This window comes from Balaenoptera musculus, chromosome 1 (genome assembly GCF_009873245.2).
Source record: "Balaenoptera musculus isolate JJ_BM4_2016_0621 chromosome 1, mBalMus1.pri.v3, whole genome shotgun sequence".
Classification (NCBI taxonomy): Eukaryota; Metazoa; Chordata; class Mammalia; order Artiodactyla; family Balaenopteridae; genus Balaenoptera; species Balaenoptera musculus.
In genome coordinates, this window is record NC_045785.1 from 78,352,989 (window position 1) to 78,425,077 (window position 72,089).

At 38.0% G+C, this 72,089-nt stretch overlaps 2 protein-coding genes across 2 annotated transcripts; one reads left to right on the plus strand and one right to left on the minus strand.

Moving 5' to 3' along the window:
* The first annotated feature begins 2,926 nt into the window (after window positions 1-2,926).
* Window positions 2,927-3,553, plus strand: LOC118901848 (10 kDa heat shock protein, mitochondrial-like). Its single transcript, XM_036865537.1, has one exon. The coding sequence runs from the start codon at window positions 3,017-3,019 to the stop codon at window positions 3,323-3,325; it is 309 nt and encodes a 102-aa protein (XP_036721432.1). The 5' UTR covers window positions 2,927-3,016; the 3' UTR covers window positions 3,326-3,553.
* Window positions 3,554-32,464: 28,911 nt separating this feature from the next.
* GBP5 (guanylate binding protein 5) lies at window positions 32,465-49,756 on the minus strand. The gene is made up of 12 exons (XM_036865552.1): window positions 49,691-49,756; window positions 45,933-46,134; window positions 42,797-43,006; window positions 42,169-42,296; window positions 39,939-40,048; window positions 38,358-38,554; window positions 37,749-37,991; window positions 36,425-36,705; window positions 35,439-35,651; window positions 34,577-34,679; window positions 34,098-34,279; window positions 32,465-32,692 (listed from the first exon to the last, which is right to left on the minus strand). The coding sequence occupies exons 3-12, from the start codon at window positions 42,984-42,986 to the stop codon at window positions 32,579-32,581; spliced, it is 1,761 nt and encodes a 586-aa protein (XP_036721447.1). The 5' UTR covers window positions 42,987-43,006; window positions 45,933-46,134; window positions 49,691-49,756; the 3' UTR covers window positions 32,465-32,578.
* Between the last annotated feature and the right edge of the window lie 22,333 nt (window positions 49,757-72,089).

The following is a 72,089-nucleotide window of genomic DNA, read 5'->3' on the forward strand; positions in this document are numbered from 1 at the left end:
CTTATCTAGCTTCAAAAGCAGCTAGAAAAGTATAATAATCCTTAGCCAGATTGCCCTAAGCTTATTCTGTAAGATAGAATGATACCATATTTGAAGGTGCAAAGCATGTTATAATTCTAAAAGTATATGCAAAATATTGACAGATTTTTCTAGACTCCTGAGTTGAAACTTGGCAGATTCAAGACTTGAACCCAAGCTGGAAAAATTACCGTGACCCCATAATTCCTGAGCCACCGAGATTGATTTAAGGGGAGATTGAGCATATGACCTAAGGCCAGATAAAGTTAATCCTTTCTCAGTTACCTGGATCCAAGACATTTCTCTCTTTTTCTGTATCACTCTTGGTCTTCTTCTGACTCTCTTGATCTCCTGTCTTCTGTTTTCATTAACTTTTTGTTGTTGTCAATGAGGGTATAAAGATGTGTGTTTCAAGATGAAGACTGTAAGGCCACTTAGGTATGTTTGGCTCTGAAACATGATATATATCATTACTTACAAAGGGGTAGAATACATTTGGAGTCTCACTTCCAGCTTCCATGGTTGTAATTGCTTCAGGAAAAATCCAATAATATTGGAAAAGGAAGAATGATTAAAATGGGTTCCTAAACTGAAGGCAGTCAATGAGACTTGATTTAACTGAAATGAAGTTTTTTTCAGTTTCTATTAATTTAACTCCAGAAAAAGTGGTCTAGCATCTTGTTTTAGAAATTGTGCTTATTTGTCACCTAGTGTACTCAGCTTTGTGTCTAGTGAAAATTCTGAGAGGAAGAGTCTCATTTTCACATACTGCTACTCAGAGTTTAGTGAAAGACCACAGCTGTGGATGGACCAGAGTTCTAAACAGCTCAAACTTGAAGCGCTTTCAGTTCAGAAATATGAGTGCAGTTCATCAGGTGAGGAAAACGTGGGTACAAAGGAAAAATAGTCCTTTGGGGATAAGATTCTTAGGCTTGGGGAGTCTAGAATTGGAGAGAGTAGCCACTGTGACAAAATGTTTGTAAAAACGAGGCAAAACTAAAAGCGCCTTGGATATTTAATGTTTGTAAAAACGAGGCAAAACTAAAAGCACCTTGGATATTGCAGAGAACAGAAATAAACAAGATAAAAGAATAGGCATTCAAGACTATACAAAATGTAAGGCAGTAGACCTTGATGCTTATTTGGCTATAATAAATATGTCAATTTACTCACAAGTTGGAGTGGAAGTGTATCACCTGAGGAAATTCAGCCTTAGTGTATCTGGAACATGAGGTAAAGGGAATACTGAAATTCCAGTTTTCTGCATCTGGTTTGGTGTGGTGAAGACATATGTATGTGTATACCTCCTTTATACATCTCCAGCACTTGTCAGGGATGGTCCATTTAATGTTGAGGAATGTTTAATTTGTCACTAGGGTGTCAGGTTTCACTGCTGAACTGATAGTGTTCAAGCTAAACTCTCTTTAGATCCCATTTATAAAAGGAAAAAAGTTATTTCTGGTTTAATGTTTCCTTTTATTATTTTTGGAGTGTCAGAGAGTTCACATGATCAAAGTTCACAGACTTTAATACTGTTGGGTAGGGGTTGGGGGGAAGGTGTCCATTAGAGCTACCTGAAAAGAGAAAGCAGGATCTAATACAAACTGAAAGCCCCAAGTGTCTGTGCGTTCATTCACCGTAATGGAGGTCTCATTCAGTGTTGTCCGTTCCTCTAATTTTTTTGGATTTACACATACTTCACCAGGAGTATTTACCTTCTCACTCACCTCCACTACTTTTTAAGAATATTGGAGCCTAATAGTCATATCACAATTGTAGGAGTAAAGTGCAAATCTTAAACTATATAATACTGGCCCACCTAATTCCTGCATGAGAAGTGGTTTAGATGTCTATCAATTAAACTGCTACCTTCTTTTGTCTTGGTTCTTACTTGGATGTGAGGGGAATAGAAACTGCAGCTGTTACTTGACAAGGAACTACTCTGGTTAGGCACAAACTTTCTCTCTTTCAAAGTATTCCCAACTCTTCAATATACTCAGCTGAATTCTACTCCCCATTTTGTGCCCTTTGCATATACCCAGTACGTTATAATGATAAGAAAACAAAGGAAAGTCTGCTTGCTAATGAAGCCACATTTGGAAGAAAACGTGTAAATCTCTTTTTAAAGCTGTAGCTTTTCAGCTGGCTCCTTTTCTGTGCTGGCTAAGACCATAGCAGGACGTCAACACATCCCTCCCAAGATGAGCTTTTTTTCAATTCCTGGGGATGAGTTTGGCCACTTACACAATACAGAATGAGCTTAAAATCATGTGACATGAGTTCCACTTGTTGTACCACAAATCGCACAATTAATTCAGAATTTGTTTGCCTAGTAGAGCTGTGGAACGCTCTTATAGAGGCAGTTAAGAGGCCAGTTTGACCATGACTCTGAGAGGATGGGCACCATTGTCTGATGTGGTAAATAACTTAAGCCCAAAGTCATTACAGGGTGCTGTGTACCCAATAGGCATAATACATGGGTTTGGAGGCCAATGGCCCTCAGTATCATTCATTGTGACTTCTTTGGGAGAGTTTGTGCTCCTTGACCTTGAAAATCTAGGCTTGTGGTTCTAGAGGTCCTGGTTCCTAGAGAGGGGATGTTTCCTCCAGGGGGCACACTAAGGGCGCCACTAACCCTAAAGCTATAGCTGCTGCCTGTTTTCTCTGGGCATCTTGTGCCAATAGAGCAGCAGGCACAGGAAATAGTAAACATACTAGTAGTTTATCATGATAATTGGCTTTGATCATCATGAAGAGGTAGGATTACTGCCACATTATGGGAGCAGGGAGGAATATTTTGGCTAAAGTAATAACATACAAGTCCTAAGGGCATACATGCAGCTTTTCAGACCTTGTTTTCTTTGGAAGCAGAATAAAGGCATTGATGATTTTAAATCATGATGTGGCTCGAGTTCACGTGGCCGGGGGGTCGGACTGAGGATCTCTCCTTTGCGGCGGCGGCCAGAGAGCGAGAGTACGAAGTGCGGCAACCCGAGTCATGGCAGGACAGGCATTTAGAAAGTTTCTTCCCCTCTTTGACCGAGTATTAGTTGAAAGAAGTGCACCCGAAGTTGTAACCAAAGGAGGCATTATGCTTCCAGAAAAATCGCAAGGAAAAGTATTGCAAGCAATGGTAGTAGCTGTTGGATCAGGCTCTAAAGGAAAGGGTGGAGAGATTCAACCAGTTAGTGTGAAAGTTGGAGATAAAGTTCTTCTCCCAGAATATGGAGGCACCAAAGTAGTTCTAGATGACAAGGATTATTTCTTATTTAGAGATGGTGACATTCTTGGAAAATATGTCGACTAAATAAGTCACTATTGAAATGGCATCACGTGAAGCTGCCCGTTCCCCCAATGGCATCACGTGAAGCTGCCACTGAAGTTCTGAAATCTTTCATCCTGTAAATAATTTCCGTGTTTCTTTTATAATAAAGTAATGATATCCAAACTAATGATATTCAGTGTCTCTGAAATTTAGTTTTCTCTGTATTGATTTAAACATTCCCAAATAAAAGTATATAAATGAAAAAAAAAATCATGATGTGTTAGGAATGCATGTTTTAATTTCTGAGTTAAACAACAGACTCAATTCAATTAACAACTTCTAAACAAATAGAAGACAAATGGAGGAATAAAATATATTCAGTCTATCTGAAAGAAGATAGAGGTGAGAGAAAAAGAAATACATAATAGGGGGAACACAAGGAAAGTGTAAAACAATATAACATACAAAACCGAATGAAGCAGTAATGTTGTAAATAGAAATGAAATTAATGCAACAGGTATAATGCATACTAGGTACATAATATCAATTAAAGCATATGTTATTTATGAGACACATCTAAAATATAAGCCTATGGAAAGGTTAAACATAAAGAAAGGGGATTTGATACACTATACAAATAATAAAAAAAAATTATAGAAAACAAAAAATTTAGTATAATATAAAAACAAAAGTATTTACAAGTGTTACATGAAAACAAATTATAGTGTGTGCATGTAATATATAGCAGCATATAAAAATAGACTTTAAGGGCAAAAGAGCCTGTCTGTAGTCATACAGAAAATTGATGAAAGTTTCAGTTTTACAGAAAGACATAATATTGTTATATTTTTATGTACCTTATAATATAGCTTCCAATAAATTAAGAGGAAATGGGCAGAACTAAAAGAATAGGCAAGATCACAATTTTAAGGACACACTTATCCCACTTCTGTGATTAATTGATAGAACAAGCACACAAAATCAGTAATCATATTGAAGATTTGAAGGGGATAATTAATAAATTGAACAAATGGATATTTTGTATGTTAATAACTATGATCAAACACTGTATAAAACATATTTTTTCAACTTAAAGAATTAAAGTCAAGCAGAGTATACCAATTTACAATAATGCAATGTTAAAAAACAATGACAAAAAGATAACTGGAGAGTCTTATATATATAAATTAAAAATTATAATTCTAAATAACCTATAGGTCAAAGAAAATTTTATTTTGAAAAACATAAAATATTTTAAAATGAGCAATACTGATAATACTATATATCAAACCTTCAGGATGCAGTTAAATCACTAATGTCAGTGAAATTCATAGCCTTAAAGCCATAAGCTAGTAAAGAATTAAAGTAGAAAACAAGCTAAATATCAATCTCTACAAGTGATACAAATGCAGAGAAAGTAGAAAAACCAAAATAAAAATGAAAGCACACTTAATGAAATAGAAAACCAATATACAATAAGAGAATCAAAGCATCCAAAATGTTGGTTCTTTATAAAACTGGTAAAGCTAGAGTGACTAATCAAGAGAAATGAGATCCATGTTCCAAATTGCTAAGAATGCAAAATGCCTCAAGAGAATATTGCTCCAATCTGAAAAACAAGAAAGGACCAAATAATCTATAAAATCATGGTTTTTAAAATCTATCACAGGTGAGGTCACAAGGCAAGAAGATAAACTGAATTCCAAAGGGTCACAATCTCCTTTGGGAAGAGAAGCCACATAAACTTTTTAAACCTTTATCTGATTATAGAGATTAGAATAAATTAATAAAATTTTAATGGATTTCTTGAAGAGTTAATGAGGGCTAGAATCCCTGAGAAACCTTGGCATAAGAGGAATCCACACATACTTGTAAAAAATTTCCACTGACCTCCATCAGGTGTTCATAAGAAATAGTAGATGTAGGGCAGGAGATATGGATACCCTTGGTTGGGCAGGCTGACTGGGTTTTCGAGGTTTGAGGTGCAGCAGGAATACCTGGAGAACCTAGGAGTATGCAGGCATTCAACAAAACCTTGCATTGAGTAAACAAACAAACAAAAAAACAAAAACAAAAACAGTAGTCTACCATTGGAATATGTCAAGAGCATAGAGAGAGACTGCCTACAAGACAAGTATGCAGGGTCTGCTAAAAGTTGAGGGTGGGACAGGAATACTAAGAAAATCTTTTGGTGCTTCAGGCCTTCCCCTTCAAACAGTGTAATGGTAGAATTCCACTGGAGGAGTGTGAAGCTTGTAGTGTACTTGATGTAGGTATAGCAACAACAATACCCAGCACAGATGAATTACTACATTGAATCAATGCCCCCCCACAATCATCCTAACTGAAAAAGAGGTGTGCCATTTTTCAAACATAAATATTATTATCTTGATATCCAATTTTTTTTACAATGCCAAGCATACAATAAATATGGAGTCAAGCAAAAAACAAAACAAACAAACAAAAATACCAGTTAAAACTATGCATTATAATGAGATAAGACAAGGAGCAGAACCAAAATCAGGGATAAACCTAATGTTGAAACAATCAGACAGGGCCTTTGAAATCGCTATTATTATTATGTTGAAGGATCCAGTGGAAAGGTGAATAACACACATGAAAATATGTAAACTTATTTAAAGAATAGACACTATTAATAGAGTTAAATGGAAATCCTATAAGAGTAAAGCACAGTATCAGTGATTAAGACTTATTTTAATGGAATTAACAGAAAAGATGTGGACAAATTGGTGGAAAGAATCAAAGAAACTGAGATAGATTGATAACAATTAACCACATGGAAACACAGAAATAAAGAGAAAAAAAATTATAATGGAGTGTTCAATAGCTGAAGACGTCTCACGGGACAATGCCTAGAGGTTTATTGTGCACATAATTGAAAAAAATAAAAGTAGAAGAAGTAAAGAAAGAGGCAGAAAAAATGTTTGAAGAGAAAATGTCCCAGAATTTTCAAAAATTAATAAAAGACAAAAAATGGCAGATCAAAAGCTCATAGAACCCTAAGGAAAACAAATATAAGATAAATATGGCCATGCACCTCACAGACTAGCAATAAAAACCAAGCATAAAGAGAAAATCTTGAAACAACTGGTGAAAAAAAAGAAATATTACATACAGAGGAACAAAAACTAGGATTGGAAACAAACATTGCTAGAAATTATATGAGCTAGGAGAAAGTGGAATAACATCTCTAAACTATTGAATGAAAAATGTCCACCAGAATTATTTACACAGTCATAATGTTTTTAAAGTGAATGCAAGATAAAAACTTTTAAAGTATAGCTTTTGAACCCTTGTACCCTGTTGGTGGGAATGGAAATTGATACAGCCACTATGGAAAACAGTATGAAAGTTCCTCAGAAGACTAAAAATATAACTACCATAGCAAGGGAGTTCTCCTGGGCCTCATTATAAGGGCATTAAACTCATTCATGATTGTTCCGCATTCATGAACTAATCACTTCCCAAAGGCCTCACCTCCAAAAACCAGCACATTGAGCATTAGGTTGTCAACGTATGAATTTTGGGGAGACATACACATTTAGATGGTAGTAGAAAAGTTCTCTAGGGAAACCAAAAGACAACAGGGAGACAAAAACAAAAACAGTAAGGAAATTTTAGTTCCTGACACCACACCCACAACAAGTGGTAAACACAACCTAACCTCTAGACAGATAACATAAAACCTCACACTAAAGGCATATTTACCTCAGTTCCTTTAAACCTATTAAATCACGCCAGCTTTCAAGAAAAAATTACGAGGCAAAAAACATAGTCTAAAGAGATGAATCAAGTATCAGAACCAGACTCAGACATGGCAGAAATTTTGGAATTGTCAGACAGGAAATTTAGAATAACTATGATTAATATGTTAAGAGCTCTAATGGAAAAAGAGGATAACATGAAAGAACAAATGAGTAATATAAGGAGAGAAGTGGAAACTCTCAGAATCATAAGGAAATACTAGAAACCAAAAACATGATGACATAATGAACAATGACTTTGATGGGTTCATCAATAGACTGGACATGGTTGGGAAGGACTCAGTGAGTTTGGAGGTGTGTCAGTAGAAACTTCTCAAGTTGAAAAGCACATCGTATTCAAATTGCAGAAAATGAAAGACAAAGAGAAAATCTTGAAAGGAGCCAGAGGAGCCAGAGGGATAGAATGCCTTGCTCATAGAGGCACTAGGTAAGAATTACATCAGACTTTTCAGACTTTTCTTCTTGCTTGAAAGCATACAAGCAAGAGGAGAATGGAGTGAAATATTTAAAATCTTGAAAGAAAAAGTAACACCAAGTTAGAGTTCTGTATCTACTGAAATTATTCTTCAAAATGAAGGAGAAATAAATACTGCATAGTAACAAGTTGGCCTTCCTCTCTTCACTGGCATGGTATCAGAAGAGGCAACGCCACCACCACCTGGTAGTAAATAGATCATCTCCCACTGGAGTCAGGGGCGGGCACGTGGGTCAAAGTAACTAGGCACTCCCACACTTTATAGACAAGTTGTTATCAGTGGAGGACTAATGGGACCCACCCCCACCCAGCAGTAACAAGGAACCCCTCCATCCAAGGCATCCAGAGAGGCTGAAGTGGGAATTTACACTCACCTCACAGTAATGGTATGGCCATTACTCATCTTTCTTTGCCAGCAAATAGAATTTGATTTCTTATAAGGGGTCACTGGACAATTTAAAGTCTGCTCTAAAATTAGAGTATTATCCAAGCTATCAGGAATAAAGGCTTAGATCCTAAAATGACCAGTCAGTGTGTAAATAGAATGTGGGACCATATTCAACTCTGAATTGAGACAAGTTGGGCAAGGACTCAAGAATTCTCTCCTCCTGCCTTCTCTAACTATCTCAGTCTCTCTGATTAATTTTTGTAAATGATAAGATTTAAATTTTATCTTCACCTTGTTTGTGAATGTAAAATTCTGGTGTCCATTTTGGAAAAATACTGGAAACTTTATTTCCTATTAATATAAGTGAAATTAAAAGTAAAAGTAGAGCAAGGCTACTTTGAAATAGGACTAAAGTTCAGAGTCAGCTGCTTTTTCTCTGACCAAGAAAATCCAGTTATTATCAGGGAACCAAAATTAGTTCCAGGGACAATTGAACCTCACAATTTTTATGTATGAAGTAACCAAATTTCCTGCTTATCTTTTTTTATAAATTAATTTTTATTGGAGTATAGCTGCTTTACAACGTTGTGTTAGTTTCTATTGTACAGCAAAATGAATCAGCCATACATATACCTATATCCCCTCCCTTTTGGACTTCCTTCCCATTGAGTTCACCACAGTGCCTTAAGTAGAGTTCCCTGTGCTATACGGTATGCAGTCACTTGTTATCTATTTTATATATAGTATCAATAGTGTATATGTGTCAATCTCAATCTCCCAATTCCTCCCACCCTCTCTTTCTCCCTTGGTATCCATACATTTGTTCTCTATGTCTGTGTCATTATTTCTGCTTTGCAAATAGGATGATCTATACCATTTTTCTAGATTCCACATATATGCGTCAATACACGATATTTGTTTTTCTTTCTGACTTACTTCACTCTGTCTGACAGTCCCTAGGTCCATCCACGTCTCTACAAATGACCCAGTTTCGTTCCTTTTTATATATGTACCACATCTTCTTTATCCATTCTTCTGTTAATGGACATTTAAGTTGCTTCCATGTCCTGGCTATTGTAAATAGTGCTGCAATGAACATTGGGGTGCAAGCATCTTTTTGAATTATGGTTTTCTCTGAGTATATGCCCAGTAGTGGGACTGCTGGGTCACATGGTAGCTCTATTTTTAGTTTTTTAAGGAACCTCCATACTGTTTTCCATAGTGGCTGTATCAATTTACACTCCCCACCAACAATGCATGAGGGTTCCCTTTTCTCCACACCCTCTCCAGCATTTATTGTTTGTATCTTATGTATTAGTCTGCTTGAGTTACCATAGCAAAGTTTCACATACTGGTTGGCTTAACCAACAAAGACATCTATTTCTCACAATTCTGGAGGCTAGAAGCCCAAGATCAAGGTGCTGTCAGAGTTGGTTTCTGATGGGGTCTCTCTTCCTGGCTTGAAGATGGTTGTTTTCTTGCTGTGTCTTCATATAACCTTTCCTCTGGGTCTGCTGAGAGATTGAGAGGGAGAGAGAGAGAGAGAGAAAGAGAGGGCTTCAGGCTCTCTTTTTCTCTTATAAGGACACTACCCCTGTCAGACTGCAGCCCTAGGCTATGACCTTATTTAACCTTATCTCCCTAAAGGCCTTATTTCCAACGGGAGTGACATTGGGGGTTAGGGCTTCAGCATATGAATTTTCAGGGGAGGGACACAGTTCAGTCCATAACACCTATTCTACATTTCATTTTTTTAAATTTTATTTTATGTGGTAAGAGCACTTAACATGAGATCTACCCTCTTATCATTTTTTATGTGTACAATACATTATTGTTTACTATAGGAACGATGCTGTACAGCAGATTTCTAGAATGTATTCCTCTTGCTCACCTGAAACTCTACACCCATTGATTGGTAACTTCCAATTTCCCCCTCCCTACAGTGCATGGCATCACCATGCTACTCTTTGATTCTATGAATTTGAGTATTTTTATACCTCATGTAAGTGAATCATACAATATTTGCCTCACTGTGACTGGATTGTTTCATTTGACTGGACATTTCATAATGTCCTCAAGATTCATTCATGTTGTTCCATATTGCAAAATTTCCTCCTTTTTTAAAAGACTAAATAGCATTCCATTGTATGCATATACCATCTTTTCTTTATCCACTAATCTGTTTATGGCCATTTAGATGTTTCCACAGTTGGTTATTGTGAACAGTGCTGCAATGAACATGGGACTGCTGGTACCACTTTGATGTCCTTATTTCAACTCTTTCAGGTAAATAGTGAGAAGTGGGATTGCTGGATCATATGGTAGCTCTACTTTGAATTTTTTGAAGATACACCACACTGTTTTCCATAGTGCTGAGACATTTTGTATTCCTGCCAATGGTGTGCAAGAGTTTTCTTTTCTTCACAGTCTCACCAACATTTGTTGTCTTTTGTTTTTTGATAACAGCCATTCTAACAGGTATAAGGTAATATTTCATTGTGCTTTTGATTTATATTTCCCTAATAATTTGTGATGTATATTTTTCATATACTTGTTGGCCATTTGTACATCTTTGGAGAACTGTCTACTTAAGTTCTTAGGCCATTTTTCTATTGGGTTAGTAGTTTTTTTGCTATTTAGTTGTAAGAGTTCTTACATATTTTGGAGGTTAACCCCTTATCAGTATATTGTTTGGAAATACTTTCTACTATTCAATAGGCTGCCTTTTCACTCTGTTGATTATTTTCTTCACTGTACAGAAGCTTTATAGTTTGATGTAGTCCCAATTACTTATTTTTGTTTTTGTTGCCTATGATTTTGGTGTCATAGCTATGAAACCTTGCCAAAACCAACATTGTGAAACTTTTTCTTTATGTTTTGTTTTAGGAGTTCAACAATTACAGGTCTCCCATTTAAATCTTTATTTCACGTTGAATTGATTTTTGTTTATGGTGTAAGAAAAGGGTCCAAATTCATTCTTTTAAATGTGGTTATCTATTATCTCCAACATCATTTGTGGAAGAGAGTATCATTTTCCCATTGTGTATTATTGGCAACCTTGTCAAAGATCACTGGAGTGTATATGTGTGGATTTATTTCTGGGCTTTCTATCCTGTTCCATTGATCTATATTTCTGCTTTTGTGCCAATACCATATGGTCTTGATTACTGTAGCTTTGTAGTATAGTCTGAAGTCAGGGAATCTGATTCATCCAGCTCCGTTTTTTTCCCTCAAGACTGCTTTGGCTGTTCGGGGTCTTTTGTGTCTCCATACAAATTTTAAGATTTTTTGTTCTAGTTCTGTAAAAAATGCCATTGGTAATTTGATAGAGATTGCATTGAATCTGTAGACTGCTTTGGGTAGTATAGTGGTTTTCACAATATTGATTCTTCCAATCCAAGAACATGGTATATCTCTCCATCTGTTTGTATCATTTTTAATTTCTTTCATCAGTGTCTTATAGTTTTCTGCATACAGGTCTTTTGTCTCCCTAGGTGGGTTTATGCCTAGGTATTTTATTCTTTTCGTTGCAATGGTAAATGGGAGTCTTTCCTTAATTTTTCTTTCAGATTTTTCATCATTAGTGTATAGGAATGCAAGAGATTTCTGTGTATTAATTTTGTATCCTGCAACTTTACCAAATTCATTGATTAGCTCTAGTAGTTTTCTGGTGGCATCGTTAGGATTCTCTGTGTATAGTATCATGTCATTTGCAAACAGTGACATTTTTACTTCTTCTTTTCCAATTTGTATTACTTTTATTTCTTTTTCTTCTCTGATTGCCATGGGTAGGACTTCCAAAACCGTGTTGAATAATAGTGGTGAGAATGGGCATCCTTGTCTCATTGCTGATCTTAGAGGAAATGCTTTCAGTTTTTCACCATTGAGAATGATATTTGCTGTGGGTTTGTCGTATATGGCTTTTATTATGTTGAGGTAGGTTCCCTCTATGCCCACTTTCTGGAGAGTTTTTATCATAAATGGGTGTTGAATTTTGTCAAAAGCTTTTTCTGCATCTGTTGAGATGATCATATGGTTTTTATTCTTCAATTTGTTAATATGGTGTATCACATTGATTGATTTGCATATATTGAAGACTCCTTCCATCCCTGGAATAAATCCCACTTGATCATGGTGTATGATCCTTTTAATGTGTTGTTTGATTCTGTTTGCTAGTATTTTGTTGAGGATTTTTGCATCTATACTCATCAGTGATATTGGTCTGTAATTTTCTTTTTTTGTAGTATCTTTGTCTGCTTTTGGTATCAGGGTGATGTGGCCTCATAGAATGAGTTTGGGAGTGTTCCTTCCTCTGCAATTCTTTGGAAGAGTTTGAAAAGGATGGGTGTTAGCTCTTCTCAAAATGTTTGTTAGAATTCACCTGTGAAGCCATCTGGTCCTGGGCTTTTGTTTGTTGGAAGATTTTTAATCACAGTTTCAATTTCATTTTTGTGATTGGTCTGTTCATATTTTCTATTTCTTCCTGGTTCAGTCTTAGAAGGTTATACCTTTCTAAGAATTTGTCCGTTTCTTCTAGGTTGTCCACTTTATTGGCATAGAGTTGCTTGTAGTTGTCTCTTAGGATGCTTTGTATTTCTGCGGTATCTGTTGTAACTTCTCCTTTTTCATTTCTAATTTTGTTGATTTGAGTCCTCTCTCTCTTTTTCTTGATGAGTCTGGCTAATGGTTTATCAATTTTGTTTATCTTCTCAAAGAAACAGCTTTTAGTTTTATTGATCTTTGCTATTATATTCTTTGTTTCTATTTCATTTATTTCTGCTCTGATCTTTATTTCTTTCCTTCTGGTAACTTTGGGTTTTGTTTGTTATTTTTTCTCTTGTTCCTTTAGGTGTAAGGTTAGATAGTTTATTTGAGATTTTTCTTGTTTTTTGAGGTAGGCTTGTATTGTTATAAACTTCCCTCTTAGAAAAACTGCTTTTGCTGCATCCCATAGGTTTTGGATCATCGTGTTTTCATTGTCATTTGCCTCTAGGTATTTTTAGATTTCCTCTTTGATTTCTTCAGTGATCTCTTGGTTATTTAGTAATGTAGTGTTTAGACTCCATGTGTTTGTATTTTTTACATTTTTTCCCCTGTAACTGATTTCTAATCTCATAGCATTGTGGTCAGAAAAGATTTTTGATATGATTTCAATTTTCTTAAATTTACTGAGGGTTGATTTGTGACCCAAGGTGTGATCTATCTTGGAGAATGTTCCATGCACACTTGAGAAGAAACTGTAATCTGCTGTTTTTGAATGGAATGTCCTATAAATATCATTTAAATCTATCTGTTCTATTGTGTCATCTAAAGCTTGTGTTTCCTTATTAGTTTTCTGTTTGGATGATCTGTCCACTGGCATAAGTGAGGTGTTAAAGCCCCCCACTATTATTGTGTTACTGTCGATTTCCTTTTTTATAGCTGTTAGCAGTTGCCTTATGTATTGAGGTGCCCCTATGTTGGGTGCATATATATTTATAATTGTTATATCTTCTTCTTGGTTTGACCCCTTGATCATTATGTAGTACCCTTCCTTGTCTCTTGCAATATTCTTTATTTTAAAGTCTATTTTATCTGGTATGAGTATTGCTACTCCAGCTTTCTTTTGATTTCCATTTGCATGGAATGTCTTTTTCCATCCCCTCACTTTCAGTCTGTATGTGTCCCTAGGTCTGAAGTCGGTCTCTTGTAGACAGCATATATATGGGTCTTGTTTTTGTATCCATTCAGTGAGCCTGTGTCTTTTGGTTGGAGCATTTAATCCATTCATGTTTAAGGTAATTGTCGATATGTATGATCCTATGACCATTTTCTTAATTGTTTTGGGTTTGTTTTTGTAGGTCCTTTTCTTCTCTTGTGTTTCCCACTTAGAGATGTTCCTTTAGCATTTGTTGTAGAGCTGGTTTGGTGGTGCTGAATTCTCTTAGCTTTTGCTTGTCTGTAAAGCTTTTGATCTCTCCATCAAATCTGAATGAGATCCTTGCTGGGTAAAGTAATCTTGGTTGTAGGTTCTTACCTTTCATCACTTTAAATATGTCATGCTACTCCCTTCTGGTTTGCAGAGTTTCTGCTGAGTAATCAGCTGTTAACCTTATGGGAGTTCCCTTGTATGTTATATGTCATTTTTCCCTTGCTGCTTTCAATAATTTTTCTTTGTCTTTAATTTTTACCAATTTGACTACTATGTGTCTTGGTGTGTTTCTCCTTGGGTTTATGCTGCCTGGGACTCTCTGAACTTCCTGGACTTGGGTGGCTATTTCCTTTCCCATGTTAGGGAAGTTTTCCACTATGATCTCTTCAAATATTTTCTCAGGTCCTTTCTCTCTCTCTTCTCCTTCTGGGACCCCTATAATGCGAATGTTGTTGCATTTAATGTTGTCCCAGTGGTCTCTTAGGCTATCTTCATTTCTTTTTTTTTTTTAAACATCTTTATTGAAGTATAATTGCTTCACAATGGTGTGTTAGTTTCTGCTTTATAACAAAGTGAATCAGTTATACACATACAATATGTTCCCATATCTCTTCCCTCTTGCATCTCCCTCCCTCCCACCCTCCCCATCCCACCCCCCCAGGTGGTCACAAAGCACCGAGCTGATCTCCCTGTGCTATGTGGCTGCTTCCCACTAGCTATCTATTTTACATTTGGTAGTGTATATATGTCCATGACACTCTCTCACCCTGTCACATCTCAACTCACCCCCTCCCCATATCCTCAAGTCCATTCTTTAGTAGGTCTGTGTCTTTATTCCCATCTTGCCACTAGGTTCTTCATGACCTTTTTTTTTTCCCTTAGATTCCATATATATGTGTTAGCATAGTGTATTTGTTTTTCTCTTTCTGACTTACTTCACTCTGTATGACAGACTCTAACTCCATCCACCTCATTACAAATACCTCCATTTCATTTCTTTTTATGGCTGAGTAATATTCCATTGTATATATGTGCCACATCTTCTTTATCCATTCATCCGATGATGGACACTTAGGTTGCTTCCATGTCCTGGCTATTGTAAATAGAGCTGCAATGAACATTTTGGTACATGACTCTTTTTGAATTATGGTTTTCTCAGGGTATATGCCCAGTAGTGGGATTGCTGGGTCGTATGGTAGTTCTATTTTTAGTTTTTTAAGGAACCTCCATACTGTTCTCCATAGTGGCTGTATCAATTTACATTCCCACCAACAGTGCAAGAGTGTTCCCTTTTCTCCACACCCTCTCCAGCATTTATTGTTTGTAGATTTTTTGATGATGGCCATTCTGACCGGTGTGAGATGATACCTCATTGTAGTTTTGATTTGCATTTCTCTAATGATTAATGATGTTGGCATTCTTTCATGTGTCTGTTGGCCATCTGTATATCTTCTTTGGAGAAATGTCTATTTAGGTCTTCTGCCCATTTTTGGATTGGGTTGTTTGTTTTTTTGTTATTGAGCTGCATGAGCTGCTTGTAAATCTTGGAGATTAATCCTTTGTCTGTTGCTTCATTTGCAAATATTTTCTCCCATTCTGAGGGTTGTCTTTTCGTCTTGTTTATGGTTTCCTTTACTGTGCAAAAGCTTTTAAGTTTCATTAGGTCCCATTTGTTTATTTGTGTTTTTATTTCCATTTCTCTAGGAGGTGGGTCAAAAAGGATCTTGCTGTGATTTATGTCATAGAGTGTTCTGCCTATGTTTTCCTCTAAGAGTTTGATAGTGTCTGGCTTTACACTTAGGTCTTTAATCCATTTTGAGTTTATTTTTGTGTATGGTGGCAGGGAGTGTTCTAATTTCATACTTTTACATGTACCTGTCCAATTTTCCCAGCACCACTTATTGAAGAGGCTGTCTTTTCTCCACTGTATATGCTTGCCTCCTTTATCAAAGATAAGGTGACCATATGTGTGTGGGTTTATCTCTGGGCTTTCTATCCTGTTCCATTGATCTATATTTCTGTTTTTGTGCCAGTACCAAACTGTCTTGATTACTGTAGCTTTGTAATATAGTCTGAAGTCAGGGAGCCTGATTCCTCCAGCTCCATTTTTCGTTCTCAAGATTGCTTTGGCTATTCGGGGTCTTTTGTGTCTCCATACAAGTTGTGAAATTTTTTGTTCTAGTTCTGTGAAAAATGCCAGTGGTAGTTTGATAGGGATTGCATTGAATCTGTAGATTGCTTTGGGTAGTATAGTCATTTTCACAATGTTGATTCTTCCAATCCAAGAACATGGTATATCTCTCCATCTATTTGTATTATCTTTAATTTCTTTCATCAGTGTCCTATAATTTTCTGCATACAGGTCTTTTGTCTCCTTAGGTAGGTTTATTCCTAGATATTTTATTCTTTTTGTTGCAATGGTAAATGGGAGTGTTTTCTTAATTTCACTTTCAGATTTTTCATCATTCGTATATAGGAATGCAAGAGATTTCTGTGCATTAATTTTGTATCCTGCTACTTTACCAAATTCATTGATTAGCTCTAGTAGTTTTCTGGTAGCAGTTTTAGGATTCTCTATGTATAGTATTATGTCATCTGCAAACAGTGACAGCTTTACTTCTTCTTTTCCGATTTGGATTCCTTTTATTTCTTTTTCTTCTCTGATTGCTGTGGCTAATACTTCCAAAACTATGTTGAATAATAGTGGTGAGAGTGGGCAACCTTGTCTTGTTCCTGATCTTAGTGGAAATGGTTTCAGTTTTTCACCATTGAGGATGATGTTTGCTGTGGGTTTGTCATATATGGCCTTTATTATGTTGAGGAAAGTTCCCTCTATGCCTACTTTCTGCAGGGCTTTTATCATAAATGGGTGTTGAATTTTGTCAAAAGCTTTCTCTGCATCTATTGAGATGATCATATGGTATTTCTCCTTCAGTTTGTTAATATGATGTATCACGTTGATTGATTTGCGTATATTGAAGAATCCTTGCATTCCTGGGATAAACCCCACTTGATCATGGTGTATGATCCTTTTAATGTGCTGTTGGATTCTGATTGCTAGTATTTTGTTGAGGATTTTTGCATCTATGTTCATCAGTGATATTGGCCTGTAGTTTTCTTTCTTTGTGACATCTTTGTCTGGTTTTGGCATCAGGGTGATGGTGACCTCGTAGAATGAGTTGGGGAGTGTTCCTCCCTCTGCAATATTTTGGAAGAGTTTGAGAAGGATAGGTGTTAGCTCTTCTCTAAATGTTTGATAGAATTCACCTGTGAAGCCATCTGCTCCTGGGCTTTTGTTTGTTGGAAGGTTTTTAATCACAGTATCATTTTCAGTGCTTGTGATTGGTCTGTTCATATTTTCTATTTCTTCCTGGTTCAGTCTCGGCAGGTTGTGCATTTCTAAGAATCTGTCCATTTCTTCCAGGTTGTCCATTTTATTGGCATAGAGTTGCTTGTAGTAATCTCTCATGATCTTTTGTATTTCTGCAGTGTCAGTGGTTACTTCTCCTTTTTCATTTCTAATTCTATTGATGTGAGTCTTTTCCCTTTTTCTCTTGATGAGTCTGGCTAATGGTTTATCAATTTTGTGTATCTTCTCAAAGAACGAGCTTTTAGTTTTATTGATTTTTGCTATTGTTTCCTTCATTTCTTTTTCATTTATTTCTGACCTGATCTTTATGATGTCTTTCCTTCTGCTAGCTTTGGGGTTTTTTTGTTCTTCTTTCTCTAATTGCTTTAGGTGCAAGGTTAGGTTGTTTATTCGAGATGTTTCCTGTTTCTTGAGGTAGGCTTGTATTGCTATAAACTTCCCTCTTAGCACTGCTTTTGCTGCATCCCATAGGTTTTGGGTCGTCGTATCTCCATTGTCATTTGTTTCTAGGCATTTTTTGATTTCCCCTTTGATTTCTTCAGTGATCACTTCGTTATTAAGTAGTGTATTGTGTAGCCTCCATGTGTTTGTATTTTTTACAGATCTTTTCCTGTAATTGATATCTAGTCTCATAGCGTTGTGGTCGGAAAAGATACTTGATACGATTTCAATTTTCTTAAATTTACCAAGGCTTGATTTGTGACCCAAGATATGATCTATCCTGGAGAATGTTCCATGAGCACTTGAGAAAAATGTGTATTCTGTTGTTTTTGGGTAGAATGTCCTATAAATATCAATTAAGTCCACCTTGTTTAATGTATCATTTAAAGCTTGTGTTTCTTTATTTATTTTCATTTTGGATGATCTGTCCATTGGTGAAAGTGGGGTGTTAAAGTTCCCTACTATGATTGTGTTACTGTCGATTTCCCCTTTTATGGCTGTTAGTATTTGCCTTATGTATTGAGGTGCTCCTATGTTGGGTGCATAAATATTTAAAATTGTTATATCTTCCTCTTGGATCGATCCCTTGATCATTATATAGTGTCCTTCTTTGTCTCTTTTAATAGTCTTTATTTTAAAGTCTATTTTGTCTGATATGAGAATCACTACTCCAGCTTTCTTTTGATTTCCATTTGCATGGAATATCTTTTTCCATCCCCTCACTTTCAGTCTGTAAGTGTCTCTAGGTCTGATGTGGGTCTCTTGTAGACAGCATATATATATGGGCCTTGTTTTTGTATCCATTCAGCCAGCCTGTGTCTTTTGGTGGGAGCATTTAATCCATTTACATTTAAGGTAATTATCGATATGTATGTTCCTATTCCCATCTTCTTAAATATTTTGGGTTTGTTATTGTAGGTGTTTTCCTTCTCTTGTGTTTCTTGCCTAGAGAAGTTCCTTTAGCATTTGTTGTAAAGCTGGTTTGGTGGTGCTGAACTCTCTCAGCTTTTGCTTGTCTGTAAAGGTTTTAATTTCTCCATCAAATCTGAATGAGATCCTTGCTGGGTAGAGTAACCTTGGTTGTAGGTTTTTCTCCTTCATGACTTTAAGTATATCCTGCCACTCCCTTCTGGCTTGCAGAGTTTCTGCTGAAAGATCAGCTGTTAACCTTATGGGGATTCCCTTGTGTGTTATTTGTTGTTTTTCCCTTGCTGCTTTTAATATGTTTTCTTTATATTTAATTTTTGATAGTTTGATTAATATGTGTCTTGGCGTGTTTCTCCTTGGATTTATCCTGTATGGGACTCTCTGTGCTTCCAGGACTTGATTAACTATTTCCTTTCCCATATTAGGGAAGTTTTCAACTATAATCTCTTCAAATATTTTCTCAGTCCCTTTCTTTTTCTCTTCTTCTTCTGGGACCCCTATAATTCGAATGTTGGTGCGTTTAATGTTGTCCCAGATGTCTCTGAGACTGTCCTCAATTCTTTTCATTCTTTTTTCTTTATTCTGTTCCGCAGCAGTGAATTCCACCATTTTATCTTCCAGGTCACTTATCCGTTCTTCTGCCTCAGTTATTCTGCTATTGATCCCGTCTAGAGTATTTTTAATTTCATTTATTGTGTTTTTCATCATTGCTTGGTTCCTCTTTAGTTCTTCTACATCCTTGTTAAATGTTTCTTGCATTTTGTCTATTCTATTTCCAAGATTTTGGATCATCTTTACTATCATTATTCTGAATTCTTTTTCAGGTAGACTGCCTATTTCCTCTTCATTTGTTAGGTCTGGTGTGTTTTGACCCTGCTCCTTCACCTGCTGTGTGGTTTTTTGTCTTCTCATTTTGCTTATCTTACTGTGTTTGGGGTCTCCTTTTCACAGGCTGCAGGTTCGTTATTCCCGTTGCTTTTGGTATCTGTCCCCAGTGGCTATGGTTGGTTCAGTGGGTTGTGTAGGCTTCCTGGTGGAGGGGACTAGTGCCTGTGTTCTGGTGGATGAGGTTGGATCTTGTCTTTCTGGTGGGCACGTCCACGTCTGGTGGTGTGTTTTGGGGTGTCTGTGGCCTTATTATGTTTTTAGGCAGCCTCTCTGCTAATGGATGGGGCTGTGTTCCTGTCTTGCTAGTTGTTTGGCATAGGGTGTCCAGCACTGTAGCTTGCTGGTCGTTGAGTGAAGCTGGGTCTTGATGTTGAGATGGAGATCTCTGAGAGATTTTCGCCGTTTGGTATTACGTGGAGCTGGGAGGTCTCTTGTGGACCAGTGTCCTGAAGTTGGCTCTCCCACCTCAGAGGCACAGCCCTGATGCCTGGCTGGAGCACCAAGAGCCTTTCATCCACACGGCTCAGAATAAAAGGGAGAAAATAATAGAAAGAAAGAAAGAAAGAGGATAAAATAAAATAAAATAAAGAGTAAAAAATAAGAAGAAAAATTATGAAGAAAAAATTTATTAAGAAAAAAAATTTTTAATTTTTTAAAATAAAAAATATGAGAAAACTTATTAAAAAATTTTTTTAATTTCTAAAAATAGAAAATAAGGAAAAAATTATTAAGAAAACATTTATTAGGAAAAAAAAATTTTTTAAGTAAAAAAAAAAAAAAAAACACGGACGGCCTAACGCTAGGACTAATGGTGAAAGCAAAGCTATACAGACAAAATCTCACCCTGAAGCATACACATATACACTCACAAAAAAAGGAAAAGGGGAAAAATTAATATATCCTGCTCCCAAAGTCCACCTCTTGAATTTGGGATGATTCGTTGTCTATTCAGGTATTCAACAGATGCAGGCACATTAAGTTGTTTGTGGAGCTTTAATCCGCTGCTTCTGAGGCTGCTGGGAGAGATTTCCCTTTCTCTTCTTTGTTCGTACAGCTCCCGGGGTTCAGCTTTGGATTTGGATCCGCCTCTGCATGTAGGTCGCCTGAGGGCGTCTGTTCCCCGCCCAGACAGACCGGGGTTAAAAGATCAGCTGCTTCGGGGGCTCTGGCTCACTCAGGCTGGGGGGAGGGAGGGGTACAGAGGAGGCGGGGTGAGCCTGCGGCGGCAGAGGCCAGCGTGACCTTGCAGCAGCCTGAGGCATGCAGCGCGTTCTCCCGGGGAAGTTGTCCCTGGATCACGGGACCCTGGCCGTGGTGAGCTGCACAGCCTCCCGGGAGGGGCGGTGTGGAGAGTGACCTGTGCTCGCACACAGGCTTCTTGGTGGCAGCAGCAGCAGCCTTAGCGTCTCCTGCCCGTCTCTGTGGTCCGCGCTGATAACCACGGCCCGCGCCCGTCTCTGGGGTCCGCGCTGTTAGCTGCGGCTTGCACCCGCCTCTGGGGTCCACGCTGATAGCCGCGCCTCGCGCCCGTCTCTGGAGTTCATTTAGGCAGCGCTCTGAATCCCCTCTCCTTGCGCGCCGCGAAACAAAGAGGCAAGAAAAAGTCTCTTGCCTCTTCGGCAGCTGCAGTCTTTTTCCCGGACTCCCTCCCGGCTAGCACCGAAGCCCGAGCCTCAGCTCCCAGCCCCCGCCCGCCCTGGCGGCTGAACAGACAAGCCTCTCGGGCTGGTGAGTGCTACTCAGCACCGATCCTCCGTGCGGGAATCTCTCCACTTTTCCCTCCGCACCCCTGTGGCTGCGCTCTCCTCTGTGGCTCCGAAGCTTCCCCCCTCTGCCACCCGCAGTCTCTGCCCACGAAGAGGCTTCCTAGTGTGTGGAAACCTTTTCTCCTTCACGGCTCCCTCCCACTGGTGCAGGTCCTGTCCCTATTCTTTTGTCTCTGTTATTTCTTTTTTCTTTTGCCCTACCCAAGTACGTGGGGCGTTTCTTGCCTTTTGGGAGGTCTAACGTTTTCTGCCAGCGTTCAGTGGGTGTTCTGTAGGAGCAGTTCCACGTGTAGATGTATTTCTACTGTATCTGTGGGAAGGAAGGTGATCTCCGCGTCTTACTCTTCCGCCATCTTGCCCCTCCCTCCTATCTTCATTTCTTTTCATTCTTTTTTCTTTATTCTGTTCTGCAGCAGTGAATTCCACCATTCTGTCTTCCAGGTCAATTATCCGTTCTTCTGCCTCAGTTATTCTGCTATTGATTCCTTCCAGTGTATTTTTCATTTTAGTTATTGTATTGTTCATCTCTGTTTGTTTGTTCTTTAATTCTTCTAGGTGTTCGTTAAACATTTCTTGCATCTTCTCGATCTTTGCTTCCATTCTTTTTCTGAGGTCCTGGATCATCTTCACTATCATTATTCTGAATCCTTTTTCTGGAAGGTTGCCTATCTCCACTTCATTTAGTTGTTTTTCTGGGGTTTTATCTTGTTCCTTCATCTGGTACATAGCCCTCTGCCTTTTCATCTTGTCTGTCTTTCTGTGAATGTGGTTTTTGTTCCACAGGCTGCAGGATTGTAGGTCTTCTTGCTTCTGCTGTCTGCCGTCTGGTGGATGAGGCTATCTAAGAGGCTTGTACAAGTTTCCTGATGGGAGGGACTGGTGGTGGGTAGAGCTGGCTGCTGCTCTGGTGGGAAGAGCTCAGTAAAACTTTTGATCTGCTTGTCTGCTGATGGGTGCCGCTGGGTTCCCTCCCTGTTGGTTGTTTGGCCTGAGGCGACCCAACACTGGAGCCTACCCAGGCTCTTTGGTGGGGCTAATGGTGGACTCTGGGAGGGCTCACACCAAGGAGTACTTCCCAGAACTTCTGCTGCCAGTGTCCTTGTCCTCATGGTGAGCCACAGTGCCCCGCCCCCGTCACTGCAGGAGACCCTCCAACACCAATGGGTAGGTCTGGTTCAGTCTCCTATGGGGTTACTGCTCCTTCCCTTGGGTCCTGATATGTACACTATTTTGTGTGCGCCCTCCAAGAGTGGAGCCTCTGTTTCCCCCAGTCCTGTCGAAGTCCTGCAATCAAATCCCGCTAGCCTTCAAAGTCTGATTCTCTAGGAATTCCTCCTCCTCTCGCCAGACCCCAGGTTGGGAAGCCTGATGTGGGGCTCATAATCTTCACTCCAGTGGGAAGACTTCTGTGGTATAAGTGTTCTCCAGTTTGTGAGTCACCCACCCAGCAGTTATGGGATTTGATTTTATTGTGATTGCACCCCTCCTACCATCTAATTGTGGCTTCTCCTTTGTCTTTGGATGTGGGGTATCTTTTGTGGTGAGTTCCAGTGTCTTCCTGTTGATGATTGTTCAGCAGTTAGTTGTGGTTCCAGTGGTCTCACAAGAGGGAGTGAGAGCACGTCCTTCTACTCTGCCATCTTGAACCAATCTATTCACTTGATTTTAATCATGACCTCTTTAACCAGGGCTTGATAATTTGATAATTTTGATAATTTTATAAGTTAAAAGAAATGAAAGTCTTCTTTTAATAATGCCCTATTATTATCTTTTTAACTTCAACATCTCAATCCCTGTAACTTGAAGTGTTCATGATAAAACATTTGTTAACTTTTTGAGATACTAGCAAATGCAGACTACAGGCATGCCAGTTTTTATTCTTATCCTGTAAGAAAGCACTTCCACTTCCACTATGGTTGATTACTTCTGACTTGCTCTGGCTGAGGACTTACATCTAATAAGATGTCAGTCTTGCCTGCTATCTTGCTTCCCATCGCTTCGGGGGATGATGGCCAACAAAAAGCCTTTTGTTTCTATGATCAGGACCTGTTTCCTTTTACAACAATGGCTCACTGGGACTGCTGCAAGAAGATAGTCTGTCTGATTTTATAACATGAGGCATAGCACTTTTATAAAAGGGGAATCAATCAGTGACTGTCTCAGAAAAAGTGGCTGCACAAAGATTTCATAAGCTCCCAAATTACAATAACCTGTTGCCTTTTTTGTAGACCCCAACTTCTATTTGCTTAGCACTAAAAAAGTTTGCAATAAAGAAAGAAATGAAGTCTGAGCTTTATTAAGTGGGTTTTATCAAAGATAAGGTACTTTAAGAAAGTGTCAAGAAAGAAATAATGTTGAAACATTCCTGGTTCTCAGTTTAGACTCTACCTCTGCTGGAACCTAATTCGACACAGAGCTGCAGCAGTGGGCACTTAAAGGACAGCCTGCTGCCCAAAATCAGACTTTCATATGAACTCATTTGCCAGATCAGGCTCAGATGCAGCCTGTCTTGGGATGGTCATTTTAGAGAACATTTACTGCCTATTATAAATCTCTTCCCACCCAGCCTCAATTTTAGCTGGTGGAGAGATCCTTTAGAGGTGAGAAGAAAGCTGCTTTAATTGGAAAGTTAGAAGTGCTTATCCTCTTCATTTTTTATCAGAGTTTAGCTTCACTGGTTTCACTTTTCTCTCTCACTAGCAATTTGGACTTGACTTTATTCCTCCAATGTCCTGAGACTTTCCAGATTTTCTTCTGAGACCCAATGATAAAAATCAAAACTAGCAGGCGACATCTGCAAAGAAATAGACTGAAATGAAACTGAAAGTAGAGTCCAAGGCAATCACTCAGCAGAGGAATCACTGAGAGCTATGCTAGTGAGAGAGTTTGACATGATTTCTCAAGTGGAAACTTTATTTTTTAAAAAAATTATAATAGCTATTTTAATATTTGACAATTTGTTGGTATTTATTTGTGTTTGACATTTGACTGACGTGTTTTAAATTTGAAAATACTTAAGAAATAATAATTACAGTTTTGATTTGTTATTTAATTATCAGTAAAGTTATATGAATGTTATATGAATATGACAGTTATATTCATATCATTAATCTATTTTTTCCACTTGTTTGTCTTCTTTATTGGTTTATTTGTTTCTTTATAGACCTTTACACAGATGTAGAGAACAAATGTATGGATACCAAGGGGGAAAGAGAGGGTGGGTGGGAGGAATTGGGAGATTGGGATTGATGCATAACACTATTGATACTATGTATAAAATAGACAGCCAATGAGAACATACAGTGTAGCACAGGGAACTCTACTTAATGCACTGTGGTGACCTAAACGGGAAGGAAATCCAAAAAAGAGGGGATATATGTATATGCATTGCTGATTCATTTTGCTGTACAGTAGAAACTAACATTGTAAAGCACTTGTACTCCAATAAAAATTAATTTAAAAAAATGTTGTTAGGGCAAAAGAAAACATAAACAAAGTTAAAAAGGAAACAACAACTGAGAAAAAATATTTGCAATCTAGATAACAAACAGTAAATTTCAACTGGAAGCTTTAAATTCTACTATTAGAAGACATCTTAGAGACTGCTTATAATAAAAATGAAAGAAAGGTCCATTGGATCAATTAAAATAATGTTATTTACTTCATGTTTGGGGCCAGTTTGAAAAGCATTAGGATGAGAAAACCTAATATAATAATTTTCTAGGTCAAGTTAGACTCAGTCACAATGGAGCTGGTTACTCTTGTTTAGTGAATGAAGACTGTAAGTTCTTTGAGGGAATGACTATGTCATACAGTTTTGAATTCTCTTTACCTAACCCAGGTACTGGCACTTAGTGCTTAATAAATAATAAAAAATAATGAGGATAGATTCCATTTTTTTGCACACTTGATTCATAGCCAGTGACAACTTCTTTACAGAAATTAGCCCCTCTGAGTCTTATTACAAATACTTTTACCACAATATCAGAGAGGTCTAATAATTTGTTAAAAATCACAAGGCACTAAGTATGACTTGAACCCCAAAAGTTTTCTCCAGAACCCATGCTATCAACCACCTCACTTAATACCTCTGTGTTTGCTGAGTGACAATAATAACAGTAATGTTTCTTATTTATCAATTGCTTCCTAGGCCAAACTCTTTACATATATAATTTGAGACTTATCATAATGCTTTATGTTATGGGTAATTATTATCCCCACTGCCCCAGGAGGAAAAAGAGTCAGGAGGTAAGAAATATGTCGACCTAAATGTTCTTTGTTCAGTTTAAAGGATTATGTACCCTACAAATGTTGAGTGCAGTGTTCTATGGATATTTAATAGAACTCAACAGAATTCAGTGGAATTCCTTTCTTTGCTCTTCATTCCATTCTCTGTCTCTGAGTTTCCATCTGGGTATATATACAAATAAATACCAATATAATATAAATATGAATAAAATTAATCTTTACCTGAAATGGGACATACTCTTTAGTTGAAGAGAGAGTTACATAATAAAGTACTAAACGGGAAGATTAGAATCGGTGGGAATAAGAAGGGCGAGTGTGGACTGAACAAATTGTAATGCTAAAGCTATAGTGGATGCCCATTTAAAATATTATCTCAGACTTATAGTTAAGCGCCAGCATTATGTCCCAACCGGGAGCAGGAGGACAAGCCAGGGAACATTTAAAACTGTTACAGGCAGAAATGATGAGTTTTTAAATGAATGGTCCTGGGTCAATGAATACCCATAAAGAAAAACAAGGAGATGACTTCTACCTCATACCATACACAAAAAGCAAGTCAGCGAGATTGTGGAATTCAAAATAAAAGGCAAAACAATAAAGTCTCTAGAAAATAATATGGAAAAATATTTTCAAGTGTTTGAGGATAGGGAAAGTTTTTTTTAGGACACAAAATGTTCTAAACATAATTGTAAAGACTGACGAATTTGACTATATAAAATTACGTTGTTTATCAAAAGACACCATTAATAGAGGAAAAAGGCAAAGCACACATGTAAGAAGACATACATAAATGATAAATGACCATATATAAATATATAAATAACTATATAAATAACTTCTATAAAGATAGGTACTCAATAGAAAAAAGGATATGATACGTAGACTCTGCAAAAAGAAGATATCCAAATGATCATAAACATTAGAAAAGGGTCTAGTATCATAAATCATAAGAGAAATCAAGTGAGCATCAGTAGGATATTGTTGTGCACACCTACCACAATGGCTTAAATTAACAATACTGATGATTGCAAATGTAGACTAATATATGGAGCAACTGGAATTCTCAGACATTGCTCCTGAGTAAATTCAGTACAACCACTAGGGTAGGCTTTGATTTTGATATTGATGGCACCAGGAGATGTCTCCTGGTACTTATGCCCTTGTGTAGCCCCCTCCACATTAAATACAGTCTTGGTCTTGTGACTTGACAATGATACATCAGCAAATAAGACCCAGGGTTGTTTAAGTCTCCTGAATGGAGACTTGTGCTTTTGGAGTCGAGCCTCTATAAAGATCAGGCTAGACCACTGAATGATGAAAATTCCATGTAAAGGGATTGGTTTCTGTCTTCCAACAGTCACCACCAAGACCCCATAGATGTGGATGAGTCCATCTTGTGTCCTCCACCTCCAGCTGTTCACCAGTAGAAGGTAGTAGCTACATGAGTGTAGCAGGTGAGTCTAGCAGAACAATCCACCCAACTCACAAATTTGTAAGAAATAAAATAATTGTTGTTTTGAGCCACTAGGATTTGAGTGTTTATTATACAGCAATAGAAAATGGAGTCAACCACTCTGGAAAATTGGTTGGCATTATATTCTAAAGTTGAATATAAGTACTCTATGGACTTGATCATTTCACTCCTAAGTACATTACTATCAGAAATATATGCACATGCATATCAGAGACATATATAGAATGATCGTTTCATAAGTGTTTATAATATCGCCAAACTGAAAATTATCCAAATGTAAATCAACAGTAAAATGGATAAGTGGTATGTCTGCACAATGGAATGTCTTATAGCCATGAAAATGACCATACTACACTTATACCCAATACTGAAAATTAATCTCCAGATTGTCATGAGTGAAAGGAGTTGGGCCCAATAATATTCATTCCATTTATGTGAAGTTCACAAACCAGCAAATCTAATCTCTGATGTTATAAGTCAGAAAGTAGTTATTTTAGAACTGGAAGGAGGGGTTATTGATTAGAAGGGGGAACAAGAAGACCTCTGGTGTATTGGTGCAAAATGAACAGGGTGGTTGTATTCATTTTCTGATATTTCACCTACTGTATACTTTTGAGCTGAGCAATTTTCTGTTCTTTTCTTATACATACACTAACATTTTTTTTAAATGTTATGGGACGTGTCTTTACCCTTATAAAAAAGCCAGTTGGGGCCTATTTTATGAATGTGTTCTCCCCACAACAAAGAAAAACAAAATGACTATGCCCTGCCTTGCTTATTCTCCAATGTCACAGTCATCTGATAATATTTAGATGGTTTTGTGAAATAATTGGAAAATGTAAAGCCTAGTCCAAAATTAAGTTTCTTACCCGCACTTTCAGGAAAATTGGCTCAGATCCTAAAATGATCGGTCACTGTGTCAACAGAGTTTGGGGCCATATCAACTCTAATCTGAGAGAAACTGGGCAAGGACCCTCCTATCCTACTTGTCTCTTTTCTTGCCTTCTCTAACTTACCCTGTTCAATATTTTGCAAATTATAAGGTCTATAGTTCATCCCTATAGTTTTCATGAATGTAAAATTCTGGTGTCAAAGGCAAATTTGAAACTTTAGTTCCTGTTACTACAAGTGAGATTGAAAGTGAAAGTAGGGCAGGGCTGCTTTGAAATAGGGCTAATGCTGAGAAATCACCTGTTGCTTCTCCTGACCAGTACAATCTGTTGTTTATATCAGGCAACCAAAAAATAATTCCAGGAACAATTGAATCTTCTTGTGAATTGTGTGTAATATAAGGATAAATAAAAGTGAATTACACCTGCTGGAAAAAGCTCATTTCCCTATCCCCTTTTCAGAGGGTTTCTTTGGTAACAATGAATCAGTGTCTTTTACAAGAGTAAGAAGGTGGACAACTTCTTTCTGGAAACTGTGCAAGTTAGGGAAAGTGGAAAAACATTTCTAAAGTATTGAATAAAAAAACAATGTCAACTCAAATTTCTTTACTCAGTAAAAAAGTTTCAAAATGGATGTAAATACAGAGATTTCAAAGCAGAGCTGATAGAAATATTTTTTAATGGATTCAATGTAATCCCAATGAAAATTTAAACTGTTGTTGGGGGGAGTAAGGTGATTATGAAGATTTCATATTTGTAGGATAGACACATAGATAAAAGAACGTATCCTAGATATGGCATCAGGTATTTGTGAATGTGAAAAAAGACAAAAGGCTGTCTTTCCCTCATTGAGAGGCACTGATCTTCCTTCTGTTCCTTGTCCTTCATCACAGGTTCAGCTGACTCTACCTTTTCTCCTCTTCTACCACTAACTGAGCATATTCACTTCAAGCCACATCATCAATGGTGATAATAAGCACTACTGCAGATACAGCCCCGGAGTCTTGATTGTTTCTCATTTTGCCCTAACTCCATTCCATAGAAACAGATTTGGTGCCTCTCAAGTGAGGCCAATTGGAAAGAGCATCTTCACCCTTGGTCCTAAGATCCAATCTGTGAAATTAAAACAATAGTTAGATAATTTGGCGTCCTCTGTTACCTGTGACATCTGTTTCCAAATGTTGAATATGTATGTGAGTAGATTATCATAAACTTGAAAATGTCCATTATACATTTCCAAAACTTTTCAAGGCTAGTTCATTTTAGGTTAAGAAATTTTCAAATTTGTGACTTTGGCATCCAGTCAATCAAACTCTGCTATCAAAAGCAATTGATTTTCATTTTGCCTATTTGTCATTATTATAGCTCCAATGCCTTCAAAACCAGCATTTGTGTTGATAAAACAGAATTAATAGACACAGCATAGTCTAAGACCAATAAGTGCCTCTGAATTGCCTGATCTAGGGTTCCCACAAGTGCCCTCTGAAGGATTCAAGGTCCCAGGACATCCTGGATTCTAGTTGTTAGATGGACTTCCCTCATATTACTTGAGCTGTTCCATCCCCAACCTCAACATCAGAATTAGGTCACTGATTGGACCACTACTCAGGAAAAATCCTTCCCAAAACTGTGGGAGGAATGATGCAGCCGGAAGGAGAACATCAATTCCTTGTAACAGGAGAGCTGTTATTTTTACAGTGGTACCCACTTTTTGCTGAGATTACATGCCCAGCATATTTCAGACAAGTTTGGCAGAATCAGCATCCTTTGCTCCTTTTACCTCACTTTTCCTTCTCCTGCCTTGTTCTCTTCTTTTTCTCCTCCACTCTCCTCCATCCTGCTCCTCCTCTTTTGGGGGTGTTATCTAGAGTCTGTTGAATCAGAAAAATATATTTATAGCCAAGTGCGTTCTACACATTATTTTACTAGTTTGCATGAGTATATCATTTCTAAATAGATATAAATATTTACTATGAATTCTCAATCATTAAACGCATATACATTGTTTTGGCCTAAAAATACTACTACTGGAAAGCCTTTAGAAACCATTATAATTTTAAGGATGATTTTCAGTATTTTGGAAAAGTATTTGGAATCAACTACTAAAGTTGAACATAAGTAGCCAATAGCTTGCGCATTTCACTCCTAATTATGCTTCCAACGAAAGGTGGTAGGTAAGAATATTTGTGGACCACTGATGAAAGCAACATGTGCCTCTGTAAGTTCTAAGAGAAAGGAGGAAGCCTTTTTCTTTTCCTGAAAATATAATAAAAAAGTATTATACTAGAAATCAGACACTTTGTAATATAGTCTAAGCTAACAGTACCAAGCTTGGAATCTTAGATAAGTGACTTAATTTTGCTTAGTTGCAATTTTTAAAAAGCTCTCTAAGAGAGGTAGTAATGAAATCAATATTTATTTTGAAGATATTGTTCTTTTCAACCATGACAATTCCTTGGGTATTAAGATGTATTTTTTTTTCCTTTATTAATTGTACAGCTTGCAAAGGCAGTTATAAAGTATTATTAGGTAAATGCTCAGCCAAATATGTTATGGTCTTTGGTACCTTCGGATGTTCAGTTCAAGTCCAGAAATACAGCTGAACAGCACAAGGCCCTATCTGATTATGGGAAATTCAGCATAATAAAACTCTGCAAAGAACAGGAAAAAAGACAGATGTTAAAATATGTGCTTTTCTTCTTTACACAGTAAATCATATTTTGAGCAACTAAATAATTTCAAGCTCCTATAATGTAATCCAATTGGGAAACGCCTTATATAAATAAGTAAGCAATTTAAGGAAAACAAAATAGAGTTTTGTATAATGTTTCTATAATTTTTAAAACCTATTTCACTAGAGATTTATTAAACAAAGAAACAAAAAGCAAATAGAAAGGTATAAGAAAATGTGTTTTGTTTCCGATATTAAAATAATTCTCAAACAATGTTCTCAATATTTTTAGGGAAATTCAGAAGTCCCTATAGACTTTTAACTATTGGGAGGGAAAAAAACCAAAGTAGTAGAGTTATTTAAAAAAATTTTACGGTTATTTACAGTTAAAATATATATACACAGTTATATTTATAGAATCCATAGTTTTTAATAAAAATCAGTAGGCTTTCATATATGATTGCAAAGAATTAAAATCATTTAATTTTAGTACTATAAGCAAGCATAAAATTAAATAAGTCCCATCAGATCTTTTGGAACATTATCTTGAATACCTTATACCAGCAGTCCCCAACCTTTTTGGCATCAGGGACAGGTTTCATGGAAGACAATTTTTCCATGGACTGGGGGAAGGGGGATGGTTTCTGGATGATTCAAATGCATTACATTTATTGTTCACTTTATTTCTATTATTATTACATTGTAATATATAGCAAAATAATTATACAACTCACCATAAAGCAGAATCAGTGGGAGCCCCGAGCTTGTTTTCACTTGCCACTCACTGATAGGGTTTTGATATGAGTCTGCAAGCAATTGATCTATTATGGTCTCTGTGCAGTCAGACCTCTCTGCTAATGATAATCTGTATTTGCAGCTGCTCCCCAGCGCTAGCATCACTGCCTCAGCTCCCCCTCAGATCATCAGGCATTAGATTCTCATAAGGAGCGCGCAACCTAGATCCCTCACATGCGCAGTTCACAGTAGGGTTTGCGCTCCTATGAGAATCTAATGCAGCTGCTGATCTGACAGGAGGCTGAGCTCAGGCGGTAATACGAGCGATGGGGAGCGGCTGTAAATACAGATGAAGCTTCGCTCGCTTGCAGGCTGCTCACCTCCTGCTGTGCGACCTGGTTCCTAACAGGCCACGGACTGGTACTTGTCCATGGCCCAGGCATTGGGAACCCCTGCCTTATACCATTTATTTACAGACTTAAAGGATTATAAAGATGTGATACACAATTACCAAGTCCAATATAAATTGCTTCATAATATACAATGTCCTATTTAAGTTATGCCCTTGGTGAGGATAACAGGAAGGTTAGGCTTCTTTAGCTCTTCAGCCTATGACACAATTTCCATGCTGGCAGTTCCTTCCATCTTCTAGAGCACCTCTGTTTCATTATGATGTTATTTGCTTACAGCTTAGAATAGTCTAAGCAGACTGTCTACTGACCATGACCAGGAGTCATATAATTGCCCATAGACTGAGCAGTTGGGAACTGCAGTTCCCACCCAGTTGGGAACCATACATGTCTCCACTAAGAAGCTAGGTTAGTTTTTTGCGTGTGTTTTATCATCAGTGCCTCTCCCTGATGGCATCCAGCACAAAACCACTTGGCAGGAGTGATGCCCACCTGAGTCCAAGTCACTGGGCAGATTCCATGTGACTTAGTTTATTGTAGAAACACCCTCCCAGGTCTCTTCCAATCCCCACTGAGACAAATATGGAAAATTAGAGGGGTGGTATTGGTGTACAAGAGAAAGTTTCCCTTGATAGATCCTGCCCAATATCACTGCCAATAGAGGCAATGATAATATGTCCCTTATAATACAAGTCATAATCTCTTTAAGGAAGCAAACAACATTTAAACTATTGAAATTAGTGAAATGCACATTTTACCAATTATGAGCATCATAACTTTATAACTCAATACAAAAGCTCAATATAATTATTATGAAGTTTATTTAAATGGTGATTGTCTCAAGTTCTATAGTTTCTTGTTCCTTTGTGTCTTCAGTGAAAGTGAACCAGAAAATGAATTTCTAGTGTTTAGTTCTTTAGAGTAAGATACATGTATCATCTGCTGAGTCATTCCTCTGGAGATGCTGGATCTCATCTTGAAGTTTTCTGCTCTCAGCTTGGAATCTCTCCTTGAGCTTTTCAGCCTCCTCCTAAAGAGTGATACATAAAACCAAAGAGCTTAGCAAAAAGTAGTGTCCAGATCACCGTGGGGGGAGGGGGGGGAGGGGAGGAGCCCAAATCATTGACTTTCCCTTAGTTATTTTAATCAATCAGTAACAAAAGACAGACTCTGATTCCTCCTTTCTGTTCATGTCCATTTTACGTCTCACTCTTGGTTTCCTACTTGTGTAATTCTTCTCCCATGTCTCTTTCTCTAGCTGCAGAAACATCATCATCTCTCAATCCCTGAACTATTGGTGTTCCAAGAATTATATCCTAAGGCCCCTTCCCCCTTTGCCCTTAGGGAATCTGAGTCATGTTTTGACTTCAATTCTCATGTATATACAGAGGAATGTCAGATCTAGTATTACAAGGAGAGATTGATACAACAACTAGGTGTCTAGGTGATATCCACAATCAGGTGAGGAGTCTGAGCCTTAGATACGGGAATTTGTTTCATGTCTCCACAGTTATGGGGTAAAAGTAGAAGGACAGTGTGGGGAGATCAGAAACACCAGGTTGAAAATACTGTCCTTCAGTGCAGGTCTGTAATCTCAAAATTGTCTTGGAGCAGTGTCTGGAAAACAAGCACCTACAGGTAGATCAGCCACCCTGGAGGAGGAAGAAGGTGTCCTTTGTCTCATAAGGGTGCTCACGTAAGAATTTCAGACTAGGTCTGTAGAAACGAAAGCATTGTAGATCTCACTCACTGGGAAGGCTGTTTTGATAACTTGCTAGGATGTATGATATTGGCATTTAGTTATCTCTTTGGAACCTAATTTTTCTAATCAGAAAAATAAGGACATAATGGTTCTGATTCACAGTGAACAGATTAGATTAGAGAATGTGTGTAAAGTTCTTTGTACAGTGCTTGGTAAATAAGAACTACTGTTAATTGAGTGATAATAATAGTAGAGGACTGGATGAAACAAGTTAAAGGCTTTCAGAACCAGTGACAATTAAGGAAAGGACAGGGGCATAAACACAGTAATATGAAATTAATTTAGCAAGGTAATCTATGACCAGTGGAAAAGACTAGCTAGAGCAATTAACAAGATAACAAAAAAGACTAATTACCCTGGGTTAGAAATATCCTTGGATTTTGCTTAACAAATTAATAATGCTTATGCTGTGCCAAGCGTCATTCTAAACACAAATATTGACTCATTTAAGTATCAAAATTGCCCTATAAAATAGGTATTATAACCATCTCCGAACAATATATTTAGTAAGAAGTGGAGCTGGTTTTCTTACCCAGGCTGTCTGATTCCAGAGTCCTGGCCCTGAGCCACAATATTATGCTGCCTCTTCCACACTGTCAGTGCTTCATGTTCTCATCAATACAGAGAGGGGAATATGATTAAAATCCAGAAATGAAATAATTGATATGAGTACCTTGAGCCGACGTTCTTGGGCCCTCTGTTGCAGTGCCTGCTGGTACACTCTGTTTATCTCCATTTGTCTCACTTGTTCCCGATGGAGTCTCTCCCTCTGCTCCATCATTTGCTGGTGCTGCATTAGAATTGCCCCCAACCTTTGTTTTTCAGCCTTCATAAACTCTGCTTTCGCACGTGCCTCTGAAAAGAAAGAAAATGGCAAACTTCTCTAGGATTAAAGTACCTTTCCTTCTGCCTCCCACTCATTTGTTATTGCTGCTACTTCATAGAGAAAATTCCCTGGGGTCATATTTCCCCTCCAGGCAATCATATTGTAGCTGACGGTATATGCCCTATTCACATATAGACTGAGAAGCTAAGAATGGCACATCTTTGCCATTCTTGCTCTTGTTTAATGATCCCAGGTGAACAAGGCCAAATTAATTTAAAATGTATAGAATTTCTGTCTTGCATCTTTTTTTTCCATTTTCTTCTCACCTTCCATCTCCTCTTCCCTTGCGGTGAGAATCAGGTCTGTCTGCCAAATGGTAACACACTCAAACTCCTTGGACTGTAAATATTTCTGCAGAGCTTCCTCAGCCTGGGAACCCCAAAAAAATGCAGTTAGAGCTAGGAAATGATTAGAAATGTTATAAACCTCTTTATTTCTTTTTCTTCCCAGCATCTTTTCCTCCCTGGAAGTGCTCAGTCTGTACTTGGTGAAACTATCAGTCAAGGCTTTTCTGTCAAGGGGTGGGCACAAGCTCCAGGCTGGCCTATCAGAGTACCCAGGGCCACTTGATGCAAAAGATTTGGGTACAGGCGGGAAAATACTGCAGCTTGGGTGTTTTAAAGACTGATATGGATGGTGGGAAAGATGCTTTCTCTCCCGTGAGACTGAGGGCACAAAGGACTAGTTAAGCTGCGAACTGTTGGGGTCATCTTTGCTGCTGTGTGGGGTGAGCCTGCCTGAGAATGATGCCAATGGTGAGGAAAACAGAACAGAAAGCTGGAGTTGAGATTGGAAAGAAAAAGGAAAGGGGAAAATTGATTACATTGTTACATGTAATCAACTGATTATGTTAAACTCTTGAACATATCTACACTTACAACTAAATTTAAACATTTTGCCTTTAGTTTATGTGAGCCAGTGAATTATTTTCTTAAGTTAGTTCGATTATTGGGATTCTGTACTGTGTAACCAAAAAAGTCCCTTTGTTGCAATGAGTGTTGAAGGCTGTGATAAAAGTCTGGTGACTATGGTGATAGTTCAGTTTAATACCACAGCTCTCATTCTTCCTGTCCGAAAAAAGAAGACCCCTAGCAATTCCCCATAATTAATGCATAAAACTAGGGATACCTGTATTCCTTTCCTGGGCTCCTGATAGTACTTTGCCTTCAGCTCTTCTCTCTTCTGAAGGAAGAGACGATGCCCCCCAGGTTTTGAATAAATCCCTTGCTTCACATCTTCTTCTAGAGGACAAAAAATATCCCGAAGTAAAGCTGAACAGCGATTCAGTGATGCCTCCAAATTCCGTTTACAAAAGTCATTCTGTTTGGTTTCTAGCAGGGTCTTCAAAAGGAAAAAGGTCCATGGAGAAGGTGTTAGCAACACTTCAGTACTTTTAGAAATGGTTTACAAAAAGAATCTCTGTATTTTTTCTGTAAATTCAAGGACTACAAGTAATACTATATCCTCCCTACCAAACCTAGAAAAGTTCCAAGGATGATACACTGTAGAAAAATGACTTTACTTTTGTTTTTGAAATCTCCTGGAACCCCATTCTTTTGCTTTTTCTGCTTTAGATAGGATCTTCAGACTGCAGATCTCTAGCCTCATGCCCTAATTTTAAATGTAACCTACTGTTTTACAACCACCCCAGTATTATACTGGGCTGGGATTCCCAATGAGGTAGAATGGATGAGTGGGTGCTATTAAACCTAGGGACATTATATTTTAGTAGATCCATTTGGCAATTCTGTATGCTTGATTAATAAAAAAGGAAAGTTAATTAGTACTTTATGAATACATTTTTTTAAGGGATAAGATTACTTTAAAAAAATTAGTCCATGGGTGTAACATAGTAAGTTGAGTTGTCTGCATGTGAAAGTTTCAGAATCTATAGGGTCCAGAGTAGTTACATGTTTATTTGTTTGGTTTTTTGTTTGTTTGTTTTCAGAATAATAGTGATATCTTGGTCACATAAGTGATAGTCATTGTCTCTCAGTCTAGTAAGAATTGTTTTTCTTAATTAAGTCCTCATTTTGCCTCATTTTTGCCTCATAGCAATACCTTGCCTATATTGCCCCTAAGCCCCATGAACTACAGCAGTAAAACTTAATTACCTCTAATTTTTCCTGGAACCCTTGGTCTATATCCTTGAAAGAGTTCTTCATGAAGACTTCCATAGCCCCTTTCTCACTGGCCCTGTGCAGATCCAGCAGCTCCTGGAGGGTTTCCGTGGGCAGCTGCACCTTCTGGCCCATCTGTTGGTCATAGTGGGCAATGGCCTTTTGCAGTGCGGCCAAGTTCTTAATCTGGGCCAAGGCCAGGACTTCGTTCTCCATGCAGGGCAGATCCCCACTGTTGATGGCATTGACATAGGTCAGTACCAGGCTCTCTAGATCTTCACAGGAGGAAGAGATGCTTGAATTATTTGCAGAGAAAAAAGACATGCTCTGAACTGAGTAATTCTGAGAATGTTAATTTAGTGTATTCAGCCTCCTGCACAGTGTTCAAGTGGCCCAAATAAGTTCCTTTGGGAAATTATGTGACCAAGAAGACAGATCTTTAATTCTTTGAGAAAAGAAAGTGTTCAAAGAGGAAAGTTCAAGATCTATGTGATGATCCACATTTCATCATTTTCTCATTGAGAAATGAGGAAATGGTTATATAAAATTGTGTGTATTCATTTGATTAGAATACTATAGACCTTTTGCCTCTTTATACTTCCCATTCTTTCTCTCTTCCTCAGGTTTCTGTTTCCTTCAGAATTCCATTTTCTCCTCCACTTCAACGTGTAAAGCTGATATGAGTGTTACCCTCATTGGAAAAATCACAAAGTAGGCAAATTAGACCAGGTCAACTTACTCTTCGTTGGAACATTGCTGTTTGTCTTCCTTGTCCTTAGCTATTTTTGTTTGCACTCAACTTGCCTTTAGAGCGTAGCAATAATTGACAAAGTTCCAAGACATAGAGTATTTAGGAACAACTGGACCAAGAAGTCTGCTTAGATTTCTTTAAGGGTTCTAGACAACTTGGGCATCTGCTTGTTTAATGCTTGTATCAAGCACATTCTATTTATACAGAGAATGTATGTGTTTTCTTCATCTTCTGCCTATCAAAGGCATAATAAGTATCCATAATATCGGTAGAACAAATGCTGCCAACCCACGTGGGTTAGTCTAGTTCAACAGTGGACCACTTATAGGTAGAACTTTTTTAACCTGACCTTTTCATCAGGTTATATTCCTAATTTATCTTACTTTGCAGGCATTGCTAAAAAAGCCTAGAAATATTTTTGGTGCTCACCTGAATTTAATAAATATGATACATATGGTTTTCTTGGTAGTAGCTGATTATGTATTTTCAACAGTGGAAGGAGAAAATTACAACAGTGCTCTCATTCTCTATTTTGGATTGAAGGAAAATCCTTGAAGAGGTACTCACGAGATCCATTGACCTTGATGCCTCCTGAAACAGTTTTAGTCTTGGAATGGCTGAAGATGTAGGAACAGAAATCTGCCACTTGTTGTACAAATTCAGGATCCAGCTCATCATTATGCAGTGTCTCAAGCTGGGCAAGCTTCTTCCGATGAGTGGGCAAGTCAAAAATAAAGCATTCCTTTATTGGAAAGAATTTCTGTATACACAGACGGGGCAAATTAAAATTTTGAAGATGTTGATCGGTGCCTGAGGAAGGAAAAATAGGATTTTTAGTATAGGGTTAACTTTCATTTTAATCTCTTTCCCACAAATAAATGTGCTTTCTACCTACTGTTATTTATTTCACTACATTTTCACAAACCCTAAGCAAAAACTTAAAACGTGATCAATCAGGGAAAGGAAAATGGAAAAGTAATTTTCTCCAAGAACAGGGGAGTAATACAATTTAATATTGAATGTATTAGTTCACTTTAAATCAATAGTATTAATTATTTATGTGATAATTTAGTCAGGTGAGTAAATATAGGAAACTATAACTTTAACCAGCAACACACAAGAGATAATTTCTTGTGCTACTTCTCTCCCTCTTTCCAAAACTGAAGTCCCTGTTACCTTGCTTTGGCCTCAGTGAATTCTCCAGGTACTCATCTGCTGTGATGAGTCGCCCATTTGCTTCCAGGTCAAGGTAGAAATCTCTCACAGTCCACACTAAGTCTGGACAGACGCTCACAAAGTCAGCTGCATTGTCTACCCCATCAAGATCAGGTGACGTAACTGTTCTGAGCAGATTTGACAGTTCTGTCACATAGCTGAGATGCAATTAAGGAAAACTGTTGGAAATAGAACTGCGTCTAAACCATATTTAATTCCATGCCCTCCTATACTTTTATATTCCCTTTGGGTTATAACCAATCCTCATTTCATCAGTAAATATAAGGACTATTTTTCTTGCCCCATTTTTTTCCCAACATCTTCATTGGAGTATAATTGCTCTACAATGGTGCATTAGTTTCTTCTGTATAACAAAGTTAATCAGCCATATGTATACATAAATCCCCATATCCCCTCCCTCTTGCATCTCCCTCCCACCCTCCTTATCCCACCGCTCTAGGTGGTCACAAAGCACTGAGCTGATCTCCCTGTGCTATGCAGCTGCTTCCCACCAGCCATCCATTCTACACTTGGTAGTGTATATATGTCCATGCCACTCTCTCACCTCATCCCAGCCCACCCTTCCCCCTCCCCATGTCCTCACGTCTACTCTCCATGTCTGCGTCTTTATTTCTGTCCTGCCCCTAGGTTCTTCACAACCTTTTTTTTTTTTTTAGGTTCCATATATGTGTGTTAGCATACGGTATTTGTTTTTCTCTTTCTGACTTCACTCTGTATGACACTTTGTATGACACTGTATGACAGACTCTAGGTCCATCCACCTCACTACAAATAACTCAATTTCATTTCTTTTAATGGCTAAGTAATATTCCATTGTATATATGTGCCACATCTTCTTTATCCATTCATTTGTCAGTGGACACCTAGGTTGCTTCCATGTCCTGGCTATTGTAAATAGAGCTGCAATGAACACTGTGGTACATGACTCTTTGAATTATGGTTTTCTCAGGATATATGCCTAGTAGTGGGATTGCTGAGTCGTATGGTAGTTCTATTTTTAGTTTTTTAAGGAACCTCCATACTGTTCTCCATAGTGGCTGTATCAAGTTACATTCCCACCAACAGTGCAAGAGGGTTCCCTTTTCTCCACACCCTCTCCAGCATTTATTGTTTGTAGATTTTTTGATGATGGCCATTCTGACCGGTGTGAGGTGATACTTCATTGTAGTTTTGATTTGCATTTCTCTAATGATTAGTGATGTTGAGCATTCTTTCATGTGTTTGATGGCAATCTGTATATCTTCTTTGTAGAAATGTCTATTTAGGTCTTCTGCCCATTTTTGGATTGGGTTGTTTGTTTTTTGATATTGAGCTGCATGAGCTGCCTGTATATTTTGGAGATTAATCCTTTGTCAGTTGCTTCATTTGTAAATATTTTCTCCCAGTCTGAGTGTTGTCTTGTCCTTTTAATGTTTACAATGTTTTCATTTTTGTGTTTGATACACAAGGACCCATGAACATAGCTGGTGAATAAAGCAGTTCTCTCTGGCTTTGGTGCCATCCTGGACAACAAAAGGATACTGCAAGAGGTCGATAGCCCTCTGGTCAATTGTGTTCATAGTATTATATACAAAGGTACTACTCAGTAGTAGTGCCAGTACAAATATCTGGGTGTCACTCTTCTTGTCACCCTAGAAGTCAGAACAAATTTCAGTCATGTCTCATGGCATTCCCATATGAGCAGTTATTAAAAATAGACCCTTGACTTACAAATGTTAGACAAGACAAACAGAAATGGTTGTGAGAAACGTATGAGCTTTGAATAGTTCTGTCATTAGCATTGATAATTTTATACAAAACCATATTTTGTTAACTTATCAGTCCCTCTTATAACTGGTTAGGTGTTTGAAAAATGGATAGTCAAAGTTTGTGAAGGTAACCAGAGTGCTTAAAATCAAGATTTTCAATTGTGTAAAACAAAGTTGGTCTGTATACATAATACACGCATCTATTTTATTGAGTAGCTTTTATACACAGGACAGTTCACATTACTGATCTTATCTAATACTCAAAACAACACTGTGAGATATGTTTTTCTTTTTTTTTTTTTTTTTTTTAGAGAGAGGGATGGGACAAGTGACAGCATACAGCTAAGCTTCAGCACCAGAATTGCTCAAAGAGTAGAGATGTATTAGGGATACATATTCAGGAGCCTACTGGGGGTGAAGGATGTGAATAAACTGCACAGGTAATAAGGCAGTTCTCTGAACTGACTTGGTATTTCTCTGCTGCACAAATGGATCAGGAGCCCTGCAAAGGAGAACCTTCAGAGTTCAGTGTATTCAATGCAAACCTTTAAATGGTTCTCTTCCTCTTTTAGAACGTGTAATCTAGACTGGATACCCCCAACCTTGGGCTCCAGGGCACCTTCTTCGTGTTGGGATCTGTACATAGAAGATGCTAAAATACGAAGATATACAGTCCCTGTACATGGAGGCCATTTCTTACAGTTCTCCGCGTGATTATCTAATCTGGTAGGGATGAGAAAGGTAAAGTCCTTATCAGCCTGAGCCCCAGAGCCTCTTCTCCACAGAGTACTGTCATATTTTTTCCCCTTGTTGAGGTTTCAGATGATGTTTAAAATGTAAAATGGATCAGAGATAATTCTGCACTGGTCAGCAGGACTGGAGCAGAAACATGTTTTGATTCCTGGTACTGTTGAGATAAGTTTTTAACTACTGTCTCCATGTTACAGGTGAGGAAACTAAAGAAAAAATGAGTTAACTATTTTGAATTGTGGTAAATTAAAGGCAAAATGAAGACATAAAAAACGAGAGCTCGGGCTTCCCTGGTGGCTCAGTGGTTGAGAATCTGCCTGCTAATGCAGGGGGCACGGGTTTGAGCCCTGGTGTGGGAAGATCCCACATGCCGCAGAGCAACTAGGCCCGTGAGCCACAACTACTGAGCCTGTGCGTCTGGAGTCTGTGCTCCGCAACAAGAGAGGCCACGATAGTGAGAGACCCGCGCACCGCGATGAAGAGTGGCCCCCGCTTGCCGCAACTAGAGAAAGACCTCACAGAAACGAAGACCCAACACAGCCAAAAATAAATAAATAAATAAATTTAAAAAACTTTAAAAACAAACAAACAAACAAAAACGAGAGCTCAAGGGAAAGATCCAGTTTTGTGCTCGAGCCAGCTCACGAGAGCTGGCTGTGTACATCTTTCCTGAGCCCTGAGTTTAGTGACTTTACTTTGGTAGCTTGGAGTGAGCTGTGATGGGAGTACTTGGAAAACTGGCAAGTACTACAAAGCAAGGCTTTTTTTCCCCAGTGGGCTGGTTGTTAGACACTTACCAGCGTAGAAGTGAAAAAATCCCATGTTACTCCTGTGCAAGTGATAAAATGGATGAGACCAAAGGGGAAATAGAAGATTTGAGGAAACATTCTTGCTTGTCAGAGTCCGAGAGCTCCTAGTGCCAGGACCCTGATTTGGACTCAAGTCCCGCTGCCCTGAAGCTTACTGCATATCTCTATCCTCTACAGGGTCAGACTCGTGACAGTGATTTTGTTTGTACCGCCTTTCTGCAGTTCGGTTAAGTGCCTAGATCCACGTTCGCACAGCCTCCCAATTATGATTCTGGCTTATACATATATTTTTCTCACTTCAGGTTTCCAAACTTTGACTATTAAAAATAGAGAGGGGGAAAAAAAGGTATACCCTGGTCAAGCAGAAGTACAAAGAAAAAAAATCTCCCTGTGTAAAGAATGTTCAGGGATGAGGTTGATTAAAAAGGAATCCTTGTTCCTTGCCTTCTCTATGTCTCCAAGTCCCTCCGTGTCAAGAAGAACCAGGATGTGGTTTGGCTTCTCAGGGTGAGGCACACACCACATCCAGATGCCCTTGGTGTGAGACTGCACCGTGGATCCAACAGAGAAACCTGCAAGGGGGAGTGGAGAGGCTGTAACTGAGGAGGGGATCTGGAAATTGGAGATTTTCTTGACAACTGAGTTACTGTGTAAGGAAAGCAAGATGAAGATATGGCAGAAAGTATAACCCAGTATTGATCTGAATTACAATAGAGGGATGAGAAAATAAGAATACCAAGTACTGTAGGCTGGAAATTTGATGGATTTTTTTGCAAGAATATTATGCTATTAAAATTTTAATCATTTGTAATTACATATGTAGAAGTATTTTAATGATGTCTTACCCTTATAATTGGAAAATAGTATGATTTTTCTAAGAAAAAAAGGGTGATATGTCAGAAACAGAACTCAACCCTTTATCTCCCAGAAGATAATTAACTAGCTGCGGCCCAAACATTAGCTTTCAATATTCCTCCGCATCTCTAACTTCCTCTCCTCGCATCACCTTCCTGCACGCTGGGAGTGTGGGTGGGCAGAAGGGACTCGGCTGGGCTTTGCTGGTGCCACTCACCCTTGTTCTTCCCAGCCAGCTTGTTCATCAGGTAGGATTTGCCGGTGCGGTAGAGGCCCACGATAGCCACCACCACAACGGGCTGCTGAATGGCAGACAGGATCTTCAGAGCTTTCGGATTAACCAACAGTCGCCCATTAATGTTCTCAATGAGGCACAAGGGTTCTGGCATGTGAACCACTGGGGCCATGTTCAGGGGGGTCACCTGATCTGCAAGGGAAGAGATGGGATAGACTGGAATTTCTAGACTTTAAACAGAGAAAAATCATTTTTCTTCCTCAACCTGCAGGCATACTACTCTGCAGCATGGCCTAAGTTTCTGAAGAAATTTAAAAAAGACAAAAGAGCAAAGAGGGTCATAGTAAAATATGTCCTAGGCCCTTCAGAGTTCTACTATAGGCTACCCCACTGGTTCTTAAATATTTGGTGGCCTTATGGAAAACCATTTTCTGAGACTAATTTACTGCTATTTTGAGTCTGACGCTTCCCCACTGGTTTTGGCTTGCTTATATTTCTTAGTTTTTACCTCTTTGAATCCCCAGATTGAATCTTTATGACCACTATTTGTTACATGACACTTCTTGCTTTTACACCGTATCAACTTGCTTTTCTCTAATTTAGGGCTATGTCCAGTCAAAGCGTATTATACTAAATCCTGCCAGGTCATTATGTAGCATTATCTAACAAATAACAGTTGTTTACTTCTTAAAGCTTTACTTTTAAAGAATTTTTTATGTAGCTATTAGTGTGTGTTCTTCAGTCAAAACTTTAATGAGTGTTCATTTTATGAATGAGAAAGTGAGTGAAAATACTTTCTAAAATAATACTTAACCAGTTATTTTCTAATTTATGGGCATCAATTTCTGTAACCTAAAGAGTCCCCAATAAAACATGTTTAAGCTATCTGAGATTAAAACAAATGCTTGCTTTTCTGCCATCATAAAGAACAATTTTCTTCCATTTTAGAAGTGATTATTTTCAACAGAAGCTAAAAATCCACCATCTGCTTGTCTTTTTTAAAAAACTGAAATCTTACAATGCAAAGGTCTGGATTCCCTTGCTAGCTTTTAAAAAGTTATAAAGACCCATTCTCCCCCTTTCTTCATAGCCAATGCCCCAGAGATTATCCAGATGACAGATAAATAAAAAGAGAAACTGCTTGGTAACAGTAATATATCCATTGCAAATGTCATCACATCAGGGCATGGGAGCCAGGAAATGTTCAGTCCAAGCCACATCCAAAAAGAGGGGATCCCACATAATTTTACATTCCCAAATGCAAAGTTTCTTTTTACTCTAATCCACTTCCAATGCAGTATTGGCACCTTATGCTTGTTGAGTTCTGTTATCTGATTTGTATATAGCAGGGGTCATAATCATTTTTAGGTTAGAAAGATATGGGGACCTGGCAGTGATGATCTATAACAGTTAGCTAGAAAGACAGAAGATACACAATCTAAATCTATTTGCAGATTTTTGGGAACCTACAAGCTCTTGTGCTTTGGAATGAGGTCACTAATGGGAAAGGAAGCTAGTTTGTCTGAATTTTCAGACCTCCTAATGAATAACATTTAGCGCTGTGTATCTATATTAATGAAAGTATTTTATACATTGTCCCCAGATGTTACCCGGGTAACATCTTTAATGTTTTTAGGACAGCCCAATCTCCAAAACATCTCTGCAGATTCAATGTGTTTGAGCCCCATACGTAACTATTGCTCTATCATAACTCAGCCTATGATGTGTGCTCTGAGTTGCATTCTTCTCCCTAACTCTGTTAGAGCCCCATACTCTTTGGTAAATAAAAACAATGCAAGAATGCATCAAAACACACAGAAATACAAATATACATTTTGACTTTGAAATAGGGCAGATCTGATTTCTAATCTCAGACCTCCACCTGGCTCTCTGTGTGACACTGGCATTTCACTTAACACTCTAAGCCTATCTTCAGAAAAAGAAAGTAAATAAATAACTATTTATATACATCAGTATAACTACTAGCTTACAAAAGAGAGAGAGAACTGTAGGAAAGGAAAAAAATGTGTAAAGAAGGAAAATGCTGAGAAATATAGGAGAAAAGGCTCGGAAGGACTCCTAATGGAGTTTCTAGAAGAAGACATCTCTGTTTTCAGTCATACAATTCTAGATGGATTTTGTGTTACTTTTATGTTGTTTGCCTTCACTTTGCTTTGTGTTGTTTTTGGTTTGAGTTGGTAGGAAAAGGAAAAAGCTCTTCTTAAGGAGAAAAATGGAAATCAAGCAAGAAGGAGATGCATGAAGTATGTGCTGTGATAAGAAATTCAAAGGAGGAGAAAGTTTCCAGGAGTAAACAAAATTTCCAGACAGTGTTAAGTGATTCGTTGGGGCTTCCCTGGAGGCCCAGTGGTTAAGGCTCCACGCTTCCACTGCAGAGGGCAGGGGTTCAGTCCCTGGACTAAAGGTCCCAAGTGCCGTGCGGTGCAGCCAAAACAAAACAGAACAACAATGAAAAATACATAAAAACAAAAAGTGATTCGTAATAGTAGAATTATTAGAGGAGAAGAAACAAAGTCCGACACAAAAGGCCTTAAGGAATGAGTGGGTGTCAATCAATCAAGACTAATTCATTCAGGGTTCTTTCTAAAGGAAGACACTCATCTTCAAAAAAGTGCAGGGCTATGACTAAAATATATAGCCATTTTCATGAAACTTCTTCATTGTTCATTCTGGGTTTCAACTTTTTTCTTTCTTTTTTTTGTCCTTAACAAGGTAAGCAAGCCATTTACATTACATTTCGTTCAATGCTCTTTCTCATGAAAATAGTACAGTCATAGTTCTTCAAAAGTTAAGGCTGCAGTTTGAAGGATCTTTATCAGGTTTTATCAAAGGTGACTTAAGTGGCAATTATGATCCCCGTAGATCATAAGGTGGCAAAGGAAGAAAAGCAGTATGAAGACATTTCAAACTCTCAGTCCCCACACGTGCTCGTGTCTAATTCAGTGGAACTGGCACTTAATGAAATCTGCTGCCTGTCTGAAAGCACCACAATTTACCTTTAATAAGAGGTGATAGTCTACGTCGAGCTCAGCTGCACTGTATCATGAACAGACTTTTTAAGACATCCTGACCCTTTCCACCCTTGCCCCAGACTTACCTTAACGGTGAAATCAGTAGCAGAGATCTTTTAGAGCTGGTAAGAAAGGTGCTTCAATGAGAAATTGGTAAGAGTTCTAAATCTGTCCCTCAGGTTAGCTGTGTTGGATTCTGATATACTTTTTTCTTATCCAGTCCTGGGGATTTCTTTTCTTTCCACTCCACTCTGCCAGAGGGCGGAGGATTAGAGTATGAAACAAAACCTGAAAGTGGAAAGGGTTTTTGAAATGTCGCTGCAGGAAACTGAAACCACAAGCCAAACGGAAACCACAAGCCAAACCACAAGCCAAATTGTACATGGAAGAGAAATTTGAAATCATTTGCATTTTTTTCTACTCCAAACTGTCCTCGGGGCTGTGGGAAACCATAATAAGTCTACAGTAACAGTGACTATAACCCCAAGGTATGTTTACATTATGTGAATATACCATTTTTGCTTGTTTTTTGTTTTTGTTTTTGTTTTTGCTTGGCTGCACCACGCCGCACGTGGGATCTTAGTTCCCCAATGGGGATCCAACCTTTGCCCCCCACAGTGGAAGCGCAGAGTCTTAACACTGGACCGCCAGGAAAGTCCCCGCTTGTTTGATTTTAAGAAACCAGCCTTCCTATGCAATTCAGGTCATCTCTTGCTAAATATGTAGGAATTTTGATAGACTTTTTTTCTGAGAAAACTTGAGTTTGATACACAGAATAAACTGCTGTAAAATTTCAATGAAGAAAAATTCACTTCCTCAATAGACAAACTAGATGCTAAACAATTTTAAAGAACTTAAAAAAAATCAGTCATTAAATAGTCAACAGATTTTTATAACTGCATCTTTCATCAGTCAGGCAAACATTCAAAGCGAACACTTTGAATACCTACTACACGCTGCAGTGTTCAAAGAGAAGCAAGAAACCAACAATCAAGAAGCATCATAATCCCTATGAGGAGATTTTGTTCTAGATGAATGCAACCTACAGCCTCCTTTGCCTCCCTCAAACCCACTCCTCCCAAACATGCAAATATTTATTTGGTTGTCTTCCTTATTTTCAACTATTGTCTGGTAGCGTTGGCACATTGTTTTTCAGAGCTTTGTAACTTAAATCTTTCAACCACCCAAGATATTAATAATAGAAAGTTCTCTATGTCTTTTTATTATTATTACTGAGATATAACTGACATATAACATTGTATTACTTTTAGGTATGCAACACAATGATTTGACATATGTATATATTGCAAAATGATTACTACAAAAAACTTAGTTAACATCTGTGACCACACAGTTACATTTTTTTCTTATGATGAGAACTTTTAAGATATACTCTTTTAGCAACTTTCAAATATACAGTAAAGTATTCTTAACTATAGTCACCATGCTGTTCATTATATCCCAGGATTTATTTATAACTGGAAGTTTGTACTTTTTGACCACCTTAACACATTCCACCCTCCCTCCCCTCACCTCTGGCAACCACCCATCTCTTCTACGAGTTCAGTTTATTGTTATTTTTTAAGATTCCACATATAAGTAAGATCATACAGTACTTGTCTTTCTGTCTGACTTATTTCACTTAGCATAATACCTTTCAAGTCCAACCATGTTGTCACAAATGGCAATATTTCCTTCTTTTTTATGGTTGAGTAATATTCTATCATATATACATACCACATTTTCTTTATCTACTCATCCATTGATGGATAATTAGGTTGTTTACACATCTTGGCCATTGTGAATAATCTTGCAATGAACATGGAAGTGAATATATCTCTTCAAGGCAGTGTTTTCATATTCTTCAGAGATATACCCAAAACTGGAATTGCTGGGTCATGTGGTAGATTTATTATTTATTTTTGAGGAACCTCCATACTGTTTTCCATGGTGGCTGTACGAAATCTATATTCCCACCAACAGTGCATAAGTGTTTGCTTTCTCCACATCCTTATCAACACTTGTTATTTATTGTCTTTTGGATAATAGCCTTTCTGACAGGTGTGAGGTGATATCTCATTGTGGTTTTGATTTGCATTTCCTTAATAATTAGTGATGTTGAACATTTATTTCAGTTACTTGTTGACCCTTTTTATGTCCTTTTTGGAAAAATGTTTATTCAGGTCCTCTGCCCAAATTTAATCAGATATTTATTTCCTACTGAGTTGTATGAGTTCTTATATATTTTGGATATTAACTTCATCAGGTAGATGATCTGCAAATATTTTCTCCCATTCTGTAGGTTGCTTTTTCATTTTGTTGATGGTTTCCTTTGCTGTGCAGAAGATTTTTCATTTGATGTAGTTACATTTGTTTATTTTTGCTTTTGTTGCCTTTGCTTATGGTGCTAAATTTTAAAAACTCTTTGCCAAGACCAATGTCAAGGAGATTATCCCTATGTTTTGTTTTAGGAGTTTTTTGGTTTCAGGTCTTAACATTCAAGTCTTTAATCCATTTTGAGTTTATTTTTGTGTGTGGTGAAAGATAGTGATCCAGTTTCTTTCTTTTACATGTGGCTGTCTAGTGTTCCCAACACTACTTATTGAAGAGACTATTCTTTCCCTGTTGCATCTTCTTGGCTCCTTTGTTGTAAAATAATTGATCATATATGTGTGGGTTTATCTGTAGGCTCTCAATTCTGTTCCGTTGATCTATGTGTCTGTTTTTATGCCAGTACCATACTATTTTGATTATTATAGCTTTGTAATATAGTTTAAAAGCTAGATGCATGGCTTCAGTTTTGTTCTTCTTTCACAAGATTGCTTTGACTATTCAGGCCTTTTTGAAATTCTATACAAATTTTAGGATTCTATTTATATGAAAAAACTTTGCTGGATAGAGTATTCTTGGCTGATAGTTTTTACCTTTCAGTATTTTGAGAATGTCATTCCACTCTCTTCTGGTCCATAGAGTTTATTCTGAACAACCGGCTGAGAGCCTATTGGGGATTCCTTTGTACGTTAAAATCTTTTTTTCTCTGGCTGCCTTACAATTCTTTCTTTGCCATTGACTTTTGACAGTTTTAATATAATGTATTTTGGAGAAGGTCTTTTTGCATTGAAGTAACTAGGTGTCCTCTTTCTTATCTTCATGGACTTGAATATCAAGTTCCTTCCCCAGGCTTGGGAAATTCTCAGCTATTATTTCTTTAAATAAATTCTCTGCTCCCTTCATCTGCTCTTCTCCTTCTAGGAAACCCATTATCCTAATGTTGCCCTTCCTAAAAGAGTCAGATAGTTCTCATAGAATTTCCTCATTTTTTAAAGATCGTAATTCTCTTTCCTCTTCTGCCTGTATTATTTCTAGATTTCTATCTTCAAACTGACTAATTCTCTCTACCATGTGGTCTGCTCTATTTTCAACACTTTCTAATGCATTCTTCATCTTATTTATTGAGTCCTTCAGCTCCAGAATTTCTATTTGACTTTTTCTTAGAGTTTCAATCCCTTTAGCAAAGTATTCCTTCTGTTCATTTATTCCTGAGCTCATTGTACTGCCTTTCTGAGGTTCTGATGAATTGTCACTTTCTTTTTGTGATACAGTGTTACTGTTGTTCTTCATGCTGTGATGAGTTGTTTGTTCCTCTGCTGGTGCATTTGAAGTACCGAACACCTTTCTTTATATAAAGCTTTCTCTCTCTCTCTCTCTCTCTCTCTGTGTTTGTGTGTGTGTATGTATGTTTTACTTGATTCTAATGATTCAACAGGTTAGAATTTAGAAATAAGAGCCTGTCTTTTGTTTTCCAGTAGGTGGCGCTATAGCACAGGTTTTTGGTTTCTCTTACCTGCGTGCCTCTGGTTGGTTATATTAGAGAGTTGGCACTTTCTACCCTCCACTGCCTCTGTCAGAGGTGTAGTTTGGTGCCTTCTTGTCCCTGCTTGTGTCTCTAGGGTTGCTGGGCCTTGCTACTGCTCGTGTCCCTGGCGTCGCCGTCCGGGGCACCAAAATGGCAGGTGCTTCCACCGCATCCAAGATCTCCTGAGTCACAGGCTCCACCTCTGCTGTGGGAGGAGAAGGGGGAGGAGGAGCTGGGATCATGGGCAGTTCTGCCGTATCCAGGGTTGCGGGGTTCGCTGGCAACGCTGCTGTGGGTGGTGATGGATGGGCGGGCTGGAGTTGTGGGTGCCTCTGTAGCTGGAGGGATGGTGTCACAGGTCCCACCGCTGCTGCTGCCCAGATATCTGTCGCCACAAGCATTGCTATGGCCAGGAGGTCAGAGTCGTGTGTGCCACTTCCCTTGCTGCTCCTGGGTTCCCTGTGGCTGCCAGCTCAACTGCTGCAGTTGGGGGACAAGTACTGCAGGCACTGCCTCCACTGTTTCCCCTGTTCTGCATCCTCTGTGTGTTACAGTTCACCCACCTTTAGATGTACAGGCTTATGGAATTCTTCAGTTTCCTGGTGTGTTGGGCAGAGGTATCTATGCTGAATTGTGGATGTTTAATGGTTGTACGTTGTAGGGGGGAGACAAAGAAAGCATCTGTCTCTGCCCTGATGTTGATGTCACTCCACAGTGTTCACTTTAAAAATATTTATTGGAAAACCATATACATAAAGAGAAGTGACCAAATTACACATACACTTAAAATACTTTTAGTATTAGTATCTAATTAGATAAAAAGTATCTAATTAGTATCTACATTAGGTACTTTTCCAAAAGTAGATATGTTCTTGTGCTTTCATGTCAGTAAAGGAATAGATTTTTACAAATACTCCCAGAAGCTCAGTCACAGAACCTTGCAATTTCAACTCCCTCCTCCCACAGGGAAACTAGTAGACAGCCTCTGACATGGCTCCCAATGATCCTAGCTTCATTACACTATTCCACTTCCTAGTATTCACACCCTTGTGCAATCCTCTTCCCTCTGACAGTGGGCTAAATCTAGTGAATTTCTTCTAAAAATATGGTGAAAGTTGTGAGGTTTTACTTCCATGACTAGGCTATAAAAGACTGATCTCTCTCTCGCTCTCTCTCTCCCTCCCTCCCCTTCTTGGTTTGGTGACACTGGTACAGCCAGTTGCCATGGTAGAGACACTCACATGGCAAGACATTGAGAGTGGTCTCCAGGCAACAGCCAGTGAGGAATTGAAGACTTTAGCCCCAAACTCATGATGATTAATGCTGCCAACAACCACAAGAGTAAGGTTGGGGTGTGAATCCTTCCTTGGTCAAGCCTTGAGATGACTGCAGTCCCAAATGGCACTTTGTAGCAGGGAGAGACCTTGAAACAGAGGACCCACCTGAATGTCAAGAGGTCAAGGACCTCTTGACATTCAGAGTCTGTGAGATAATAAATGTTGTTTTTTCAAGCACTAAATTTTGGGGAAATTTGTTTTGTAGTAACAGATAACTAATTCAGAAACTTTAATCTGACTTCTAACATCATAAATTACTACTGTCTTTCATCTTAATCTGAATTAAATTACACAGGATGTTTTGTTTTTGTATTTCACTTCTTTTGCTTAACATTATGTTTTTATAGTCGTTCAGGTTGTTGAGTTCAGTAAAAACATATTACTTCATATATTAATGAATAGTTTTCAATGTGGTTGTCTCAATTTATACTCTCACCATCAATGTATAAGAATTCCCAATGTTCCACATACTCACCACTGGTTAGATATGTCAGACTTTTAGATTGTAATCGTCTTGGTGAGGGTGTGGTGAGTGTGGTAAATGCAGGTTTAATTTGCTTTTCTTTGATAATCAGAGAGATTAAGGATCTTTTCATATTTATTGCTTATTTGGATATCCTTTTTGTCACACCTATTCAAAACTCTTGCTTATTTTTCTAGTAGGTTGTCTTTTTTATTTCTTGATATAAAGATTGCTTTATATATTCTGAATTTGAGCTGTGTGTGTGTCTGTGTGCATAGATCTAAACTCATCAATTCTTTATTTCTGTTTAATGTTCTGCATCCTATTTCTCAACCCAGAGGATGTAAAAATAATGTCTTTGTTATTTTCAAAAAAATTTATTTTTTCTTTCATATTTTGATCTACAGTCCACCAGGAATTGATTTTTTTTAATGCCAGCTGGTATTGAGCAGTGCACCTCCTGGATGTTCATCTGGCTTAAAAGGAGAAATGATCAGACATCTGTTATATACTGATTCATGGCCTAATGGACAATGGTTTGGCTGGATGATCAGGGACTTAAAAGGAACATGATTGGAAAATTGGTGGGAAAGAAAAGGTATGTCTACTGTTCTCTCTGAATGGGTAAAAAACATGAAGATATTTACATCCTATGTGAATTCTCACCTAAGTGTGACCCTCAGCAGAGAAGGATTTTGGTAATTAAGAAGAAAGGTGGCAGGGATGGAGGTCATACATGGGCTCAGCAACATGGACGTCTGCTCACCAAGGCTGCTCTGGCTACCACCACTGCTGAGTGTCTAGCCCGTAGCAGAGATCAACACCAACCACTGACATGGCCCATGATGGTGCCTTCTCTGCATGCAATGCTTTTGTCAAGATTACTATCCGTGGACTTACAGCATGCCTTATCCACCACCCTGGCATTCCACACAGCATTGCTTCTGATCAAGGAACTCACTTCACAGCAAATGAACTGTGACAATAGGCCCATGCCCATTGAATTCATTGATCTTACTGTTCCCCACCATCTTGATAGAACTGTGAAATAACCTTTTTAAAACTCAATTACAGTGCCAGCTAGGTGTCCACAAACCTTGCAAGGTTGGGGCAGGTTTCTTCAAAATACTGTATATGCTCTGAATCAGTGTTCAATATACGTTGTGATTCTTTGACAATCAAGATTCATGGATCCAGGAATCAAGGGATAGAAATGGGAATGGCACCACTCACTATTACCACTAGGGACCCCCTAGGAAAAGTTTTGCCTCCTCTTTTCACAACTCTATGTTCTGCTAGTTTAGAGGTCTTAATTCCAGAGGTAGTAATGCTTCTACCAGGAGACACAATAAAGATTCCAATGAACTAGAAGTTAAGACTGCCATCTGGCCACTTTGGTGTCCTTGTGCCTCTGAATCAACAGGCAAAGAAGGGAGTGACAGTGTTGGCTGGAATGATTGACCCTGATTACCAAGGGGAAATTGGACTACTGCTCCATAATGGAGGTGGGGAAGAGTATGTCTGGAACATAGAGGATCCTGAGGGCATCTCTTAATATTACCATGCATAATTGTTAGCGAAAGAAGGGTCCGGCTGCTCTCCACTTGAAAGCCAATAAAGAGGCAAGGTTGGTGGAAAGGACGGTTTGCTTTATTCTGGAGGCCAGCAACTGGGGAGAGGTGGACTCGTGTCCAAAGGCCAACTCCCCCCACTGACAGTCAGTGGGAAGGAGCTTTTAAAGGGAAGTTTCAGGGATGTATAGGCAGAGGGAGGGGGCTACATGCGGGAGTAGCACAGTCAGCTCTGACTGTCGTCTGGAGACTGGTTGTGCAGTGGTCTGATCAGCATCATCTCGATTGTTCTAAGGACAGTGAATCTTCAGTTCCAGGGTCGGTTCGTTCCCATTTCCTTGGGGCCAGTTCTCAGAATTGTGGCAGCTTATGTCATGGCTACAGTCTGGTCATCATGTAGTTAACTTCTTTCACCTGGTGGGGGTCTCAGTATCTAGAAGACAGCTCACGTGATATGGCTCAGAATATTACCTATAGCCTTTGAAGAGGGAACTAAAGGTCCTTGACTTTGTTTAATGTCTAAACTAATACTATTTGGTCTTGTTTGACTGTTTTTCTTTGCTTCTATATTTTCTCACTTCTCTGATTAAACTTATTCTTTGGATAAAGTTTTCCTACAGACAAAAGGCAGCAGAGGACATGGGGTGGGGCGGGAAAGGACCATAGGCCCTGCTCCGTTTCATAATGATTAAGGTCAACAGAACACTAAAACAACCCAATCCAGGCAGGACTACTAATGGTCCAGACCCTTCAGAAATGAAGGTTTGGGTCACCCCATATCATGTAAAGAACCATGACCAGCTGAGATGCTTGTTAAAGGCAAAGAGAATATGAAGTAGGTAGTAGAAAAAGGTAGTTATAAATACCACATGGCTAGTTACAGAAACAGACTGTAATTGTCATGAGTATTTCCTCCTTATTTTGCTATAATATGTTTGCATGTATGTGTATATATACAAATTTTTGTTTTCTTTCCTCTCTTAGTCTTTCAAGTAACATAAGACTTATTGATTTTACATCATAGTTTTAAGCACTGTTAACTTTACATCACAGTATTTAAGTTATGGGATATCAAGGAGAAGAGTAAACATTACTCAAGGACTTTACCTCCTTTTCTGGGGAAGGGATTAGTGCACTTTTGAATGCATGTAGTATAGCTGTATCATGTTATATGGAACTATGAGCTTGTTATTGTCTTTATTTGGAGAATAACTATGATTTAAGGAGCTGTGTATGGGTGCCAAATTGTCAAAAGGTGAACTTGTGATGGTTAATTTTATGTTTCAACTTGACTGGCTTTGGACTGCCCAGATTAAACATTATTTCTGAGTGTGTCTAAGAGGGTGTTTCCAGATGTGATTAGCATTTGGACTCAGCAGATTGTCCTCTCTAACATGGTGGGCATAATCCAATCCACTGAGGACAGGAATAGGACAAAAAGTATTGGAAGTAGGAATTCATTCCTTTTTTTCCCCTGCTGCTTCACTGTTGAGCTAGAACATTTCATCTTCTCCTGCCCTTGGAATGGAATTTACACTAATGGCTTCCCTGGTTCTCAGGTATTGGGACTCAAACTGAATTACATGACCAGCTTTCCTGGGTCTCCAGCATGAAGATGGCAGATCATGGGACTTCTCAATTAATTACAAGAGGCAAATCCTTAATGTGTGTGTGTGTGTGTGTGTGTGTACAGATAGATACATAGATAGACATATTATCTTTTTATTTTTATATCTATCTATACACACACACACACACACACACACATACACCTCTAGATAGGTAGGTAGGTAGATAGATGGATAGATAAATAGATAGATAGATCCATCTCCTATTGGGTCTGCTTCTCTAGAGACCCTAACTAATACATCCCCTAGAGGGAAAATCAGATCAAAGAATGACTCCATTTTATTCCCATGATATGACATTTAGGTGGTTCTCCAGGGCTGGCTGAGACCATACTGAGTCATTGTCTGATCTATCGTAGCATGAATTTTCAGTCATGGTGAAGGTGAACACTCAGTTTTTGGATTGGAATTTATCTGAGGTAGAGTTGGAAACAGCAGCTCTTATAAACCCTACTCTCAAATGCAGGCTATATAAAAATCATGCGGTAAGTGTAGTAGATTCCATTAAAGGTGTACTGTAGGCGACATCTCTTTTCCTAAGACTTCTTTGCTCATCACAGCTTTGATGGGTATACAAGCCTTCTGCTCCACCAAAACTCATTCTCCTACCCTGATGACTCCATTCTCTCTTCCTTACTCTGTCTGCTTTCCTCTACTCACTACCTTGCTTTGTGGAGCAAACAGGTTTCTACTGGGACTTACATCCTTGTATTTGCTACCTCTGCTCCAACAGGCATGTCAATAAATTTTTACAAACATGCACATTTCCCCTTCTAGCAAGAATTTTGGTGTGAAATGTTCAGATACTAAATATATGCTTTACCTTTTTATAATATGTTATCCCAGTAGCTCTTCCACTGCTAGAGAGTAGGAGGCTGAATTAAAAATGTGGGGCATTGTAAATTATGCACAGACACCTGTGCTCTGGAAACCATGTGAAAAAATGTCCTACAGGAGTCCAGAGGCATGCAGCTTAAAATGAATTATACATTTTGTGGGCTCTGAGCCTTTGGTGATGTTTCCAGACAAGCAGCAGCTGCATGTGATATTTTTCTAGCCAGTGAATCACAGGGGGCCACAGTGGAATAAGGAGGTTTCTAGTAACCATCTTCAAAGGCATCCTCAGGAACAGTGGCTTCATTGTCCTTTGAACAATTTTTATGCAGTCTGGTACAAGTTTAAATATTTTAAGAATCATGTTCTTGTTTTGCTAGAACAGAAGAGCAGCTGATTTCCTAGAATTGAGCCTGTTATACAAGTAACTGTTTATTGCTTTCAGTTTCAATCTGAATTCTATCCCAGAACATGCTGTTTTGAGTAATCTTGAATTGACCTAAGGGATTGTTTTCCTGGCTGGAAAACATTTACAGTAGGTCATTTAACAACATAATATCTGGAAATGCCTGTAACTTTTGGGGGCTAAGGAGGGAGTTCCAACACTTCCCTTTTTACTGTTGCTTTTCAGGAGCAAGTGTGTGGCATTTAGATCTTTTAAATCTTTCTACAAACAGGCTGGTCAATATAGGAAGCTGCAGGGGGAACAATTGACAGGGCTGATGTCATGACTTATAATCATTATTTTTGATTGTTTTCAATTCATTCTCCACTCAGTAGGCAGTGATTAAAAAAAAAAAAAAAAACCCACAATGAATCCTGTTGTTTTTATGCCCAAAAGTTTTAAAAAGTTAAATGCTTCCAGTTGCAGTGAGTATAACATCCAGTCTCCTCTGTGACTTGCAAGAATCGACATAATCTGGCTCCTGCCTACCCCCTCTCTAAACCCAAGCTATCTCTGCTTTACCACATGGGCCTTCATTCAGGACCAAACACACCAAGCTGTTCCTCAGTGAAGAGTTTTGAACAAAGTCTCCTTCTACTTGGAACTCCATTCCCTCCTTCCTTTCCTGACTCAATTTTCTCCTAGTAAAAATTCATCTTACATGGAAGCAACCTAAATGTCCATCCACAGATGAATGCATAAAGAAGATGTGGTATATATATATTCCATGGAATACTACTCAGCCATAAAAAAAGAATGAAATAATGCCATTTGCAACAACACGGATGGACCTAGAGATTGTCATACTAAGTGAAGAAAGTCAGACAAAGACAAATATCATGTGATATCGCTTATATGTGGAATCTAAAAAATGATACAATTAACTTATTTACAAAACAGAAACAGACTCACAGACATAGAAAACAAACTTATGGTTACCAAAGGGGAAAGCGGGAAGGAGGGATAAATTAAGGGTTTGGGATTAGCAGATATAAATAACTGTATATGAAATAAACAACAAGATCCTATTGTATAGTGCAGGGAACTATATTCAGTATTTTGTAATAAACTATTGATATAATAGAAAAGAATCTGAAAAAGAAATATATATATATATAATTGAATCACTTTGCTGTACACCAGAAACTAACACAACATTGTAAATCAACTATACTCCAATAAAAAAAATTCATCTTAACTCTCATTTTCTCAGGGAGGCATTTCTGACCAACTTGTCTACATTGGGTTACCCCTCCACACTTCTTCATGCATCCTGGACTAGTCCCTTACAATGCTTTTCAGAAGTTGAAATATTACACTTATTGGTATGACAGTTTGTTGATGTCTTACTTGTGAACTAAAAAACTGCATGAGCGTGGGGACCATGGCTGTTTTACTAACCACGGTATTCCTGCTGTTTTCCCCAATGCCTTCCACAGTGTCCAGCACATGGTCAGTGGTCGATAACTATTTATTGAACAAATAAATGCAATCATGTTTAAAAGCACATGCCCTATGTCAGTCAGGTCTACATCTGAGTTTGGCTCACAGCATCCTGTGCGTTTGACCTGGTAGGACATAATGTGAGAAATCTACCCCAAGATGCTCGAACATGACTTCATGAATATGACCTCCTTTACTATTGTACTTGTTACCATCATTGTCATCATCATCATTATCATCTTCTCATGTTAGATTTAGCTTCATGGTTCTATGACCGAAAAGAAACCCTTATCTCTGTGAAATACGTATGTTGTACAAGAGGCAGTAACCTTAGGGGTTTTACTTAGATTTGTCTTATAATCTTAGTGATGGTGTTGGATTTTATTCTGATATAAGTTCTTTACTTAATATTATTCTGAGTAGAAATAAAAAGGAGAATTAGAAGAGGCTTCTGATTCTGGCAACATTTTTTTCTTTTTTTATTAATTTTTATTTTATATTGGAGTATAGTTGATTTACAATGTTGTGTTAGTTTCAGATGTACAGCAAAGGGATTCAGTTATACATATACGCATATCTATTCTTTTCAGTTTCTTTTCCCATATAAGTCACTAAGGAACATTGAGTAGAGTTTCCTGTGCCATACAGTAGGTCATTGTTGATCATCTATTTTGTATACTGTAGTTTGTATATGTTAATCCCAAACTGCTAATTTATCCCTCCCCCACCTTTTCCCTTTGGTAACCATAAGTTTGTTTTCTAAAACTGTGTTGAATAAAAGTGGCAAGAGTGGACATCCTTGTCTTGTTCCTGATCTTAGGGGAAATGGTTTCAGTTTTTCACCATTGAGAATGATGTTTGCTGTGAATTTGTCATATATGGCCTTCATTATGTTGAGGTAGGTTCTCTCTATGCCCACTTTCTGGAGAATTTTTATCATAAATGGGTACTGTATTTTGTCTAAAGCTTTTTCTGCATCTACTGAGATGATCATATGGGTTTTATTCTTGAATTTGTTGATGTAGTGTATCACACTGACTGACTTACGGATATTGAAAAATCCTTCCATCCCTGGGGTAAATCCCACTTGATCATGGTGTGTGATCCTTTTAATGTGTTGTTGGATTCAGGTTGCTAGTATTTTGGAGACAATACAACACTGATCACAATCCACTGCTTATCACACTAGTAATTTATCTCCACTAAAGCTTAAGCTTGGAGATGCGGGGAGAGGACATCGGGCAGGTACCATGTCTCTCTTGTTCTCTGCTCAGTCCCCAGGCTGGGGACAGTAGATTTGTTAAATTGAAATAATCAATCCTGAGGAAAGGGGTCTATGTGAGTAATATAGGCAATCAGATCGTGTGTTGATATGACTTAATTCAGTCTAATAGTACAAACGAAGAAGAGCCTTGGGAAATCTAAGGGGTGACAGTCCTGAGGGAGCATGGAGTTTCAGAGGCAAGGAGACAGAGTGAGCATCGAGGAGAGGGGAGAAGCCAGCGATGGTAAACACCCAGAGAGTTCACCACAGTTGTCAGCAAGGAGGCCAAGGATGACCTTCCTGAGCACAGGTTTACTAGAGTGATGGACCAGGAGCCAGAGCTGGAAGAAGGAGCAGCCATGGAAATGAGGGAGATCCAAGGAAAGCAGCTCCCTTCCAAGAAGGAAAGGTAGGAAGATGTCTGGATCTCAAGAGATATGTGCTGAGTTGTGTAGTGATGAAGGGTCATAGCCTCTGCTATTTATTCTCTAAAATAATAATCAGAATAAGAATGTAAATAGAAGAATTTTTACATCTATTTAGAAAAAGAGAATGCAAATGTCACAAAATATCACAACAGGATGAACCTATCTAAGTAGTATAAGATTTCACCATAATCTTATTTTTCTCTGTAATCGAGGATTTTATTTTTTAAAATAGGTTTAATTTGAAATATTGCTTGTGTTCAGGCAAATATTTGATTGGCTTTAGTAAAATGGTTCTCTATACTATCACTTTATTTTTATAAGTTTATACAAACAGCATTATATACAAAAGTATCAAATGTCATAAATAACATAAATGTCATAATTTACATTAAATATTTAAGATTCAAAATATTCAAGATTCAAAATATTCCCACTATAATTGACTTCTTATGTGATCTGAGCAAGGCAATAACCTTACTAAATCACAATTTTCACATGGTAATTATAGAGTACTATGAATAAATCCCCTTGGGATGATTGTTAAAAAAACAAAACAGATTATCACTGCCCAGAACCTGTATGTGTAAAAAGTACCACTGTCACCACCCAGTGAAAATAATTTTCAAAAATGAAGGTAACGTCTTTTCCAAACATACAGAAGTTGAAATTCATTGGCATTAAACCTATACTACAAAAATGTTAAAGGAAGATCTTCAAGCAGAAGAAAATAATATCAGATGGAAATCTGGATTTAGAATGTAGAGCACCTGATATGTTACCTACAAGTGTACAAAGACTTGTCTTCTTTTTATTAATGTAATTTGTCTAAGTGACTATGTAAACCAAAAGTAGTAAGCATAGATTATACAGTTATAGCATATGTAGTACTAACATATGTGACAATAATAGTACAAATCCAGTAGATGGAAAAGAAGGTAACTGTAAGGCATTTGTACTACAAATGAAATGTTATAATATCACTTAAGAATGGACAGTGGTAATTTAAAAATGTATACTATAAATCCTACCTCAAACATAGAAAAAAAGACAAAGGACTAAAGCTAATAAGTCAATCAAAGAGACAAAGTGGAATCATAAATCATAAAAAGCACTCAATAAATGCAACATAAGTCAAAAAGAGAGGGAAAGGGGAACAAAAACTTGTGGAACAAATAGATAAAATAACAAGAATGTAAATTTAAGCACAACAAATAAATGCATTACGTGTAAAAGTGTTAAACAACCCAACTGAAAGACAGATATTATTTTATACAATTGAAAAAACATGGAACAGTGACCTATCTGTGTTACCTTCCTATTGTGACTGTAACAAATTGCCACAAAGTTAGCGGTTTAAAACAACCACAGTGTCTTCTCTTATAGTTCTGCAGGTCAGACTCAAAAATGGATTGGCCAGCTGCATTCCTTCTGGAAGCTCTAGGGGAGAATTCATTTCTTTGCTTTTTCTAGCTTCTTGAGACTTCCTTCATTTCTTGGCTCATGGTCCCATCCTCCATCTTCAAAGCCAGCACAGTAGCATTTATGAATCTTGTTTTCTGTGCTTTCATCATCACATTACCTTTCCTGACTCTGACCCATCTGCCTCTCTCTTAAAAACACTCTTGTGATTACATTGGGTCCCCACAGAGGATGTAAATAATCTCCCCCTCTCAAGATCTTTAACTTGGTCACATTTGCAAAGTCCCTTTTGTCATGTAATGTAACATATTCACTGATTCCAGGGATTAGGATATGGACATCTTCTGGAGACCCATCCATTATTCAGTCTACCACACCTCTACATGCTGCTTGCAGAAAACCCCCTTTAACTGTAAAGACAAATAGAAGTTAAAAGTAAAAGAATGGAAAAAGATGTACCATGTTTGCCCCAAGGAAAAGAAAGCCAGAGAGGCCAAATTAATATGACAAAGTAGATTTCACAGCAATTAATATCACTAAGAAAGAGAAAACTCTTTCACAATGAAAAGGCCTCTGTTTAACAGGAGGACATAATAACCGTAAATGTTTATACATCAAATTATAGAGCTTCAAAATGCATGAATCAAATTATGATAGAAATGCAAGGGGAAATAGACAAATTCACAATTATAGCTAGGAATTTCTATGCCTCTATCTCCATAACTGACAGAACAAGTAGATGGGAAACCAGTATACAGAAGACCTGGACAACCTTATCAACTAACTTGTTCTAATTGATTTTATGGAACATTCCACCCAACACTAGCAGAATGCATATACTCCTCAAATGCACATAGAACATTTCCCAAGATAGACTACATTCTGGGAATAAAACATGTTTAACTAAATTTATTATTTTCTTAACTTGGCTAGACTAGTTTATTTCCCCCATAGTGTGAAGCATCTGGTGTCAATCCTCAGAGGGAACAGCCTTGGGCAGGCAGACAATCACCTGGGATGGCAGTGGTTTTATCAGGTTTTTCTTGGTCTCTTTCCCTAATTCCTCTGTCAAACTGTCTTCCACTAATGGAATTCCAACCATTTGTTAGGGTCAACTAACTTCCAGCTGAATGCTCTATAGTTTTTGACAATGCCTTAGGGAATAAATTGCTCCACTAGGATTCAATTAAATTTGGAGAAGGGTAGATATTACAGGCAGTTTGGGGGGTTCTGATCACAGCAGGGCTCTTAAGGGTTTCTTTTTCTGGTTCTCTCTCATAAACTAGCTGGCCTGCTGTTTAGCTTATTGCTCTTAATTAAGAAGAGTATATAATTGCTTACCAATGAAATGTCTAAACTGCTTACCACCCAAATTTCTTTCTTGATTACCACTCAAATATCAGTTGGTTTTGACAGAGGCCTTAGGTTTGGTCTCCCCTACACTTTGTTACAAATAAAGTCAGTTCCTTTGGAGACAGTTTCAGAGTCTCTTATCTATGGATTTCCCTGACCCTGGGCAAAATCTCTGAGTTCCTGCTCCAGAGCTAGGGGTGAGACATTGGCCCATTTCTGTCTAACACCTCTGTTTAAAAGCAAGTTGCTGGGCAAAGGAAGTAACCTCTTTTATTCTCAGTTTGCGTCTCCTGAACCAGAATATCTGCCCTAGGAGTGAGCATTGCAAGTGTGATCAAGACTACAGCATTCTAAGCCTGAAGGCACCTGCCAGAGATCCCCAGCCAGGTGAATGGAGGATGGGTGGAGGAAGACAGGATCTCACTTCTTGACTGCACTCACCAGGAGTTTAGCCTCTGCAACTCAGAGCTGGGAATGATGAAAAATTCTAGTGGCTGCTCCTCTTAGTGTGGTAGTGTCCCTTGACTGGAGCTGATGGTAGGGAGATCTCTGTTACCATGGCCACACCAACCCAAAGTGAAGATTCTGTCACGATGAGCTGGGAGTGTGGAGAGGGAGCAGATAGTGGCTCAAGTACGATAGACTTGCACTGGTATTTCCAAAATTTAGTCATTTATTTTCTTGAATAAGTTTCTATTTATTTGCTGTATGTCCTAGGGCAATTTCCAGAGACATTAAATGGTTGCTGTTTAAATAATTTACACCAGTACAGTTCTTCTGCTGGGGAGTAGGTCTGTAGAATTCCTAACGCTGCCATTCCAGAAGTTGAATTCCAGTTTTAAAACATTTTAGTTTAGTGTAATAGTATAAAGGACAGAGAAAGAAAGAAAGAAAGCATTTCCTGCTTTATAGGAAATGGCTTCTCAAGCCTATAGCTAAAAATAAAGGTGGGTAAATATTTGCCATTTTTAGTTGAAATGCTCAGATCCTGCCATCAGCCACCTCCCTCTTCCTAGCCCTCTGAGAATGGCCTTTTTAGCACAATTGGAACCACTGCTCTCTATCCTTCTTCTCCATCATTTTCCAGGAACCACGACAGTATCCCCAAAGGACTGTCACCAAGAGGCCACCAAAAAGCAGAATCGATGAAATGTAGCTAGGTGAAGTTTTCCAGGGATTGAGGTGGAACCCTTGTCCTTAGGGCCTGATGGGTCTCAACTCATTTCTAGGGAGAGCTTAGAGACCAACAGACAGAATATTAAAGAAACTTTTAACATATCTCTCTTCTTCTCTCTTTCCCAATTCTTACAACACAAGAGAAACAAATTCATGGAGTAGAAGCATGTGTGTGCAGACGTATACCATGTCTTCTGGAGGTGTTCAATAAAATCACAAATGATACAAAAATATTATATCTTGGCTTGCACTGGTACTTATTACTGAAAGAGGAACACTAAAGTCATTCTGTTCTTTAAAGTCTGGATTAGAATATCTTGGACAGGAGGATATAGAATAAGAAACAAAGAGAATTTATAAACATGGTAATAGGAAGTAATTTCCTATTTATACCCATTCCCCAATACCTCCTTCACAGAAAAGCACTTTGATACCCTCTGAGTGTCAAGCAAGAAAGAGGCACCATGGTACCTGCTCCAAATATATTAATTTTTATCTGTATTTAAATTGTATTAGTTAAAATTCCATTGGTCAAATTGAAGAATAGACATAAAGATAAACCATATTTGGCACATCAGACCACTCTGAATAACTTTCAGAGGATTAAAATCTTTCAGAATATGTTCTCCGACAAAGAGCAAATTATATTGTTATTTTTTTTAAAACTCTGTAAAAATGCCCAATATTTGTAAGTTAAGTATGCGCACCTATGTAACTCCAGAAGTAAAGGTGAGATCACAAGGGTAATTTGGTAAACATTGTAAAAATACAGTATCAATATTTTAGGAATGTATGCAATAATTATAGTGAAATTTATAATTTTAAAACTTCCTAAAATAGAAAAGGTTTAAATATTGATCCTAGCTTATGTCTTAAGAAATAAGAAAAAAATTAAATGGAATGCAAACCAAAAAAGTTATAAAATAGAAAACTTTCAGGCAAAACCCAAAATTTAAATAATAAAAATTTTCTTATTTGAAAATATTTATAAAATTGGTGACCACTTAAAATGGTCGAGAAAAGTGGAGAAAACATAAATCTAGCTATCAAGAGCCTTGTATCAGTACATTAATGTAATCCTTCTATTTGAGATCTTGTCTGTGTCTTGGTTCTGCTGGATCCAAGAACACAACATCCTCAGCAAAAGTCTTTAATTTTTGACTATGAGTTACAGGAGAGATATTTACTATCCCTCAAAATATTTTTTAAAATGTTACACTTATTCATTCAGTTTTTCAATCACCACCCTCCTTGGGTTATACTATGCTAATGTTAATGTATTGGATCCTAGGGATTCAAAAGTGAATATCTCTTGAAGAAGCATGCAATTTTATTTCCAAGAAATATAAATTAGATTGAAGCTAAACTTAAGGAAAGACTGTTCTTTCTTATTCTAATAGAGCTCAATCTCTAGCCAGAAAAGAAAACTTTTCAATTTTTATTCCCTATAAAATATTACTTATTTTTAATATCCCTATGTAGCATAAGCTCCATGAAGAGAAGAGCTTTATCTGTCTTGTCCCTTTCTTCATAGAGCTCAGACAATGATAGGTACAGAATGAGAATTGAGCAGTCAAATAAATGAATCTAAAACTTAATGTATATGAAATACAGATGTGTACAAATTATTAATTAGATAAAAGCATTTTGTTTCATTTTGCTCTTTAATTCTTGGTGTTTTAGTTCCCTGTTGTTGCTATAACAAATTACCACAAACTTAGTGGTTTAAAATAACCCAAATGTTTTCTTTCACAGTTCTGAAAATCAGAGTCAAAAGTGGGTTGGCAGGGATGCTTTCCTTCTGGAAAAGGGGAGAATCTTCTCCTTACTTTTTCTAGCTTCTGAGGGCAAAGTCTATTCTTTGGCCCATCTGGTATCTTCAAAGACGACATGGTACATCTTCCAAACTCTCTTGCCCTTTCTGTAGTCTCCTCACTGTTTTCTGCCTTTTACCTTCCTACCTTCCTCTTAGAAGGATCCTTGTGATTACATTGGGTTCACCAGAATCATGTACCCATCTTCAGAGCCTTAACTAAATCACATCTGCAAAGTCCTTTTACCATGTAAGGGAACATATTCATAGGTTTTGGCAGTTATAGGGGAACCTCTTTGAAGATTATTCAGCCTACCACATAGGATCTCTTTAGTTGAAGGAATCAGAACATCTGTTTAATTTGAGCTCTCGATGGGAACAGATATTTCTATAGAGTAGCTTGGTTTTCTACTAAACTCTCCAATTTATGGACACATTCATTATCGTATGGTTTCTCTCTTAAAAATTTAAAGCCACCTTCCTTCTGAACACTTAAGTCTCAGCTGAATAGACCTGATTAAAATCCCTGGTGCAGATGTGTTAACTTCCTCACAGAACCACAGATACTGTGACGTCAAGGTTACAGAGGAGGAGACCTCTCGACAGAAGTTTCTTTTGTTCTGTTAGCCTTTAACTCATTCTAGAGACATGAATCTGGTGTCTAAACTGCAAACTACTATTACCTCCTCTGATACTGGAAGGGTTCATGGAATTCTTACAATTGAAAAAAGAATCTTGTAAAATATCATCTTCGTCTTATTTAGCACATCCTATGCCTAAACATACTTTGAGAAGATGAGCAGAAAAATGGTCTCTGCCCTCAGATGAACTTTACTATCTACCTGAAAATAATTACTAGACACAAGTTAATTGTGCCTGGACAAGGACTCCGGTTATTACCTAAATCCATATGCCCCTACTTTAACAGGGGGTGTGTGAATCTTTCTGGTATTGGGTATCAATGCCAAGTTGGATCCTGAGTCAAGAGTCTTTAAATGTGTGGGTAGTTCCATTTCCTGAGTGCATATGTACTTGACTAAATGGTCAGTGGTCCCCCAGAGTGAGGGCAGAAAGACTTATTTTCATTTTTCTTGTCCTGGAGTCTCAGGATCCTTCTTCCCGAGGACCCGGATCTCCTCCAGATGATGGGTTCCTGGTCTGAAACTGGCTCAGATCAAGGCTAGGTATTGGAACACTTTACTAGGGCTATAAATCCATAGCCTCCTCCTAAACCATTCTTGACTCCATTGATTTTTTCCTCTCTGTCTCACTTGACCATGTTCTACTCATCGTCTTCTGAGTTCTCTATGATCAGGCCTAGCAGGCTGTCACTCCAACCTTGCTACTCAACTATCACTGCTTCCACTTGGCTTCTGATGTGTAGGAACCAACACGTGGCCTCCATGTGACATGGTCTCTCACCTCTCATCTCTCTTGGTCAACACCACCAGGAGTCCAGTTCTGCAGTGGCACGTCATCCCACCTACCCTGACATATTGCAGAGAGGTCAGCATGGAATGTTTTAGGGATGACAGGATCCCTCTCACCAGTGCACATTCTTGTTCTTGGCTAGTTTTCCTTCTAACACCTTAAAGTTCCACTTCAGAGGTAGAAAATGGAGGCCACTCTAAGTGAGATTTCAAAGATCACCAGAAACTTTTTACCTTAGTTTTGAAATGAATATAGGGATTAAAGAACCAAGGTCAAAATGAAAAGAAGATTGGGATGCAAATTTTGTGCTTTCCAGTCCTCTGATTCTGCCTTAAAGCCTTCACTGAACTGGGTGATGTCATTTCTTGGAGCAAGGAGCAATTTATCATCTAGTGGTCAGTTTCACATCGCATTAGTATTGATTATTAGTATTATTTTATAATTTCTTTTTTATTTATGAATATTAAGCTTTCTTTACAAAATTTCAAATATAGAATATATAATGCAAACTATGTATCCTTCCTCCACCTGATCTCACCCAGTTTTCCCCAGAAAGAATGTTCCTAGTTTTCATGAATTCCTCTCTTTTTTCACAAAAACTACACTATACACATGGTTTGACACCTCATTTTTTCACCTTAAGATATATCTTGAAGATTGTTCTATAGTAGTATATGTAAACTCCATTGTCAAATTATTTAATGGCTACCTAGCATTTACTACATGTATGTGCTAACTTTGTATTTATATTACCACTTTTTATTAAAAGCAATACCACAATGGATCTCATTTTCATATGTGTGTGTGTATAATTGTGCACATGTATTTTCCTAAAAGTGAACATGCTATATCAAGGCATAAATACATTAAAATGTAAGAAATATTAAGACAAATTCTCAATAGAAATTGTACAATTTATACTCCCATATGAGATAGCTCTTCTTTCCATACCTTTCTAACATAACTTGCTATCAGATTTTTTTGACCTTTGTCAATCTGAGAAGTGAAAGATTATATCTGGTAGTTTCAGTTTCATTTCACTAATTATGAATAAGTTGGAATATGTTTTATTTATTTTCTGTGAACTTCTACTCACATATCTCTTTCATATTACTTAAATAAACTAGCTTTTCCTATGATAAAAGCTGAAAATATATTTTCAGACAGCTGTTTGTCCTTTGACTTTGTTTTCTTGACATAAAGGATTTATTTCAGTTTTATGTGCTTTTGTATGTATCTTATATCTTCTGGGCTTTGTGTCTTGCTTAGAAAGGACTACCACATTCTAAGATTTTAAAAAATTATTTGCAATTTCCAAATTTTATAATTTCAATCTTCATGTTTAAATCTATAGGAAATCTGGAATTTCTCTGCCATAATATATGTATATATATGTTGCCATAATATATACATATACATATATATGATATCTAATCTCTATTTTCTCTAGGTGTCTGTCAAGTTGCCTTAGACAATTTATTCAACAGTTCATTATTTCCCACTGATATCAAATAAAACATTTAAGATAAATAGTTTCTGAAAGTGTTTGTCTCTATCTCTAGACTAGGTAAACTGTTCTATAGCTTTGTCTGTATTGTTAGGACCCAGAGCTGCACTGGTCTGATGAACACAGCTCTAGAACAGGTTTTCATATGGAGTAGATATGGCTCCTCTACTTTTCTTCTGTATTATCCTGACAATTTTTAAAAGTATGTTAAGCATTTCCATTTAAACATGTAGATAGGTAGTAGCCTACCTCTCTTTATAAAAACATAGTTTTACCACAGAACACATTACATTTATAAGTGAATTAGAGGAGAATTGACTTTAATATGTATAAATTATATAATTCTTCTTTTGTGACTTTCAGTGTCATGCTTGACACGTTTTTTCAAGGTAATTTTTACCTCTATTGCAAATTTAGTCTCTTTCTACCTCCTGAAACAGCAGGTGGCAAACTTTTTCTGTAAAGGACCCAAGAGGAAATACTTTATATTTTATGGGTCAAACAGTGTTTGTTGCAACTATTCAACTCTGCAGATGTTGTGGCATGAAAGCAGCCATAGACAATATGCAAATGAATGAGTGTGGTATTGTGCCAATAAAACTTTACTTACAAAAATAACAGGGCAGATTTGGTCTATAGGCCAAAGTTTGCCAACCCTTTTTATAAAGTTATTTGTTTTCCCCTTTAAACTAACTAGTAAAACCAACATTTAATCTATCTAAAGTGTGTCAGGCAGTGATATCCTCTAGTAGGCACTTTTTATGTTTAAAGCTTTCTGAGTGAAACTAAAAAACATACATCTCAAAAATAGGGCAGAGCATATATCCATATTCTATAATTTCCTTAAAATAAAAGCTAATCCTATTTAAACAGTGAGCTCAGGCCCTTCAGACCCTGACCAATTAGTTTAGCAGGAACATACAGAATTGCAGTTGTTTCAGTGGCAAGTGTGTCCAAGGCCCGTGCAATCCAGAGAGTCTTATCCTTTTTATTATTCTCAATTATATTTCTTAGACGATTCATCTCTTCTTTCATCTGCTTGGATTCGTTACTAAATCCTTCAGTAAGCAGATCATTTTGAATCTAAAACAAAGGATTGTGGGCAGAGGAAAAAGCGAACTTTTGAAAATCCCCATTTTTTCAAGAGTCAGATTTTATATTTAAGAACTTTGCTAAATTGTCTCTGTTTGACACATATAATTATTCTCTCTTATTAGATCATCAAAGGACAATATTTGAAGCAAAGAATATCTTCTGGTTTAGACCTGGACAGTGAGAGGAAGGATAGTTCCCAATCTTACTGATATTCATACACCATTAGGGCTTTGCTAGGGTTCTAAGTCAGGCATGAGGACAAATGCAATCATACGTTCCAACCAAAACTTAGGGTTGGGAGAGAGCCATTAGTTCACTTGCACAAATTATCAGTCCCATTTGGGATGGCATGGTCACCCATATCGTGGAAATAATGGGAACTTATAAGCTGATCAAGAAATCCCATATAAACACTTCTAGATGGGAAAGAGAATTCCCCCAATTCTATGTGGTGACACAGGCAAGCTATCCACACCTGGAGAAAACTACAGCAAGTTTATAAGGTGTCAGTTCCCCACACTTCTATATCTGGACATATCAGATAGTTTTAGGTCAGCATAGATCCAAATCAGGGTCTTTGGTGCTAGTAGGGTTCCTGACCATTGACAGTGATCTTAGCAAAACACCCAATTGCCGCTAATATTAAAAACACCTAGATGGAATAGCTACTTGATAATCCACGAAACCCTGAATAATTTGGGCTCCATGAGATCTTCCTAGAATCTCAGCTATAGAGAATCTAAAATCTTGCAGAGGTTATTTATATTCTTCAAGGACTTGGAGGGGCCAAGGTCATCCTGGACTCTCCAGGGTCTCAGTGTGGAGCAGAATTCAAAGATCTTTTGAAAAGCCAGGATTCAAAAATTTGAGTGAATCAAATGCAGTAAATGGCAGTAGTGCTTTTTTTTTTTTTTAATTTTGCTTTAACTTTCACCCATTCCTTCCTGATGTGCCAGGTCAATGACAGTCAGGAACTAGTGAGGCCATGCCAGACTTACCTTCAGCCTGTGCTCCAGCATCCTTTCCTGCTCTCTCAGAAGGTTTTCTCTTTCCCTCTCCAGCTTCTCTCTCAGTCGGACTATGTCTTCCCTGAGGTTTCTCTCTTGAGCCTCCATCTGCTGTTGCTGCTCCCAGTGTTTCTGTCTTAGCAATTCCTGTTCCTTCTCAGTTGCCTCCTTCCTGGCTCGCTCCTCTGCCCCATTAAGGTTTCAGAAAGAGAAGAAAGTAGCAGATCAGGCTCAAACTCTACCTTCTTGGGATCAGAGACCAAATCAAATTTGAAAAAGAGGGTGAGAAATCTCTGAATTCACCTAGTGCCACACCATCAAGAGCAGGTCTGAGAATATGATGGGAAGGGCCTTGACCGTCTGGTTGATATCCAACCACAACTCTGTTATTTTCAGATTTAGCAGAGAGTGTATTCCACAAAAGAATTGGAAGCTCGTTATTTTGGAAAGCTCTTCATTCGATCTGTCAGAGGGCATTGCAGGAACATCCCAACCCTGCTAAGAGTTAAGCCCTGCCCCATACCTGCTATGGCCTTCTCCCTATAGGTCAGGGCTTCATCTGCTTGCAGAATGGATTTCTCAGTTGCCACCTGAGACTGCAGGAAGCTCTGGAGCACCTCATATGCCTGAGGAATTAAGAAGGACCAAAGCACTTTAGATTCCTACTGAGGAGACTTGTTCTGTACAAACAAGTCCATCCATGTCATTTTTACTTTCTGCTTCAAATGCTCCAGGATCCTCCTACAAAGCATCCAAGCTCCCGAGTGTCACCAGAGACTCTCCCTATCTCTCTCCAGTCCCCTGCCCAGTGCTACTTCCTTCCATCTGCTCCAGGTATCAAGCAGTCAGAATTAAACACAGTTGTACAAACCCACAGTCTCATATATTTGCATGTTTACCTGGGGCTCTTCCCTTTGGATAACATCTCAACCTGAACAACATGTACAAATATTTCAACTTACATCCCCCTCTTTTTCAGGAAATTTTCCTAGACTATGTGCCCAATGTGAAAGTCTGACTGTAATCTATGCAGCTGTTCTCTCCTACCACTTGCTAGTGTGTAAATTTAGGCAAGTTATTTAACCATCCCGTGCCTCCTAGTTCACATATATAAAATGTGGGTAATAAGAGTAGATGCTTCAGAACATCTTTTGGAGGATTAAATTTAAATCTCTAGAGAAAGAGTTTGACATTATGCCTATAGGCAATAACAGTTCGATATATATTCTTTGTATTGTTATTATGATGTTTATTACCACCATCAGTGCAGCCCAGGATCACAGTTTCATAAGCGTTATTCCTCCGTATATAATTGTCTATTTATTTCACTTCCCCTCTCACTTTAATCAGCCTTGAGTACAAAGATTCTGACTTTGCATCATAAATCCTCAGCATGTGGCACATTAAATGTCATGTTTTTGGATAAAGAAAATGAATAACTTCTGTTCTGTCTCTGGTGGATTTTAGAAAGCCATACTTGTTTTGGGGGACTGGACATTTCTCCTCAGGGATAAATAGCATGTAATGGGCCTTGAGAGCTAAAGCTGTCATGATATGCCCATGCTCCCTCATTACCCACACCTGGTGCTGTGCTCTCAGATTTTCAGGAAACCCCCTTGACTCTATTATGTAGGCTCCCCATGCTTCCCTTATCCCTCACCTTCACTCCTTTCCTGGGTACTTGGCAATAATCCCATTCAAACCTTTCCTGTGTTTTCCTGTAGAGTTTGTGCCCTCCAGGAACAGAGAAAGTTCCTGCTGAAATACTTTCCATTAGGGCCTTTGAAAGCTGGTCAAGTTTAGCCTGGCAGAATTTGACAGATGCCTCTTCATTCTGCAGCAAGAAACCCTCCTTCTTGTTCTTTATGATTTCCTGCAAGGGAAATGTAGAGGGATGTCACCAGAAGCAAGGAACAGAAGAGATAGATTTCCAAGGAATCTGGTAGAAAGATTGGTCGAACTGTGGTCCACATGAGAAAAGCATTCTAGTGGAGAAACACAAGCAATGTAGCCAGAATACAGAGATTTACTCCCAACCCTGAAATCTCTGCAAGACTATGGAAAACTTTCTTAACGTCCCTGGGCTGCAGGTTCTTCATGAGTGAAATGCTGAGGTTGAATTATCTATTCTCTATCGTTCTTAGTAACTGTAGCATCCTGTGGCTCTATCTTC

Excerpts from the sequence above, each read along its gene's own strand:
- LOC118901848 (XM_036865537.1), top strand. The coding sequence starts at position 3,017 with ATGGCAGGACAGGCATTTAGAAAGTTTCTTCCCCTCTTTGACCGAGTA.
- GBP5 (XM_036865552.1), bottom strand. The coding sequence starts at position 42,986 with ATGGCCCCAGTGGTTCACATGCCAGAACCCTTGTGCCTCATTGAGAAC. Across the intron at positions 40,049-42,168 it reads GACTTGGAGACATAGAGAAG|GGTGACAAGAAGAGTGACAC; the intron begins GCAAGGAACAAG and ends TCTGACTTCTAG. Across the intron at positions 34,680-35,438 it reads AGCCCAGGAAAGGAATACAG|GCTGAGGAAGCTCTGCAGAA; the intron begins GTATCCCTAGTT and ends TGGGGTTCCCAG.